Here is a 72,089-nt window from a genome sequence, read left to right as displayed (position 1 = left end):
TCCTTTAAATTTAGCATCTTCCTGCAGGTTTCAAATCTCTCAGAGTGAATCTCTGCCCAATAAATGTCATGAAATTATTCCATTGGTCAACTTCACTCACTCTAAGCTTAAAATTCTGATACATCACGAAAATCACTTTATTTTACACGTTTAATCTAAAATTTCACCAAAAATAAATCCTTTACATTTTTCAAATTTTGTAAGATAAATATAGACAATAAACTTGCGTTTTTCCTTGTTATATGCTTTATGACGTTATACTAGTTACACAGCACAGGAGACATTTTTTGAGTTCTCTCTACTTATAAAGCTGCCGAACTTTGTATTGCAGTAAAAAAGAAAATATCAGAAAAACGAAAAAAAAATTCCATAGTGAGTAGAAATGTGACAGCCGTAAATACCCAGAAGCTGTTTGAGGTTCAGAGGGTTAATTTGCGGTGATGTATTTTGGATTTCAAAATTCTTTCGATTTTTTTGCTCTGTCTTCAACATCTTAATAATGTAACCATAAAACAGCAATTTTCACTTTGACATATACTAGTATTGTTTTAATAAAGGTATCATACCGCATATAATATGTTAGAATTCTTGCCAAATTTAGTAAAATAATCTGAAAAATGAACTATAATGCTTTATTTCTACCTTTGAAATTTCCAGCATTTTTAACCACCAAATTGGTCGATATAACGGCTACAGACCTGTGGATAGGTTTAAATGCTGTCAAACAAGATGGATTTTACTGGACTGATGGAAAATCACGGAAATACACCAACTGGGGTTATTCTGTAAGTATGCACAATATGTATATTACAGTGATATGTGATGTCGAAGGGTTTCGTCACCTCGCAGTTGGGTGTGGTTACAGGTATGAGAGGAGACGAAACCCATCAGTGATGCATGGTTGGTCAGAGCTTGGTATCGAGTTCTGACTATGAGCTTTTTCTGTTGTTGGCATGGAATAAAAACACTGAAGTGTTTTTTTGCTAATATCTTGATTTTAGAAACATCAGCATCGTCCTGGGACCTTTTATCAGAGATGGAATGAGGTAAAATTTACCAAAATGAATGTAGTAGTGCTACTGTCTAATTATTGTGGTATTTCAGGGCAAATAAAAGTAGTTTGTTCATCTTATCTAATTTTTGTGTCATACTGAAATGATCTTCAATCCTAACCACTCACTCTGACCTTTGTTAACCAGGAAGACTGTGTTGTGATGACTACCACGTCTACGCTTGGCATCGGTAAATGGATGGTTAAGTCTTGCAATGACACCAGTGGATTTATCTGTCATAAAAATCTTGGTGAGTTCATCTCTTTTCTGCTTCAGGATTTTTTCTAAAATTCAGTCCTAAAGTGTTGTTTAAGTGCTTTATGTCTTACATTTAAGTCCAAAAGAGCAACTGGTTTGCAGCACCATTGTGCTCAAACAAGTGTGGACCTAGTTACATCCCACGTAGATGAGTGTTTTTGTTCCACAGCAGTAATAGGTACACAGATTCGTAAATAATGGGCTTCAAAATTTATCTCCCTGTGACAATGATATAATAATGAAATGATAATCCATTCATCTTGTTTGATGTTCATCTTGCTCTTGACAGACCCAAATATCCAGTCTCCGCCAGACACAATAGATCCCAACATCTATGTACGCGTGGGAAATGACAGCATTAAGGTTGTGACTCAAAATCTGACCTGGTATGATGCCAAGCGACGTTGTGAAAGCGAGAAAGCCAACTTGGCGAACCTACGAAATGAGTGGACACAGGCCCATCTTGACCTGGTGGCTATGAATCTTAATGCTCCTCTTTGGATTGGACTGAACAAAAACCAGGTACAAGGCTCCAAAATTACTGTGCTGTCACATAACAATGAATAAACTAATAGCCAAATGGTCACCAAAATGCTAAAATGATGACTTAAAGGAATCTGTTTGAAATATGTTAAATAAGATATCCTGTTCCTTTTAAAATATTTTCCAACTACACTTGTAAAACAACATGATCAAGTGTGTACATTGGTATAATATATCTATACTGGTGTATACAGTTTTATAAAAGCATATTAGTATTGATGAATTTTAGTAGCATGCTAAAAAAATGGCTTTTTTTTTTTTATGACAGCAGTTTATCCATCCTTGCTTTCAGACTGGAGGTTATTTTAGGTATGTCGATGGCTGGCACCTGAACTTTGCCACTTGGGCTGAATATGAACCAAGCAGGAACAAACCTTGCGTGTACATAGGTGTGGATGGAAAATGGAGGACTGCTTTCTGTAACCAGACCATGAACAGTGTTTGCATGCTGTCAGCAGGTATGGTTGTCATCAAGGAATACAGTCCATCAGTCATGCTCACTAATATTGCCAAGTATTCAGTGCTTATTAACAATGCTATGTTCCAAAACAAGAAAAGCTCTCAGAGAGAACTCCTCCAAGGTTGTTCATTCCTCAATTTGTGTATTCAGAAATCACGAGCAACATAGATCTACCCACAAAACCAAATAAATAAATAAAAAATGATCTTGCGGCAAGCACAGGTGTGTGTTATGCATACGTATGTTATGCACAGATAACGAACTGTGTGATTGAAATATGTAGTGGGCGGCGTGAATTGATGCAGGCAAATGACAAAACGTTTACTTGTTTCCATAGTTACATTGACACCGTGCCGCAATCCATGGAACAAGACTATAAGTCGCATCACTGCCAACATCTAATATGGTGGTCCCTGTATCATTTCTGATTTCCCTGAAAATTTCATCCAAATCCGTTTGTCCATTTTTGATTAATGTTGCACACAGACAAACAGATTCGCAGTTCACAGACGGACAAACATATGCCAATCGTCACATAACTCCGCCGCGTTCCTTGGCGGAGTAACAATACACGTTTCCAGTAAATTAAAGTTGTTTCAATCAATCCAATATAAATGCTCATATACTGGATTGATTGGCAAGCAGAGAGCATTGTGGGAGTTCAGTAAACAACAAGCACCATGACAGAGAATTTTAGGATACTTAGTGTCATATGGCCAGCATTGTTTTGTTTTAGATATTGTGTCAAAATCCAACTTATACCCTCTCATTCTGGCACATAATTGATGACAGATTTAGAACTAGAAAAGCACTCAGAGAGAGCAAGGTTGTTCATTCCCCCATATGGCGTTGTCAGAAATGCAGGATATGGAGTGTAGGTAAAAATTCAAAAATCAAAATTCAAAATCTATCGTACATCTCTAATCACTATGTGTGGAAGACAGCTTCACCGTCAAACCACACTGGCTGATTTTAGATTTTTGCACATCATAATGTCTTTATGTCAGATGAGGGGTAAGAAGAAGCCACAGCTCAGTCTCAGCTCACAGGTTGTCCACTGTGAGCTGAATAGGTCTTACAACTGTAAACTTTCCTGTTTAGGTTTTGGCCACAGTTTTTTCAAAAACAAATCCAAGGAATCCAAGTCAAGATTGGTTCTTTATTTATCAGTACTGGCTTCAAAAACCGAGTATGGATCTGACTGTATTGAAGATAGATGGTTTTCCCTGGAGTACACCTCTACATTACTTTTTTACTGCACTGCAAACACTCCTTTAGTGCAAGAGATGTTCTTTAACCGTATACCCATGTTGAAGGGAGATTTCAACTTTCTTTCATTACAGAAATTATCCTTATTTTCTCAAAAAGTCTGCTCACTACAACACTATAGATCTCATCCAGGATTCTCAGAATACAACGAATGCAAGTTGACTGCACTGAATGCAGAAAGTGTTGCCATTAGTTGACTATTATAGTATCTGTCCTTCATAGATGTGGCACCAACAGAGTCCACCATGTTCCCAGGACGCTGCCCTGAAGATACAAATGTAGAGTACCAACAGAGTTACACCTGGCTGCCATTTAAGGGTCACTGCTATTTGTTTATCACTGATGAAATTGAATGGGCAGATGCAGCTAGCAGCTGTGTCAGGCATGGTAAGAGACACTCTGGAAAACAACCTCAGTTTTAGATCAAGTGTAAAGTGAATGTATGATGTGTAGTTTAGGTCAGTAATGTGAACAAATAGCACCAATTAGGCCTTATGTATTTATTACTTTTTACAACCAGACTGTTTTTTGTTGTGAAGGTGGAACACTGGTGAGCATTGAAGAGCCCTCTGAGCAACAGTTCATCAGAAGCAATGTGGAAATATTTCAGGATGGCCAAGCCTCTTTCTGGATCGGACTGTTCAAAACCTATACGGGTTTGACTTCAACCTTTGCTCCTTTTTAATAAAACCAGTTTCAACAAATGATTGAAACTCGTCATCTGTGTAATATAATTTCCTGCTAATAAAAGTGAACCAAAACCAAAGACTTCTTTTGGTGCAGAAAAGTGTAACTCCGATTCACAGCTTTAAAATGTTGTTTACAACACGTGTAAATTGCCAGAAGTGACAATCGTGACACTGAGTTTTTGTCTCCAGGGACGTGGATGTGGTTGGATAAAACAGTCTTGGACTACACTAACTGGGCTCCAGAAGAGCCTGAATCTGACTATGGAGCGATCAGAACCTCAGATGGGACTTGGAGCACCGGTCGCAGATGGCACGACAGAGGATACATCTGTAAAACACCCAAAAGTAAGATCATACCCACATAGACTACTGTTCAAAAGTTTGGGGTCACCCATACAATTTCATGTTTTCCATTAAAACTCACACTTTTATTCATGTGCTAACATAATTGCACAAGGATTTTCTAATCAACAATTAGCCTTTCAACACCATTAGCTAACACAATGTAGCATTAGAACACAGGAGTGATGGTTGCTGGAAATGTTCCTCTGTACCCCTATGGAGATATTCCATTAAAATCAACCATTTCCAGCTAGAATAGTCATTTACCACATTAACAATATCTAGACTGTATTTCTGATTCATTTAATATTATCTTCATTGAAAAAAAAACTGCTATAGAGTGGGTCAGTCTTAAAACTCTGTTGTCTGAAAAGCTAATAAAATTCACACCTACAGACAATTTAGAATCACCAATTAACCTCAGCATGTTTTTGGACTGTGGGAGGAAGTCGGAGTTCCCAGAGATAGCCTACATATGCAAAGGAAAAACATGCAAACTCCATGTAGAAAGATGCCAGGTCAAGAGTGGGACGTGAACGGGAGATCTTCTAGCTACAACGTGACTTTGCTAACCACCAATCCACTGTGCAGCCTCAAAATATGAACAAACAAACAAAATACATTTTGAATAATGTGCCTATTTGAAACTCAACATTGGATCATTTGCTGTGTCTCATATTACAGGACAGATAATATTGGATTTCTATAGGTTGCATGTTAGAACAGTACACTGTAGTACGGAGGTGTCAAACTCATTTTAGTTCAGGGGCCACATTCAGCCCAATTTGATCTCAAGTGGGTCGGACCAGTAAAATAATAACATAATAGCCTATAAATAACAACAACTCCAAATATTTCCCTTTTCTTTAGTGCTAAAAAGTACATTCTGAAAATGTTCACATTCAATGAATTGTCTTTTACCTGAATTTTTACTTGAAAAATAATTACAACTTTAACAATATTATGCCTCAGTTTACGATTTTTGCATTGCAACTTACAGATCGCAGTGTATCTACAAAGGCACAAAACATTTAGTTGAAGGTATCTGGAACTGAACAATAAAGTATTTTACTTTTTGATTGAAACAACTTGTCAAGATGTAGAAATTATTTTAAATTTATATTCATTTCCACATCTGTGTAGTAGTCCTGACCTCCTGAACTGATGCACTATTAAGGAAGAAGGTTCAGTTGTCCCCCTTTAAACATAAAAAAAATACATAAGATGTCTCAGTGCATGAACAATAAAGTTCCACCAAACTAAATTCTTTTGTACTAAAGCTGCTGACTGACATTATATTGCACAATGTTCAATGTCTTTAAATATTTTCACAGTAAGGATTCATTTTTACCTCTGTAATTTTTACACTTTGCAAAGTCATCCCATGGCCTGGATTGGACCCTCTGGCGGGCCTGCTTTGGCCTGCAGGCCTTACATTTAACACCCTTGCTGTAGTAGAAGTGGAGCTGATGAAATTACACCCTGACATTCTCTAAAAAAGATCGATTATCTAACCACTTTCCATTCTTTCACCACCAGTACTGAGCACAGATCCAGAATCAAAACCTGGTAAGTCACACATTTCTGTCTTCTTGAATTGTGTCATTCTCGAATGATTTATCGTTGATGTGCTGCTTATAATGTGACATTCACAGTCAAAAACCATTGAGTGCAATAAAATGTAACTTAATCAGTGGTATTTTCAGTGTAATGTTGCTTTGAACTGCTTTAACGGATGACCGTCTTGTTGTGCAGAACCTCATGGAGGTCAGGATCAGCGCAGTCGTGTCCACACAAGCCTGGTAGTTGTGCTGATCATTACTATCACTTCTACGCTGATGGTCGTTGCATTCTTCCTCTACAAGAAGTCTCCTCGTCCCTTGCCCACCTTTGAGAATCCGCTCTACTTCAACAGCGAACCATCTCCGCCTGATGTGGTTGACACCAATAAAATGATAGAGAATGCAGAAAACCCTGAGCCTATTTTAACCCTGTGATTTTTAAAGTAGCAGAACTTAGTGGGACCTAAACTTTACGGCATCCCAGCCTGATGTATTAGACTTTGATGCTTTATTGCTTGTTTTTTTACTACATACAATATATATTCAGGTATTTAACAGTATGTCACCAAGTGTGAGTTTCAGTGGAGTTGGCAATGTCTAACCTCATGGAACAGAACAATTTAGGCTCTAGGATGTCTCAATGGGAATGATTAGTATTTGATTTTCTCTTTTAATTTTCCATTAAATGTTGCTTATTAATTAAGCATTTTTGTTTATTTACCATCATGCTCTCTTTCTAGGTAAAACAAATGACTTGGTAGTGCTACTGTGCAACCTGTAAGTATGTATATAACTCTCATAGTTTGTTTCAAGCACATTCCACTCTGATAGATAAAATGACGCATGATTTCCATAGATAACTATCCATACATCTATGGTGTGCAGGATAAACTGTATAAATGAGAATGTTGTTCCCTGCTTCCTCCCCCCTAAATCATTTAGCAGATTCATTCATTTCAACCTTGTGTGTATTGAATAGCAAGAAATATGGACAGAATTTATTCAGAGGCAAAGATTTCAAGACTAGTTAGCGCTCTCTAGTGTTATGTTTCAACACTGGGCCACACACACTCATAAAAAATAATAAATAGCATTAAAAATGACACTACAGACTCCCTCTTCACATACCATATTAGATCAGGAATAAATGTGTTATGTCCTCACCAAAGATGAGGCATTCAAAAGCTTAAAATTTCCATGATGAGTCTGTTGTGTTACTTTCAGGTAGCGCATTTTTATGGGAACCCGGACATTATTTATTTTTATGTCAAATATGTTTTGAAATTATTAACCCTTAGATGCACAAGTGGGTCAAAAATGACCCGGTGTGTTAATTTTCTTGCAATATATTTGTAATGAAAAGTTTTTATCATTTCATAGACCAACTATTCCTCAAAAACTTTCTTTTAACATCTTTCCTTTAAATTTTTTTAAGTTACCTTTTATACTTTTAATGAAATTGTAGTATTTGTATTACTACCCCAAGCTCTTTATTCAATTCAATTAAATTTTATTTATATAGTGGCGGTTACAGTTCAGATTGTCTGAAGACGCTTTACAGAACCCATTTATCACTGATAAGATCATACAAGAGGTGATATGATGAAGTGCACAAACCTGGAGCCACAGAGAGCAGCAACAATTGCAGGAAATGAATGAAAAATGACAACAAAGTGGATGTTGACATTCTTCTATTGCTGTTCTGTGTGATATTCTTCTTTTTCAATTAGCAGAATGTTCGAAATCCGCTATAAAGCGAAAAATAAACATATTTCAAACATTTAATCATTCTTGTGTGGACAAAAATATAATACAAACAAAAATACAAATGATTATTTTAAACCAAAATGACAAAAATGGCACAAACACACATTGATTCTTATACAGGTCATTTCTGACCCACTGATGGAAGAGTGTAGATCCAATCACTCGTGCATCTAAGGGTTGAAGCCGATTTGGAGAACAGCTGGATGTTGATATATCATGCTATTGTTTTGATAGAGGCACCCATTTCATAAAATTCACAGATTTTGTTCCACTGTGTCCTGGTGAGTGAGCATCTGTCCACGTTTTGTACATCATGACTCCTGGAGCTTTTATCTTCTGTTCTAACTCTGGTTGTTTAAAATGTTTATTTTGAAAAGTAAGCATTATGGGAATTTCTCTCTAGCCTATGAGGAACTTATTACTTTCACACAAACTTATAATGCATACATATATTTGTCTTTATTTGGTTTTGTGATGTATAAAGCGATCAAACGGACTATACTGCTTTTTGAAGTGTTGAAATGTTTCCTGTGTAATAATAGCAAGTAAGTAGCAAAATGTGGGAAAAAGTAGAAGTAAAGTAGTAGAATGTTAATCTTGAAATTCAAATAAGAATTTATATTTGTAGCATAGAAAGAGAGAAACGCTCAGTGTTATGAGGTACAACAGCTGTTGAGCTCATGTCAAAGGTTAGATGGATCAACTAGGCCTGGTCACACAGTTTTATCCCGTTAACTGCTTAAAAACAGGTTTCAATGACCGTGATTTTAATCTAAATTGACTGACTCACCCCTGTCTAATGTTGCACAATTGTTTAAACCAAGGAAGTCATCTGTGCTGCTGCAGCAATGCATTGACCGGAAAGAGAAACCCACCAACAGTTCACTAAGCACAAACTTGACCCAGACGCTTCTTCCTCTTTTCACATGACAGTTATTCACCGGGACAAATCACTCGTTTTACTGTCAACTCTGATGACAAATACAGCATACTGTAAATTGCTTGAAGTCAAACATTATGAAAAAAAAACAAAAATGAACTCAAGTAAAATCACTTCTTCTGTAAAGTCATCAAAAAAAAACACATCTGAATTGCGAGCATCTTTAAAAAAAATACTGACATATTAGTTTTTTTCCCCAATTCCTTTTGATGCAGATGTGACTGAACACACAGGTTCTTCCCAGATAAAGATGTAAACATACAGTAAATCTCAATTTATTTATTTTTTTATAGACCTATAGAATAAGTCTTTACAGCTTATATTCATAAGCACAAAGTAGAACATTACAATAATACTATACTCTTCAAGGATGTCTTACATTCCTTGTTTGTATCCTAAAACATGGATTTAATAATCACTCAGCAAACAAGAAAAGCACTCAGAGCACAGTACTCAGCCAATGCTGCTCAGTTGTATCATTTGTAACAGCTAAAATCTTGAAAAAATTTGTGACAAAAATCGTGGCAACATAGAATGTGGCCATTTGATATAGATGCACCCACAAACAAAATGACCTTGCGCTGAACACAGGTGTGTGTAATGAATGTGTACATTATGTACGGATAACAAATCGTGTGACCTAAACATGTAGCGGGCGGCGGGAAATGATGGGAAACACCCCCACAATTTGTTGCTGTACTTGCACATACAAATGGAGGAAAACAGATGGTTGGCCATGGTAATTTTCTGATAACTTAGGTCTTAAGACCTGATTTAAAGGAAGTGAGAGATTTATTGTTTTCTGGGGTTTCATTATTCTGTTTGATCTGTATAGTAACTGAATTTCTTCTTCCATGTTTCACTCACTCCTTAGACAACCCAAGTGGTCAGAATGATTCATAATGTAACAGCAGATCACAAATGTAACTGGTACCGAACCATTATCAGTACAGTACCAGAAGACCTCTGAGAACTGGAGTGAAGTGATTCACTTTGAATTAGCTCTCGTGGCCTATTCAGAGAGACCCATAAAGAACCTTAGAGTTGTTGAGTCTACTCAAGGTTAACACATGGACAAGTTTTTCAAGATCCTGCAAAATTTGCTACACTCAGTGTACACAGGACCATAAAGCAAAGTTCACAATGCAAGACATATATTCAGCCCGTTGACTATCGACAGAGATAGAGAAACCTTCTCTAACATCAACCACAGATTTCCTGAACTGTGATTTCAAAGCTCAGACTAAGTTCTGAATTGCCTACTTTGAAACTGTCAGGGATGACTAGAGATGTTAATGGTGGTGAAAATTTCTGGGGAGAGAGCATGCATGCCTGCATTATAGGTGCGTAATAATTGCTGTCGTAGACCCCCGCCTCTGTTTAGAGATGCTTGTTTCTCCTCTCTACCATTTATCTTCTCTGTCTAAAATCCTAACTCTGCTGTCCTCAGTGGAGTGTCCCTTCACCTTCAGATGCTGGTGGACTGCTGAGACAAGACGTCCTGATGAGCTTCCCTCTTGTGTTGAATCATGCACATATGGAGCAGTAGTTTTGTCCCCTCTATATGTCATATGTACTGCATTTTGACTGCATATACAACACTGCTCAGTCAAAAATTACTCCCAAGAATTTGGTTAATTTCGATTTAGGATTAACTGAATTTCACAATTTCCCCTAACACCACCAAACACTATAAATTTTGTTTTATTTTCAGTTAATGATAACTTATTGATATCAAACCATTCCTTTAACCCGATCAACTCATTTTCTACTGTTGTCAACAATTCTTTAATGTCTGATTCTGAACAAAATGAATTTGTATCATCCCCAAATGTAATAAATTTCAATGTATTAAATACTGAACCAATATCATTCAAATAAAGTATAAATAACTGAGTTCCCAAAACTGAACCATGCGGAACATCACAAGTTACTTTTCTAAAATGGGACACAGTATTCTAAAATTTCACATACTGAAACAAATTATTTAAGTAACTTCTTATCCAATTTAGTGCAGCACCTCTTATACCATAATGCTCCAATTTCTGCAGAAGTAAGGAATGATTAATTGTGTTAAACGCTTTATGTAAATCAACAAAAACATCTACAGCGTATTGTATCTTATCAATAGCTGTAGATATATTTTCTACAAATTCCATCACTGCTAAACACCACCCAAAATAAATAACAACAGGATAATCAAGACCCTGTGTTGATACTAAGTTGGCGTTTATTGTCAGTGCTTCATGGTCTGTGTAAAAGGGGCATGTGGACCTTGTGTAAAAAATATAAAAAGTGATCTATTTTTACATTTGCAGTGCAGAGCTCCACAGTGCATACACACCACCCATATGCTCTGTTCTCTCATCTGGTGTAGCCAGTTTCCTTTATGTATTATTATTATTATTTAGGCTTTATTTTATAGGGTAAGGACCTACAGCAAAAGGCCATGGGCTAGATTCGAACCCATGACTGCTATGTTGGGTGCTATAGCCCCTGTTTATGGGTCGCCCACTCAACCAGTAGAGCTACTGGGGCACCCCAGTTTTCATTTATTATGGTCCACCTATGTATTCAGGGGAGACACAGCATAAAATTTTATGAATGATTTCTCTCTAAGACTAAGCAAATTTTTGGACATGCTGACGTTGCACTCTTCACCTCCATTGTCAATATTCAAGGAACATTCTGTGAAAGGGCAAAAAATACCAATTCCCTGAACATCATTAAAATTCATTCTTTAGAAGTTTACACTTATGTACGGATACAATGAACAGACACTGTCAGCATTCTGAAGGCTTCCTCATTGTAACTATTGCACAATGCTTTACCCAGTTAACAGTTCAAGCTGATTTGTTCTCTAGAATCTGAATCATGTTTAACTTTATAAACCGCAATTTCAGTAACAGCTGTTTTTGCCTGGTTGCAGTATGAGGGCAAATCATAGTGATGAAGGGAACGATGGCTTTAAAACTACACTTTATAAACATGTAACCCAAAAAGTCTAATAACAGAGACACAGAGGTTTGTTGTTTGGATTTTTTTCAAATGCATTTTCAATATAATATTTCAGTCTCTCTCTCATTTTATTTACTGTTACTATTGTATGAAGGCTATGCATCTGATATTCATCCATCCATCCATCATCTATACACCACTTAATCCTCATTAGGGTCGTGGTTGTTAGGGCACAGGGGGGTGAACCCGAGCAGAGAGCACACAGAGGAGGCTGGGCTGGAACTAACGATGGATTTATTGAACAGCGAGAGAACTCAGGATTGGGTGTGGAGGGAGCTAAGGAGTGGCGAGGATTCAGTGACCAAACTAATGAGGATTGACGGGGACAGGGCTGATGGTACTGGGAACCAGTGGCTTGGTAGGCATCCGGGATGGGGTTGGTCGGCGGAGGAGAGCGGACAGGAGAATCCAGTTCCAGGGGGGCGATAGGCAGAATGTTCCGGGGACTGACAGGCACGGCAGGCAGGCGATTCTAGAGCTGGGGCTCGGTGGTCGGGGACCTCCAGGGATGGATCATGGTTTCCAGGAGCAGACAGAGGGGGAATTCTGGAGGAGGTGGAGGGTGGACCGGGCTGGTGGAATCCGGGCAGCAGGGTCGACGATCTAAACAGGGAAAAACAAGATTACTACTGAATTCACTTCAGAGATTGAGAGCGTGCAAAAAGGGCTAGAGCGAACTGACTGCTATAGCAGAGTTTATGATCTGGCAGGGAGTGGAGAGTGAGACCAGTTTTTATTGCCAAGGTGACTGTCAGGTGTGTCGTACCGCAGCTGCCCGGAGTTCTGCGGATGATAGAAGATTAGTAATGGGCGGCAGCTGTGGAGAACAGCTCTGTCCGGCATCAGAGGGAGAGGGAGAGCGAGAGGAAAGAAAAGAGAGGTCAGGTGGGGGCTGAGGTAGGGATGGAGGAGGGGGTCCTGACAGTGGGAGGGCTGGAGTCTATCCCAGCTCACTTAGGGTGAAGGCCGGGGACACCCTGGACAGGTCACCAGTCTATCACAGGGCTACACATAGAGACAATCACACTCACATTCACACCTACGGATAATTTAGAATCACTAATTAAACGCAGCATGTTTTTGGACTGTGGGAGGAAGCTGCGGCAATGAGTGAGAAAACTCCACACAGAAAGACTCCAGGCCCAGACTGGAACCCAGAACCTTTTAGGTGTGAGGTGACAGTGCTAACTACTGCTCCACTATGCCACCCTACATCTGAAAGTTCCTGAAAATATTTGCTTCAATTATTTTAGTACTTTGCCCCTTTGACCAACTGTAATACTGACCTGATAGGTGTAACTTTTCACTTGAATTGAGGTGCTCCCTTTAACAGCTTTTAATTATAGTGTATTTCAAAGAGTCAAACTAAATGTTTTGATGGTATCCAAATGGAGTCATACCACAGGTGATGGTGAAAGTTTTTGTGTTTTTTTAGTCATTCAGTTGGGCTCGTATATTGTGCTTGACACACTAAGGGGTGACACGGATACTGGGACAAGATGTGACATAGTAAAGAAAAAGTATTTGATACTGTGAAAATTATTATTCTATGATTACAATTTGTCAGATTAAACAAAATACAGGTTAATGACAGCAGCTGCACAGATAAAGCTTGAGACTCTCTAACAGCCACCCCACCCCAAATCCACCACCATAAGTGGCCACATCTGCAGAATGTAGTAAGTATTAAAATGCAGATGATTGCTCAACGCTACAGTAAGTGTTGTACGTGTCGTCTGACGAGAAGGACATGGAACATACAGTGTGTTATGGTATAACAGCTGAGTGTGCAAGTGTTAGCAGTTGGGTTATAACACTCATCTCTTCCTGTTAATCAGAAGTATGATGCTGTAGAATAAAGCTGAACCACGATGATGATGTGTTTAAGAGAATTACAACAAGTTGTGGCAACATGACGTGGGAGGATGTGCCAGTGGTGTTAAATACTCTGCCATCCACAATCATCAACACTCTTCTACATTATCTGCAAACAATGCATGGACTGTGCCTTTGCCTATAAGAAATTTCAGAAGACTCCTAACAATGAGGGTCACGTGTATCGTGTTTGTGCTCCTCTTTCAAACATTACAGTGCTTGGCGTCAGATGGTACAGTATTACAACTTTTCATTTTAAACTTTTTTAAAGCCTTTTTTCAAAAGTTGTTACACAGTAGCTCATGCACATTGCATGGTATACCTATCTGTATGTCAGACTGTCCTAACCTTTACCACATGTCTGTCTTACTCTAGTCATGTAGATTTATAACAGTGTTATTTCGAGGGATTTGTGATTATTTTATAACAACTTTTTTCTAAATTCATTTCTGTTTAGTCTGTGAATCATTCTCAGTCATATTGTCCATATGATATGACATCAAATGAATAGAGCTGAAAAAACAATGATGATGATGAGGCCATGCAAATGGTTGATTGAAAGATTTTCTGATTTCTTTTGCATTATATACATAACAGAACTGTGTTTGGACATGTTTTCTCTGCAGATTCACCATTTCAACTAATTAACGAGGCCACTGGTTTTTGTTTGTACCACTGCTCTGACATACGCTGGACAACTGGTGATCGACTTCTGGTTCCATGGAGGAATAAGTGTCTTGGAGCTCAGGGGAACAGTGTGGGAAGTGATATAACTCTGTACGACTGTGATGAAACCAGTGAACTCCAAAAGTGGGAATGCAAGAATGAAACAGTGCTCGCTCTCAAAGGCCAGAAGCTTTACATTGAGCTCACTGGATATAATTCAGCTGTTCTCTCCAAAACAATTGGACCCAATAACCACCTCACAATTTCAGGGATGTCCAGTGGTGCTTGTTCAAGAACATACAGAGGTATACAGCACTGTTTAGTTTGTCTACAGTAACTCATGGCGATTCTTTTAGAATTTCAAGACTATAACTGGCCGAACAAGATTGACAGTTTTACAGATAATGTTTTAAAGGTGTGGGGTTATATATCAAACATCTATTTCACAGGAGATTTATGCTATATTTAACTTTAGCCAGCAGAAGGGCAAGCTAGTACTAATGCCTTTGAATTTAATGTTTAGTACCAAAATACTCATAATATTTTGATATAGTTTCAGTGAAATTATGAAATTGCATTCTTTTGAATAACCTATTACTGCAAGTAGTTAGGTAATCTGTCGTAATTTCTTATAAAATGCACATTTTTTCCAGGTACATTTACGCTCAGATTAATAAATTTTTTGTTTTGCTCTTTCGTTCTTGTTTTGTCTTTCAGAACGTTTCACCTTAGAGGGAAATGCGTTTGGAAAGCCCTGCATGTTTCCCTTTCTGTACAAAGACCAGTGGTACTCTGACTGTACCACATTTGACTCCTCAGACAAACGTCTTTGGTGTGCAGTTGAAACTAAATATGAGCATGAACTCTGGGGCTACTGTCCGACTAACTGTGAGTACTGACTCTAAGAACCACACTACTATACTGTACTGGGAGAAGGGTGCATGCTCATTTACAGTAACTCAAATGACCATAGCCTGCACAACAATAACACTCCTATGATTACTGCAAAATTGAATTTATGTTGGCCTTTGACATGAAATGTTGAACTGACTTGAGATCAGATAAAAATGCATACTTCACAGCTAAAGAGAACTGGAAAAAAGACATTACCACAGGAGCGAATTACCAACTCAACACGCAGTCAGCTCTGACGTGGTCCCAGGCTGATGCCAGCTGCAAACAGCAGAGTTCTTCTCTGCTGAGCATCACTGATCCTCACGAGAAGGCTTACATCACAGGTAAAGATGGTTGTTATGCTGTACTCCTAAGGCGGGTGATTATGGTTTGAGCCTTACACATTATCACTTTTGCTTTCATGTTCCTTTTTAAAACACACACTCACAGCACTACTCAGCGCGGGAGGTGGGGGAGAGGGGTACAAGCTATGGACTGGACTGACCCTGGATCTAGAACACGGCTGGCAGTGGTCTAACGGGAGGCCTTACCGTTACCTGAATTGGGACTCAGGTAGTTTTTTTTTTTCACCTCAGTACTTTCTGTTGCTATTCTGATGATGCAAAGACAAACTGTAGCTCTGATTTTTCCCATCTGCCTTCTTGTAGGTACAGTCAGTTGTAATTGAGATAATTTTTCTAAATACTTAAAAACCCTACAACTTATTTTCCTGTACGGTCATTCAACCTCAGTTAACCAAATTTTAACAAAAGTTCATGCTTGACAATTTCATATTAGTCCGATTTTTTTTCTGTGCATGCACACGCTATTGATGAAAACATGGATAAAATCTTGGGGTCATAGGTCACGTTAATTTTTTAATAAAAATTCCTTAATGTAAAGCACCCAGATAGCTTAGCTGGCTGAGCAGGCGACTGGGGCTATAAAGGGACTGTAGTCCCTGATGCAGCAGTCATGGTTTGAATCCAGCCCATGACTATTTACTGCACGTCATTCCCCCACTCTTCTACCCATGTTTCCTGTCTCTCCCTCTCCACTGTCCTATATAATAAAAAGGCCAAAAAATGAGTAAAAAAAGTTTTTAAAAAAATCCTTAAACAAGGTGGGGTCATGTCAATTTTTGTTTTGTTTTCTTCACACCAATCTGTGGATCCATGTTTGAAGTGTCATAATTTGAGAAATAATGTGGCTAAAGTCCTGAAATTCTACAGACTCACTGATATGTACATATGATCTTCAAAGCTACAACCCTGCTTTGATAGAATATTACAAATCAGATGATGGTGCAAATTTTGTCAAAAAAAGTCAACATTTCTGTCTACTCCAATATTCCACCAACAATGAATCCTTTATTATTCACCCTAAAAAGCAGTTTTTTTCCCCTGTGATTGGTACCAATAGGAGCTTTACAATGCACAGTATGCTGCCAGTCACACACATATTTTATGAGAAAAAAAAATTTGAATTCCATTATTTTGCAATTATGGCCAACACTAGGACGATCACTGAGCAAGTGTGAAAAATCATGGTTTTTCAACTCATAGTGCTTCAAATAATTTTATGAAAAGTAGTACCATAAGCAATATGTCAAACATATATGTATTTATTTTACTTATTTTTGATTTCTTTATCAAGTCTGTTTTAATTCTTTATAGCCTTGTTAGTATAGAGTTAGTCCCATAGAGACATTGTGTTGGGAAAGTAAGGGAAACAAATCACCTGACTGTATTCATGTTATCTCTATTTCCAATGAAACCTACTGTATTTAAACCTTAGCTTAGCAACTACTCGAAGGCCTGTGTTCCAGAGTAATAACTTGTGTAAGTTGAGAGCGTTAGATGTCTGACATGTATCATGACTCTGTATCATCATCCTTAATTCTGACCATCATCTTGTTTTAGGACATCCACTTTCAGATCCAGGACAAACCTGTGGAATCATTGATGGTGCTGTGCAGTATTCCTGGCAAAGTTCAAAATGCAATAAGAAGCTGGGCTACATTTGTTACAGTAAATCAGTTTCAGCTCCACCAACTGAAGGTAAAAGGAAAAGTCCTCCTCTTCTCTTTCTAACCAGAGTATTGCTATTCTGTTTCTTTGATTCTATTTCTTTGCTGTTCTTGTGATAAGCTGCTGAGACGGGATTTTGTTCAGCACACTGGATTCCCTACAATGGCCACTGTTTCCGCCTTGATCGTACTGAGAAAACGTGGTCTGATGCTCAGAAACAGTGCCGTAAGGAAGGAGGGGACCTTGTGAGCATCCGCAATGTGGAGGACCAAAGCTTTGTCATCTCTCAGCTTGGATATGGTACGGCACCAACAAACTGGTCTTTCCTCTGGTGCCATCATGTGGAAAAACTTTACGTAACCTTCTTCTTAGTGGTTTCCCCAACGTGCTAGTGACTGCTTCCATTTTTCCTCAGCTGTTAAAAATGGAAGTCAGTGGTGAAATGTAACTACATTTGCAAGTACATTTGCTTAAGTACTGTACTTAAGCATCATTATTAGGTCCTTCTCCTATACTTGAGTACTTATATTTTATGTTACTTTGAGTTTGTACTCCAATTTCAAGGGGAAATATTTAAATTTTTGGAATTATTTATGGCAGCATTTAAAATTTCACAATAAAACATGCCTTTACAAGATACAACACTTTGTTAAGCATTAAACTAGTGTTTCCCAACCTTTCTCATTTGACAGAAATACCAGTGTAGGTGTGTCTAGTTGTTATGTTTCACATGTTTGAGTTCTTGTCTGTTCCACCAAAGAGAGATATCTTCTCTCTGTTGGTGTAATCTAAAATGTGGCAGGGCAATATAGCTGACAAATATATTGCGCAGGAATAATGTGAGACTCCTTACCTTACAAGAGGACTTTACTGCAGTTGCAGCTTCAGTGCACAGCTGTCCTAAAACAGACAGGTGTCCTGCCTGTCCACTCATTACTTTTGTGATTTCTGTTTTAGGTCCAAAACTAACTTTTTATGTTACCCTTTTCATGAGCTTTCAGACACTTTCAGACAATCATTTTCTGTCCCCTGCATGTTTGCACATTTTACGTATGAGGGAATCCATCTGTAGGTCCAGTTAATTTTGCAGTGTCCCGATGTTACACCCAGATCTCTGGCTCAGTAAGCCTCCTCCAGAAATAATCACCAGAAATAGCCTTAAGCTGACACATAAAACACAAAACAAGCGTTACAGATTGAGCAGAGTGCCTCAAGAAAGTTACATGACAGATGATAGTTTTATTTTTCTTTTTTTCTCGCAGCATCCACTGATGAGCTTTGGATCGGACTGAATGACAGGAAGACAGAGGGGTTGTTTGACTGGAGTGACCACTCTACTGTTAGCTTTACTAGCTGGGAATATGGGAAACCAGCTGTTGCCACTGACCAACGTGACTGTGTTCTCATCAGGGGAGAGGTAAGGAATAGCATGTGGGCATGGTGATCACGCTAATATCTTGTAAAACTATCATTGTTTGTACAGTAACAAAAATTAACCAGCTGTTATAAGAAGTGGATTGGAAATGTATTTCCATATACTTACAGTATATGGAAATCCCTGTTCACCAGGGTTTTTTTTCTGGGGGTTTTCGTTGTTTGCACAAGGCTCTTGAGTTCTTATCAAGGGAAAAAAATTAGTGTGTTCCCAACTATGTGGCAACAGTCTGGGAGAGGCACTTTTCTGTTTCAACATTCTAACGCCTCTGCTTGCAAAGCAAGGCCAAACAGGAAAAGTTTTGTGTGTCATATTGAAGAACTTAACTGTCCAAAGCCCCGACCTCAGCCCCACTGAACTGGATTGCATAATGTGAGTCGAGCCTGATCATCCAACCTCACAAGTGTTCTTGTGGCTGAATGGAAACAAATTCTGCAATCAGGCTGAAAAATGTTGTAGAAAACCTACAATAGACACAGTTTTATATAGAAGTGATCAGCTATTACAAATAGGTGTCATATTTTGGTCTAAATGGCACAACTACACATGTTTGATGGGCTTTTTGTTTGATGATAAACACTGGAGTTTATCTCTTTTTTTTTTGGTACATTGAGGTTCTACATAAACATGACATTTCTGTCTTGCAGAGTGGGAACTGGGCTGACCGTGCATGTACGGAGAAACATGGCTTCATTTGTATGAAGACGAGTGCTTCTGAACCCTCTGGAGATGAAGTGGACCAGAATATAGGCTGCAAAACTGTGTGTGAACTTCTAATCTAATTTGTGAAAAAGTTAGAAATGTACTGTGCCCTAAGTTAAACCCTAAAGTTCTATCGTAGAGGTTGGATGTTGTACCTCAGTACTTCCATTACCAATGCATGTATACAGAAGAGCTGAGTCCAGATGCTGAATTAAATGTGAAATACACACTGTTGTGTGTTTGCATATAGTCATTGACTCTATCGAAGCTCTGGTGATGTTGTTCTGTTTTACATGTTTAAATTTTCTGATTCATGTACATGTCCTCAGATACACCCTATAACAACAGATTAAAGACATTTTTTGTTTCCTACAATCCAGGGTTGGAAAAGACACGGCTCGTACTGCTACTTTGTAGGAACCCAGACAAAGACGTTCAATGAAGCAAAAGACAACTGCAAGAGCTCAGATTCCTACTTGGCAGATGTTTCAACTGGGTAGGAACATTTATTCGGACTTCTAACATTTTATAAACATTCTAAACATTAGCATGATGCATTTTACTCATTCAGACATAACTCAATCAAAAGAAATTAATTTACATTATACAAAAGTGACCAAGAAATGTATTTCCAGGGTGGATAATGCCTTCCTGGTGAGCTTGGTGGGGCTGAGACCTGAGAAACACTTCTGGCTGGGGCTCTCCAACCAGAAGAACATTGATTTTTTTGAGTGGACCAACGCAAACTCAGTCAAATATACTCACTGGAATGCTGAAATGCCAGGTATGGAAAAATTTCCATTTCCCATTATGAGATGTGTTTGAATATGGCTTCACAAATGACAACTGACAGTTTCTCCTTTGACACTTGAAGGCCACCAACAGGGTTGTGTAGCTATGGCAACTGGGAGTTTTGCAGGCCTCTGGGATGTGTTGCCATGTACTAATAAGGAGAAGTACATCTGCAAACACCTGGCAGAGGGAGCAGTTTTAACCCCTATCCCACCAACTGTTCAATCTCCTAAGTGTGCAGATGGCTGGAATTCTTTGTTATCAAGAAGCTTCTGCTATCAGGTAAAATCCACACACGTGTACAACAAGGACAACACATACACCTGCACTTATCTTATATACACAAGACTGTAGTACTGTGTCTGCCTCTTCAATGCTGTCTGCACACACCATGGTAAAAAGCAGTTGCATTACAATTAGTGTTAACTGAACGCCATGTTTTCAGTCACCACAATGCTGACTAGAAAACAGACTTCCTGCAGTCTGTCAGTCACATGTACCTCAAGGTTCAATGAGCACCAGCTACTTCCATATGTAAATTTAGCCCATATAAATATACATGCAGTCATCCAAACACACAACAGTTATACAAAATACAATGGCGATGTACCACACAGTTGCACTTTTACCTTGAACCTAGAAGATCCCCAGTTCGCATCCCCGCCTTCCCGGGATCTTTCTGCATGGAGGTTGCATGTTCTCCCTGTGCATGCTGCTCCAGCTTCCCCCTACAGTCCAAAAACATGCTAAGGTTATTTGCTAACTCTAATTTGTCTATAGGTGTAAATGTTAGTGTGCTTGTTAGTCTCTATGTGTAGCCCTATGATAGACTGGTGGCCTGACCAGGGTGTCCCCTGCCTTTGCCCTAACTCAGCTGGGATAGACTCCAGCCCCGCTGCAAGCCAAATGAGTATTAAGTGGTGTATAGATAAAGGATGGATGGATGGATGTACCACAAAAGGCTCAACTTATATTAAGAATACTGGAATACTGACAGCAAACTTAGCAAACAAGAACAAAAGATAACATGAGTAGCAAAATCCTGGCAAAGCACCATGAGCCAAAACTCCTCCTAGCTGAAAGTAACAACTGAGTTGTATTAACGCAGTTTCATTTGTAAGGCATGATCCAGATGAACCTGACATCAAGTCCGTCAGCCCTCAGAACAGCCAGGAATACATCTCTGTGGTGGAGGTGGTGGTGGACACAGTGTCATGGATGTTTTTAGACTGTGGAACATGTCGTGCAGGGGCATTTGCTGGAGATGACAATAGGACAACATGAAAACACAGACCCCTGCCCAAGCACAGCATCTAATTTAGTCTTAATTTTCCTTTAGATGATGCTTCAAGCTCAAAGAGACACTACCACACCTTAAATCACAGTTGGTCTTCTTGAATTGTGTTTCAGATGTATTCAGAGATGAAGACCTGGTATGAGGCCAGAGATTACTGCAGAGCCATTGGAGGCGACCTGCTCAGCATCCACAGTGATGCTGAGCTAAAAACGCTACTACATCGGTACAGTATGACCTGCTCTATTATTAGAGTTATGCAAAAAGATTATCTACTGTAAAATACAACTACTTTCGATCCAAATCACACATTAGTGCTATTCACACCATTCTCACCCGTTTCAGTCAGATTAGTCTTGGTTTTTCATGAAAAAATATTAAGTTATAAGCATAATCATTTCCAGTGTATTGGAAATGGTAAATTATTAAATGTATATTCAATGGATTAAAAAGAGTACAAAACTATAGCAGCAAAATATAAATCATTTTATGCAGATTGCATGTTTAAATCATGAACTTAAATCTGCCCATTATAGCCATCTAACAGTCTGGATTGGACTTAGTGCCCCTAACCCAGTCACAGGTTATGTATGGAGCGATGGATCCCCAGTAAGTTCATACTTTTCTTTCTGTACAGTGGTTGTTTTTCATTTTGTATAGTCAATATGTTATTATAAATAGTTTTTGCAATGTAAATGCTAATAAATCAGTTTATGATTGTATGTTTCAGTGTTTGCTTTTGTTTACAGCTAAACTTCCAGCACTGGGAAGATGGAGAACCCAACAATAAAAATGACGTAGAATCTTGTGCTGAGTTTAAAGCATATGACTGGAGGGCAGCTGCTGGGTCATGGAACGATGTGCATTGTGAAAAGTACAACAGCTATGCTTGCCAGATCCAGAGAGGTGAATGGTCATGGTCATGTGGTTATGTTGTCTTTTTCATGTGTGTTTTGGTCATCATTACTCTGAGTTGGAGGTGGTCCCTATCACGTACATACTGTATTCAGAAATAAACACTGTGAATTCTTTCTTTGTCCTAACAGGAGTCACCCCAAAACCTCCTCCAGACCCCATCCCACCTGGTAAGTTACCATTCTGTACAAATATGTGACCACATAGACAGACAGTATTTTTACATGGTTGTTGAGCAATTTAACCACAGTTCTTTTTTTCTGCTACATCCTACAAACGCAATCTGTAAATTCACCAGAAAAGACAGTTTAACAAAAGTAGCATTTGCAAGCAGGCACAATATGAGTGAAATCTGATTTTGACCCCAGATTGATTGCATTGGACTAATTATCTCACTTTCTGTTGATAGTTGAGCTGCACATGCAGTTGGTCTGTATTCTGTACAGATAAAGATGCTGCACAGAGATGCAGATTAAAGAACAAGTAAATACAAGATACAGCATATTCCAGAATAGTGTGTTCATTTGAATGGAGAATCAGGGTTTGATATGTTCCCCTCTTTCACCACATCTTTCTCATCATAAGTAATGCACACAGCCTTGTCAATACTGGCAGGCAGGTCTGAATCCAAAATATTACTAAATGGACACAGATATTGTTCTTTTTCATAAGTGTTTTGTTTTTTTTTTTTAAATTTTTTTTTTTATCTCATCTACTTGCCTGTTACTGTTACTATGCTAAACATGGTGATAACATCAAAGCTAACTTGATAGCTACATGTTGTGGCCAATCAGTTGTATTATTTAAATGTAAAATATATCTTAAAACAGTAATATAAAAATACAATTTAAAAATTTTACTGACACTTAAAGAATTTTAGTTTGTCCAGTTTCATTTTCATTTTGTCTTGTATTGTTCAATTTAGATTTTTTTCTCATCAGTTCACTCAAGTTGTGGATAGTTGTAGAATGCAACTTATTTACCTCTGGCAGTATATAGCCATCAGTTGTCTAAGTTTAAGGATGTGGAGGTTTTTCTGTCACCACCTCACAGCGCGGCATAATTACTAGTAAGGGTTAATCAACATTGAGTCCTTCAGGCTACTGTGGTTAACATTCAGGCTTCACTGTTAACAATTTACATAGAAATTTCTTTCTGCTGAAGAAATAGTTCCTTTAAAAGCTGTTGATTGTAGAGTCTGTCCACCACAATAACAGTCTTTCCCTAACTTTAAACAAGTAGCAGGAATGGAGGAAATATCCATATTCTTTAGTTAAGTAAAAGTATCAACACAGCAATGTAAATATACATCAGAAGTAAAGATCCGATATCTAAAATCATACTGCATATGTGCAGCAAAATGTAGTTAGTATTAAAATAAAAATATTGATGTGGTTTGGTTACTGCTATTGGAGCATCACTGTCTCAGAAGCATACAAGTTGTAGCTACTGCAGGTCTGAGCAACTTTACCAGTTTTATATACGAGGTCAGCAGCTAAACGCAGGTCCATAAATATTTGGACATTGACACAATTTCCAGTATTTAGGCTCTATACACCACAATGGAGTTAAAATGAAACAATCAAGATGTGCTTTAAGTGCCAACTTTCAGCTTTAATTTGAGGGTCTTTACATCCAAATCAGGTGAACCATGTATGAATTACAGCACATTTTCTTTGTGCCCTCCACCTTTTTCAAGGACCATAAGTAATTGGAATTAGCAATAGGCAATTTTTTCTTGTGTTTGGGATTTTTAAAAAAAACTTAATTTTTGCTAAGATATTGGATCATTTGGAAATGTATTGTAATGAAACTATGTATGAAGTTTTGAGGGAAAAATTGAAAATGGTGGAACTGTTCACTCACAGACATCTGAAGCGTAAGTGGAACTTCACACTGCTTTTTGTAAGGCATGAGAAGTCGAAAAAGTTGGAAACTGTACTTTTAAAAAATTGCTATATTATCCACTGTGAAAAAGCTTCACCTGCAAAGTAACTGGAGCTGTTAGATAAATATAGTACAGTGGAAGGATAAAATGGGATAATATAGAATTGCTGAAGTATATGCTACAAAAAATGTGTATTTAAGTGCAGCTGTTTCTTACTTTCCACCACTGCCAAGGTGTGTGCTAAACGTGTTGTTTAAGGGCTTAATTTGAGCCATGTTTGTATTTTTATTTTCTTTTTTGCCCATTTTTTTTGCGTGTCTTTGAATTAACACAGTCATCTGACTTCATGCAGGAAACGTAATACATAGAAATCTTGCATGTATATTAAAGATGTATTCCATATTGCTGACACATTTTCAGAGTATAACACAACCTCTGATGGATGGCTAATATGGAAAGGGAATCAGTATTACTTTAACTCAGAAACAATGGCCATGGAAGGAGCACGTCGCTTCTGCCAGCAGAGACACGGTGACCTGGTAACTATCAACAGCGAAGCAGAAAGACTCTTTCTATGGAAACAGGTAAAGATAAATCTTTATTCTGCACTTAAAACTTAAAACAATTACTAATTAAATTACACTTGCCATGGCATTTAACTTGAGCACAAACTGAAGTGTGTATATTTTTGGTTTTACCCCTCTGTGCAGATATCCAGAAAGCACAGGTCTTCCTGGATTGGCCTGACTGTAGATCTTGACAGATCATTTCAGTGAGTATGAATTAAATGAGAAAAGGAAGACTTAGAAAAAGAAGCAGCAACATGATAACAACTATGACATTTATAGAATACACAGGTCATGTCACCAGTTTTTTAAAAAAAAGTACCATTAATGTTATTTCACTGCTGAATTTTAAAATACGTGATGTGAAAAGGTTGGTTTGATAGACAGATTTAAGTCTTTTTTTTTTGCATCCTGGTTTGTTGCTCCAGTGTCAGGTGTTAAATAATTTAAGTCAATCATTCCTTCATGTCAGATAGGTGTGTCTCATAGTGCAAACTTCAGAAAATACAGCAGTAGATTTCTATTCAGTCTCTGCATCTGAGAGAAGCAAATTCTCATTCTTGTCTATATTTTAGGAATCAATAGGCCAATCTAGAGCTACAATGATACCAATGATAAATTTAAGAAAAATGATTGATATTCTGTTTGTTCATTTCCATCTTCATGGTCACTGAAATGCTGCTATTTTAGGGTAAATACTTTAGGGATTACTCTTTCTGTTTGCATGTCTTTCCTAACAATGTTACTTGGACACTATAGTAAAAACTAAACAGCTATGGTGAAAATTAATATAACATTTGTGTTTCAGCTAAGATCTGATGGAAAGAGTTATATTACTGACAGTATAAACTGTCAGCAGGGTTACTGGTCTGGTTTAGGAGTTGAACTTGAAAAAAGACAAACACAAACATTTTGAGAATTTAGTGTAAAACCAGGGCTGCACAGTGGGGTAGTGGTTAGCACTTTCGCCTTGCAGCTAGAAGATCCCTGGTTCACGTCCCGGCTTTCCCGGGATCTTTCTGCATGGAGTTTGCATGTTCTCCCTGTGCATGCGTGGGTTCTCTCCGGGTACTCCGGCTTCCTCCCACAGTCCAAAAATATGCTGAGGTTAATTGATTATTCTAAATTGCCCGTAGGTGTGAATGTGAGAGTGATTGTTTGTCTTTGTATGTGGCCCTGCGACAGACTGGCGACCTGTCTAGGGTGTCCCCTGCCTTCGCCCTAGTCAGCTGGGATAGGCTCCAGCCCCCCGCGACCCTAGTGAGGATTAAGCGGTGTATAGATAATGGATGGATGGATAGTGTAAAACCACTATGTCATTGTGCTGGTAATATTGTCACAAGGAGCGGTTTGTGACCAAACTAATTTGCTTGTGTTTCATTGAGGTGGATGGATGGTTCTCAAGTGGTTTTTCAAAGGTGGGAAGAAGGTCAGCCTGATTTCAAGAACTATGATGAGAACTGTGCTGTCATGACATTTTATTCTGGTGAGTAAAACAAATTATGATTCACTTTATCAGACATACACTACCGTTCAAAAGTTTGGGGTCACCCAGACAATTTCATGTTTTCCATTAAAATTCACATTTTTTCATGTGCTAACATAACTGCACAAGGGTTTTCTAATCATCAGTTAGTCTTTCAACACCATTAGCTAACACAATGTAGCATTAGACTGGATGTCTGATTAATCTTCATTGAAAAAAATTGCTTTTCTTTCAAAAATAAGAACATTTCTAAACGACCCCCAACTTTTGAAAGGTAGTGTACATTAAACAATCCTGGTTAATTCAGCAAACCCAGTACTTACTGTAGTAAAAACTAGTGGGGTTTAATCTTACAGCAAACAGTCGCTGAGCAACCACTTTGTCAGAAAAACAAACAAAAGAGCAACTGGTATATCTGCTGTCGGTGCAGTAAAACAAACTGGCCCTGTTTTAATATCTGAGACAAGCAAAAAAAATGCAACCTCAAACTAGTTTTAAGGCTTATCATGGCATGAGTTCAAGTGAAGTTATCCTTCTGTGGATGCTTCATATAGATCTATTACAAAAAATGTAAAAACTAAACACTGACAAATCATAATGAAAATGACCATTGTCTTGCAGACATTGCACAGGATGGGCCATAAGTTTCCATACATAGGAAAAATAAACATTTTATGTTGGACAACCGTTTTTATTTATATAATGTGCTCTATATGGTTACATTCTTTCGAAAACACATATTAATACATGCTTTCCACTGTTGATGAACTTACATTAGCACAGTTGAAGTTATGCTTGAAATGGCGTTGATTATACGTTCCTTGAGATAATTTTTGTCTCGTATCTTCACCTGATACACCATGGCCTTCAAGTGCCCCCAAAGATAGCACCAAACGCATCTTCTAGGGTATCTGAAACATAAATCAATATACATTTTACATTTTCCTGTGTATGGAAACTTATGGCCCACCCTGTAGTCTTGTGAGGAACGACTGGCAAATAGCGCTAACCACAGTGATCCTTTAACTTCCCCAAAAATTATGCAACTACATCTAGTTAAAACCTCTGTACTATGCAAAAATAAATAATAAATGCAAAAGCCAAAAAGTCTAAAGTAAGAGGGCTGCATGAAGTTTAAGATAAAACTGCATTTGATTCCCACGCATGCATTGCATCCTGTGGATCACTTGTGCTTAGGACAGCCATCTAATTTCTGTCAATCAAAGTTACTAGGCTAAATACAGTCGAGAAGTAACACCTGAATGTAAGAGAATGGCTCGTGAGAAAAGTTGCCCATGAATAGATTCAGAAGAACTCTAACTTTTATCCATAGTTGATACTGAAGAAAAATGCTGGTTGTTTTGGGTGTTGATTTTAATTTCTTGGTCTCATCTACAGGTTTCTGGCACGATTACAACTGTGGGTATGAACATGGGTCCATTTGTAAGCGCAGTGACTCATTACCGGCTAACACCACTGTGGCACCCACAGTGCCTCCTAAAGGTGGCTGTCCAGTCCCCTGGAAGAAATTTCACTCTAAGGTTAGATGTCAGTTTTAAAAATGAGTGTTGAAGGACGGGAGAAAATGGATTGAAGAACACAACAGACAGTAGCTTTTTATCTAATGCATTCTGTTCTGTTTGCTTTAAGATATTTCACTGTATGAAGCTGAGATGCCAGTAATAAGTATATGTCTATATTTTAGAGAACTGTAAATTAACTTAGCATGTCTCAACTCCAGTGTTACAACATAATCAACAACCAGAATTTAACATGGGGAGGAGCGAGAGAAAAATGCCAACAAATGGGTGGAAATTTGGCCTCTATTTCTTCAAGACACGTGCAAGGTTTGTTTCATCCCCTCGATTCGGGTCTAATGTGTGTGCTTGAATTTATCTGATACTACAGCATACTATTATATATTGTAGAGTAGTTTTACAGTAAGAGAGTGTTGGAGTCATGGCTAAGCTGATGTACTTTAGCTGCAGTTAGTGTGGAGGGGTGGGTAGAGACAAAGGCGGAGACTTTCTCGAGGAATCAATTAATGTAGAGTTGCATTTAAGCCATTTTAAGGCAAGAAGGGATTATTCTCACTAGAGGGAAACTTTAAATCACCAAATGACAAATGTTTTAATATCAAATAAAAAAGCTGCACTTGGCAGAACTTGAGACTGAAACCACAAGTCAAATGCTGCTATCCCTACGAGGGATATGTGCTCCTAGTAATGAAGCTAGCTGTAAATGTTACTCATTTATGTTGTTGTGCGGTTATAGTAGATCTACATCTACTACAGTGTATAACTTCCAATTCTCAGCAAATACCTGAACCATCAATCATTTATGTAAATCATTTCAATTTTCAGTGTTTTTGATGTCCCAAATGGCCAATGCACCTACTACAGACCTTTGGATTGGTTTTCATAATTTACATAACGGTCGGTTTTTATGGACTGATGGCCGACCAAATTCATATGTCAACTTGGGTTTGGAGGTAAGCAGACACAATGTGAATTATGCTTTCGTGTGGTAACATTTAACTTTATAATTGACCTTCACTGCAGATATTGCTGTGTGTAAAAGCATAGCATGCATCCAGTAGATACAGTCGATAATATTTTTACTATTTTTAAGAGTCAAAAGTATTTGCAATATATATTACCATATATTTGGTTATTTACATTTAAAATCTTTGTTTGCACCGCAGATTTTCAGGAGGAGGTATGAGCCGTTTCTCTATCAACGAGACGTAAGTAGCTCTAAAAACTTTATTGAAGGGTACCATGGGACTTTCCTAATACTTTGGTGACAATTAGAGGACACTTTTGGGACACCCACAATTTCAATAGGTTGCAACAACAACTCAAAATATTGAGAAAATGTTTTGCGATTGCGGTTTCTCATTGTCAATATATTGGTCTCGAGATCAACAGAAAGCATTAACATAAATGAGATTCTTTACTCTGCTGAACCATATGGTATTTTCTTAAATAAATGTACTACTGTTCAAAAGTTTGGGGTCACTTAGAAATATTCTTATTTTTCAAGGAAAAACAGTTTTTTTTTTCAATGAAGATAACATTAAATGAATCAGGAATACAGTCTAGACATTGTTAATGTGGTAAATGACTATTCTAGCTGGAAATGGCTGATTTTTAATGGAATATCTACAAAGGGGTACAGAGGAACATTTCCAGCAACCATCACTCCTGTGTTCTAATGCTACATTGTGTTAGCTAACTGTGTTGAAAGACTAACTGATGTTTATTATCATATATTTGGTTATTACATTTAACATCTCTGTTTGCACTGCAGGTTTTCAGGAGGAGGTATGCACGGTTCCGCTATCAACGAGACGTAAGTAACTCCAAAAACGTAATTGAAGGGTACCATGGGATTTTTCCTAATAATTTGTTGACAATTAGAGGACACTTTTGGGACACCCACAATTTTAGTACGGTACAACAACTCAATATACTGAGAAAAATTTTTGCGACCGCAGTTTCACATTGTCAATATATTGGTCTTGACATCAACAGAAAGCATTAACATAAATGAGATTCTTTACTCTGCTGAACCATACGGTATTTTCTTAAATGTTATCATCAGCACAGTTTATTAGTGTGGTTTTCATTCTTTGAAATAATTACTATTATTACATTTTAGCTTCTGTGATCCTATAATTCAGCACATGTATTAAATATATGTAAACACATAGTGAAAATGGCCTGCTTGGCCATACTCTTATTAAATTTTCTGACAGTTTTTAATTGTGAGTCAAAGCCCAGATTTGAATAACCACACAGGAACGTTTAACTCATGAAGATAAGGGGCTTGTTGGGTTTGTAAACTTTGTAAACAGGCTAATGTTCATTAAAAAAATGGATAAGCAACTTATCCTCAATGCCAAAATGGTTCAACTTTAAGTTATTACCTTGTAAATGCTAGGTAATATCCCAATATGTTTGTATGTTATTATAAATTAGCCCATATTAAATATTTGAGGCAACTAATGCATTTTTAAATCTGACCAAATGCAATGAGGTACAACGACACAAGACTTTTAGCTTTGTTGTGTAGCAGACCCTTACTGAACATAAAACTACTGAATTTCTTCAGAGAATACTGGAAGAAATTAATATCTGCAGCCTGTTAATACTAAAATGATCTTGGTCTACATACAGTCATGAACAAAAGTTTATATACACTTTGAAAGACCATGGCTATCATGACAGTCATGAGTTTCCAGGTGCTCCTGGTAGCCATCTACTTCTGGTCGTATCTTTGACCGTTCTTCTTGACAGAACTGCTGCAGTTCATCTAAATTTGTTGACTTTCTGGTACAGGCTTCTTTCTCCATCCCAGTCCACAGGTTCTTGATGAAATTTAAGTCAGGACTTTGGCGAGACCTTATGTCTAGCCTGATCTAACCACTTCTTTACCAGTTTTGATGTGTGTTTGGAGTCATTGTCTTGCTGAAACACCCAACTGCGACGAAGATCCAACCTTGTGGCTGTAGATTTGAGTTGGTAATCCTCCTATGAGATTATTCAATTTACTTTGTGTAAAGCATCACTTCCACTGGCAGCAAAACAGCCCCAGAACTGCCACCACCATGCTGGACTGTAAGTTTGGTAGTTTTGGGCCTCACCTCCTCTCCTCCATATTGCTGGTTATTGTGGCCAAACAATTTTTGTTTCATCTAACCACAGACCTTTCCTCCAGAAGGCCCTGTCTTTGACCATGTAATCAGCAGCAAACTTTAAGCTCCATGTGACTTTCCTAACTTAGCAACTAGGGTTTTTTTGTTGCTGTGTGCATATTTTCACCCAGCAGATTTTGTCATTTTTCTAGAAGATCTCTACTATCTATGACAGAAAATGTATGATTGTTTGGGGGTTTTTTTGTGAGAAAGAGATGCATGTTTCAATGATTCCGTCATAAAAATTAAGACCTGTAGGAGTCACTGGACGCTGAAGACTGTCACAATATACATTGTCTTTACAAGCAGACGTAAACTTACTCCTAATGGCAAAACTTCTATAAAAAGGAGTAGTAAATGTTTTTCTACGTATTTTTTCTATGGTATCATAGGCTTTTAGTGAACAAGAACAGAATTTTTTTGCCATCATAATGATCCTATATACAACTACCAGTACTCCTTTTCTTCATTAATAAGTCTTTGTTTCAACAGAAAAATTGTGCTGTGATCAATACCGATCCTTCACTTGGTATCGGTAAATGGAAACCAAAGTCCTGCAACGACACAAATGGATTTGTCTGTCTTCGAAATGTCGGTGAGCAAATTTTCCACCTCAGACAGATGGGGAAATACCAATGATTTTAAAACTCAATCTGTAATTTCTAATCTGCTAATCTATTAGCCACGCTACTGAGTCTGTCACTAAACCATTTCAATGAACCCAGTAAGACTCTCTCTGGCTTGCCCCCCCACCCCCCCCACCCCCCCCACCCCAGTATATATAAATTATGTGAAGTGAAGCATAAAATTCATATAAAACAGAGCTATGTTTTCATTGTTAGTAATAACTACCTTCAACACTAATCGTATTGAAACTAGGTTGCATGCAATTTCTCAGTTCTGTAAGTAATATGTTCCAGTGATGAAGACTGTGATACAATTTGTATTTCAACAATAAAATTTCCATAATTGCTGTACAGCATTTTAAAACTATAAAATACACTTGTTATCTTTCTCATCCTAAACAGTCCAATCTCTCCCGGACTCCCCTGAACCAACAATCCCTACCAGCTATATCAAAATACTTAATGACTCTGTCAAGGTTGTTCCTCAACAAATGGACTGGGATGCAGCAAAAAAGAACTGTGACGGTGATGGTGCCAACCTTGCTAGCCTGCGAAATGAGTGGATGCAGGTTTATGTCGAATTGTTGGCTTTCAGTCTCAAGGCCCCTCTGTGGATTGGACTCAACAAAATGCAGGTATGGTTCTAAAAACTTCTAAGAAAATGTACATTTGCAAATATAGACTGCTGTAGAAAGTCATACCGAAGTAACTGTTACTCCAGGCTACACTGACTTGTTCCAAAGAATATTTTTACTTAACAAATTGCTATGAGTGTGAACTATTACAGTAGAAAACCCCTCAATGCTCTTAAACGGTGTATATATATATATATATATATATATATATATATATATATATATATATATATATATATATATATATATATATATATATATATATATATATATATATATATATAGTGACACTAATGGCACAACGCAGGAACATGGGAATTAGGTCTTTTTTTTCTGAAAGCATGGTGACATGCTGATGTGTAGCAAGTTTACAATCTTAGTTTACCATGTTAGTATGTTAAAAACAAATAGTTGACAAGGAAACTAAGTCCTGTCTGATTAATCTGTGTTTTCAGACCAATGGTTATTTCAGATTTGTTGATGGCTGGCACATATCACATCCTTACTGGGGTGAAAATGAACCAAGCACAAACAGAGCTTGTGTCTACGTGGATGTGGATGGAAAATGGAAGACTGCTGACTGCAATCAGACCATGAACAGTGTTTGCATGAAGTCTACAGGTACAACCACAAACAGGCTAATGTTCATTAAAAAAAAATAGATAAGCAACTTATCCTCAGTGCCAAAATGGTTCAACTGTAAGTTATTACCTTGTAAATGCTAGGTAATATCCTGATAAGTTTGTTTGGCATTGTTTTAATATAAGATGCGATTCCAAAATGTAAATGATATGAACTGAACACTTTTGTTTCCATATTTATAGATGCTACATAGGGTTTTTTGTCTACAATACTGTACTATTGTACAACACTTGAAATGCATTTAATACACTGTTTTTTAAGTATAAAAATATGAACGAATTGATCCCATTGACATTGCTGTCTTTTACTGACAGATGTGCCACCACCAGAACCAACAGGTTTTCCAGGAGTTTGTCCTCAAGACCCAGATTTAACAAACACACGAGAAAGATATTTTTGGAAACCATATAGGGGATACTGTTACATATTTTTCCTAGAGACAGCGAGGTGGACAAATGCAGCTTCTAGCTGTGTCAGACATGGTAAGTGCTTTCTTTGAAAGATAGTTTTAGTCAGTAAATTTTTTTATAGTTTCTATGTTTTATGGTTAATTTATTTTTTAAAATGGAACAGTTCGCATTAATGAACATTTACATGTAAATACAAGAGATTATAGCCATATGGCTAATTTCCATCTTGAGTCCCATTAGCAGGTTAAAAATAAAAAAATGCAGATAACATCGTACCATAGCTGAACAAAGACATACAAAAAAGAAAAAAACAAGCAACAAACAACAACATAGTGCACACAAACCGACAAAAGCTGGGGGACCAAGGTAAGCCACCAAGCAATAATTAATTCACATGTACATGTGATTGTATTAGAAATATCCCTTTGTTTCTATTGTACATAACCCTCTATCACTATTGCACATCGTTATACTACACTTACCCCTATTACATCTGTCCCTCTGTCAGTGTGACACATGATTCCACTACATATATCCCTCTGACACTATTACACATAATTGTACTGGACATTTCCCATTGTCACTATTGCGCATGATAGCATTGCACATTTCTCTTAATCACGCTTTATTTTTTTAACTTGTTTTACTTACAACTACTTTCTCATCCTGTGAAGGTGGAACGCTTGCCAGCATTGAAGATTCCTCTGAGCAAGAGTTTATACAAAACAATGTGAAGGCATTTGAGGACAGCCACTCATCTTTCTGGATGGGCCTGTTTAAAACTCACAAAGGTACAGTCACATTGTCTGATCTACGAAATATCCAGCTCTACTGCAAGAAAAAGAGAAACATTCAACAACTAATGACAATGATATATTAACGTAAAGTTGTTTTTGTAAGTAATGCTTTGGTTTGAAAATAATTAGTTTTTCAAGTACGCAAGTATGGCTGATTTCTACATTATAGCACAACACGTCAGTTATTTGTCTATTTGTCTCCAGCGGAGTGGCTGTGGTTGGACAGGACCGTCATGGATTACACTAAGTGGGGAGAGGGCCAACCCAGTTATTCCACCTTTGGAGAGATTAGCACATCAGATGGGACATGGAAGGCAGGCAATGACTATTATTACAGACCATACATCTGCAAAACAGCCAAAGGTAAAACAATTCTTCTTTAACTCAATTTGAACTGTAATAATATCTCTTCATAATGCTAAGATCAGACAATACAAAATAATTTTGAGGGATTTGGTAATTGCAGAGTTATTCACTTTGACAGCTGGTGCTAATGGTGCAATTTGGGCAGGGCAAACAAACTGTAAATTGCATGGTCAATAATGTGGGATCATGACGGACAGGTGATGTAACCATGTATCACAAGTAGGGTAGACAGTAAAACCACTGTTTAGCCTCTGCAAAAAAAGGCAATCCAATACAGTCAAGCCCTTTTCACAGATGAGATACTTAACATTGCTCCTTCATTAATCAATGGCAGTCTGTCATGCACACATTGGTCATGTTTCCATTATTATTCCTCATGGCTTCATATAGACATATCCATCACAGTGACAGAGAGAGCTGCAGTATGCACATGAAATTCATCATTTACATAAAAGTAAATAATGCACCAAGTGATGTATAACACATACTAATGCAATGACAAACCCAATACAAAATCTACACCAGCACGGATGCAATACCTAGGCATGCAAAAAAAAGCAAGCAAAGATGTATTTTTATGATCTGGTAGCTGAGCAAGAGAGAGATGAAGTGGTATAAAAGATCATACACCTGCAAAACACCCGTATCTCTCAGCCAACATTGACAGAGGAGGCAGACTGCATGTTGGGAACTGTTGTCTGTCAGCTGTTTGTCATTCTTGACTTCCATGAGGCATATAGCACTGATTGGGAACAAGGGACGGTTATGATTAATTGTCAGTCAGTTAATTGCAAATAAGAATTTAATCAATTAAGAATATATTAACTGATACAGCAGAACATGAGGGACATGCACATCAGAAAATGTATCGTAGATTACTTCTAGTACCTGCTTTCACTGCCAGGTAGAACCCTTTACTGTTTAATGAGATGGAGTTACAGGTGTACTGACCACCTGTGAGGGTCAAATTAAATGAGCACTTCTCTGCTGTCTAACTACTAACTGTGACAGTCATGTTGATGAAGTCTGCAGCTTCAGGTTGTGGCTGTCAGGTAGCTTTCTGGTTTAGCTAGCTGTAGCTCGCTAAAGTAAAAAGGCTTGTACATAAACCATATTTTTGAGAAATTAACTCAGGATGAAAGCTGAGATACTAGTAGTGCTAGCATTAAGAAGCAGCTCGACTGATTACGTGCTTTCAACAACATTAAAAGTAAAGGGGTAAAGTGTATCAGCAATCAATTTTAGAGGTGGCAGCAAATACTGACAGATTTCCTGGATAGATAACATTGCTGCAACAGTATTTGTAGATGTCTGTTCCAGCTGAGCTGCGTTTTTTTTTTTTTTTTTTTTTTATTAATTGTTGAAATGAATTTGTTGAACTGCATTTTGAATTATGTCATGGTTTTTGTAATTCACTTTATAAGTTAATTTGTCATGTAACCTAATGTTCTCAAATTCCTTATGAGCTCATTTTGTACTAAATATTAAGTGTCAGTGGTTAAAAAAAATGCTTTTAGCAAAGAAAAACCATTATTGATTGTTAATGTGGCAGACTGTCAGTAAAGGAAACTGTTACTGTGTGTTATAATTTTGGTATACAGTTGTAAATATAATTAAAGCATGTTATTTAATCATTTTTCCTTTATTTTTCCTCAATAGTATTACCACCAAAGCCATCACCATCACCTAGTAAGTAACGCCTCTATATCTTCTTCATTTCATTCAAAATTGGGGCAAGATTCTTCAGGCTGATCACAATCTGCTTTCAATCTGTGTAGAAGCTGTATCCAAAGATCCTCCTCGTGACCACAAAATTTTGGCAGTTGTGGTGGTCATTGCTGGGCTTGCAGTCGGGGTGGTCATTGCCTTCTTCGTCTTTAAGAAGCGTGGTCATCCATTACCCTTCCCTGACAGTTTAACCACCTTTGACAACCCACTTTTCTTCAACAATAAGCAGCCCCAGCCTGATCTGGTCGACACTAATAAACTGATCGAGAATGCAGAGGAAGAGCACTCTGAACTTGTGGTAACTACGTAATTCATTAAAAAAAAAAAAAAAACAAACTCAGAATCTAATCGTAGATATTCTATAGTAAGGGCCCACAGTTCATGGTCCATTTGTTTGATCGATGGTTTTACAGTATGTTCTGACAGTTTGAAAAGAGCTGGCATTAATTTGTTAAAATAGCCAATTTCCCACTATTGAGAACTCAGCCACATGGTTTTATTACGACTAAGAAGAAACTGATTTTTTCTTCATTGATTGACTGTACTGTGAAGACCTGTTGTTCTCCTTCACTGTAACTTCTTGTACTGTGTATGTTTACAGTTGATACAGAACAGCTACTGTATGAAGCAAGGGTAAAATGGTATAGAAAAGTCATAGTTTGGTATGTAGCTCGGTTTCGTGGTGATGGTTTGCAATATTTTCAGTACAGCTTAAAAAAAGAAATGCATAAAATAACATTTTGTTGTGAAAATATAAGCCTTCGAAACTGGTACTAATTCATACTGTAACTGTGCATGTTCATGCTGTTAATAGGAAAAAATAAATGACACAAACAACAGTTGTTCATTTTTGTTGTGGGCAACATGCTAGTCTTTAGCCTAGTATGTTGCCCACCTCTCTTGCCACATTTTCGCTTTGTCCCTTAGCTGCGCCCCTCACCTGAGGTTGTTGTGTTCACGCAAAGACATCTGCCTCCGTGGGTGCTTTCTTTCAGTCGTCAAAAAGTTCCGAGACCGTCCTTACCAAAAACCATACCAGATTTAAATTTGGCCGCCATCCCTTTCAATTCAATTCAATTCAATTTTATTTATATAGCGCCAGTTACAGTCAAATTGTCTTGAGACGCTTTACAGAACCCATATGCCTGACCCCCAGAGCAAGCCAAAAGGCGACAGTGGCAAGGAGTAGCCTCTTGTGCTTCAGTGTAGCGCTGCCAGGTACTGAAGTCTTCTTCTATGAACATGTCAAGCATCATCTCCGACTAGTGATAAATCTCCTCCAGTGCCTCAAACTGGGAAAGCAAGAGAAAAGCGACAGATTCACAAATCTAGTGGGATGGTTGGGCAGGTGGACTGGAAGATTATATTATTGTAGGGAAAAAAATACACCTGTGTGTATTCACTGGGATATGGCCATGTGCACATTGGAGCACCTACATGCTATTGTATACACACCAGAGACAAACACCCCCCTTTTTTCTCCCTGTCTCCACCATAAAAGACACCTAAAGACTTTATCCTAAGCATACATACTTGTTAAGGCTCATTTCTACTCTGCCAGGAATGCAGCAGAGTTATGTGATGATTGGCATTGGTTTGTCTGTCCATCTGTTTGCCTGTCTCTTAACAACATTACTCAAAAAAAGACTAACAGATTTGGATGTCATCAGTCTGATCACACATGTAAAGTCTGAGGCAGACTGGAGCATGTACAGTCTAGTCACACAGTATTTTCTGTTTCGTAGCGATACGTCGAAATTCCGGAGCCACCATTTACACGCCCTCAGACTTTTGTGGAGCATTTTGATATCTTTTGAGCACCCATGCCTGGTGTACATCCTGGCCAAATTTGAGCTATGTTGGGGTTACCCTGTTTGAGCTCATAGCATTTGAAAATGTGCAAAAATTTAGACAAAATTGGCAATCTTTTTGCCACTTAAGTTCAGGGTTATACTGCTCAGGGCAAGACACACCTTGAACACTCACACAAGGGTGACACATACAACCACTATCGTACACATCCAGTTTCAAGTTGCCAGTTAATCCAACCTGCACTGGCTGTGACTGTGAGAGGAAACCAACGCAAGTATGGGGAGACATTTAATAGTATCAAACAAGGAGACGCAAAGTGTTGATGGGTTTTTTGGACACATCAAAGGCTGAATGTCTCCTAAGAAGTACGCAAGCAAGTGAAAATTTCATTTCCTTGTTGAGAATGTCCATCGTTGGGTCAGAAACATTAAAAAGACAGATCGGCCTTGTGATAGTTTCCTTGCTGTGGAAGTTGCAAAATACTTTCTTCAGTGACGTTGAAACTGACAGGATTTGACAAACCGCAATGTGTGTGAATCATGGTGGGCTGCATCAGCCGTAATTTGTATCACATGTGCTTCTCTGTCTCTACATGCTTCTATGGCAAAACCATGGCAGCAAAGTAAACTGTAAGTACGTGGACAATTAATTTTGAAATCGAAATTTGAAACAAATGCAAAATACAAAGTAATTTAAGGGTATACCGAGTGTGGTTATTAAATGAAAGACTAATGATGTAATGTATGTATTACTTGATTTAAGCAGATTAAAACTTCTAGGGTTTTAGGCTGCCCATTGATTGATGTATACTATGAGTTTTAGGAATGCACACTGCATTTCTACTGACTGAGCCCAGACTCATTAATTAACAGTCATGCCTCATACATTTTGTAATACCTCTCACCCCTGATTTAAAATGTTGTGTGATTGGTTTTATAAATTCATGCCTTCTTCCTTTTGCAACTGGGGTTTGGTAGTCTCCTGTGGCTGCTCTGTCACATTTTCAGTCTACTAACCAGTGAATACTGAACTGGAACTTTACTTCACAAGACGAATCACAACTGTAACAATTGTATCTACTGAAAAAAACTGCAGTAAGATGTTTTTGCAATATCATTCATCATAATCAATTTGTAGAATAACTTCGTGTTGCTGCAATAACCTTAATGAAGAACAGAGAGAAAAAGAAAAACTGTGTCAATCAAAAATTGAAATGACGTGACCTGCTTCATGTGCTTTGTATGTGCATAGTCTGGCTGGAATTAAATGGTCACCTGCTGGAGCACAAAACTCACACTTCCTGTTTCCCACACCAGTCTCTTTATTACACAATAGCACATATCCACATAGTAAGATACATGTTGTTCTGGGAATGCACCACGTATTGCAATAAAACAGCCGAGTGTGCAAGTATCTGTATCTGGGTTCCGTTTTTTTTTTTCTAAAGGAGACGAATAAAAGGTCAAGATACGACGAGACAGGATGTGTGAGCCCTATTGAGACTGATGTGCAGCAGTCATTCACACGACTCCTAAATCCTCTGCAACTCATGCTGTAGGACGTAAGGATACTGACAATGAAGATTACTTGTACAGCTGTTGTGCTCCTCATCCAAACATTCTGTTGTTTGGCTTCAGATGGTATGATATTCCAATTTTTTATTTTAAAATTTTGTGAAAAAAAAACAACAGCAAAAAACAATGTAGCTGTACCCTTTACATTGTGGTGTAATAACTCTGCTTGCTTTATACTTTCTGTTTACTCTGTGAATTAGTGTCGGTCTGCTTGTCCATGCAATATGAAATCAAAAAAGGCACAGAAAAAGCACCTTAATGATGTGAGCATGTGAGTGAGTTTACATTATTTCTTTCTCTGCAGATTCATCATTTGAACTAACTAACAAGGCCACTGGTTTCTGTTTGGTAAAAAGAAACAACTACTGCTATGACATACGCTGGACAACTGGTGATCGACTTCTGGTTCAACAGCTGAAGAAGTGCCTTGGAGCTCAGGGGAAAAATGTTGGAAGTGAAATAAATCTGTACGACTGTGATGAAACCAGTGAATTCCAAAAGTGGGAATGCAAGAATGAAACGGTGCTCGCTCTCAAAGGCCAAGAGCTTTACGTTGAGCTCACTGCAGATAACACAGCTGTTCTCTCCAAAACAGTTGGACCCAATAACCACCTCACAATTTCAGGGATGTCCAGTGGTGCTTGTTCAAGAACATATAGAGGTACAGTACTGCATGAAGATATTTTCCCATCATTTCAAGGACAAAACTAGAATATGAAAAGAAATTAGGATGTCTACAGTTTTAGATGCTTTAAAGTTGGAAGGTTTGTTTCAAATAATATTTTCCTATTGGTTTTATCTGACAGAAAGGAAATACTCATGCACAAGTGCTTACATATGATGTACAGTCATACTTGTTTGGTAAATCTTCAGAGACATTCTGAGCCTGAATTTAGTATCACGGATTTAAAAGAAGTTCGTCCCATGTTCCTATGAAAGTTAGGTTACTGCATTACAGATGGTCTATAACCAATCTTTGTTTTGTTCTTATCCCCTTTTAGAGCTATTTACCATTGGTGGAAATGCGTTTGGAAAGCCCTGCATGTTTCCCTTTCTGTACAAAGACCAGTGGTACTCAAACTGCACGACATTCGACACTTCAGAGAAGCGCCTTTGGTGTGCGGTTGAGACAAAATATGAAAGTGAACGCTGGGGGTACTGCCCAACTACCTGTGAGTAGTACCTGTGAAGTAGTTTGTATGAAAATATTAAGCTTTCAGGAGACATATTTGTTTTCAAAGTACCTACAAGCATCACTTAATACAGCTGATATACAGTTAAGCCAAAACTATGTAGTTTCATTGAGTAAAAATTAAATTTAAGGTTATAGGGCAGAATGCTTTTAATCAGCATTTCACATTTAATGTATTTTGTATTCCCATTGAACAGCCAGAGGAGACTGGAATAAACATCCAAGCACAGGAGCTTATTACCAGCTGAACACACAGTCAGCTCTGACTTGGCCTCAGGCAGAAATCAGCTGCAAACAGCAGGGTTCCTCCCTTCTCAGCATCAGTGATCCACACGAACAGGCTTATATTACAGGTAAAGTGACAGTAACTCTATATTAAATGTACTGAAAAAGGGATCATGCATTTGATGCTATGTAGCTGCATACAGTTACTGTACATTCATTTTTGTTCTATTACTGAAAAGAACTTTGCATTCGATTGATTTTTATTATATATTATTGAAGGCTCTATGTATATGGAGAATCCTGAATACTAACAATTTTTATAATCAGAATTTTAACTAATGACTAAAGGGAAAGACTGTTGAGTTATTTATGTTCCCCATGGCCTTAACAGCACTACTATGGAAAGGGGGCAACACGCTTTGGATTGGACTGGTTCTGGATCCAGAACATGGTTGGAAATGGAGTAATGGGAGGCCTTACCGATATCTGAAATGGGACTCTGGTAGGTTTTTATTCCGCTCAGAGATGGTACTAGAAAAAAAGAAATACATTAAGATTTATTAACAATGCTTAACCAATGCTGACAAGCTCAACCACCAGGAAGGTGGCTAGTATACAGCTGTTCAGCTTAGCAGAGAACTAATGTCAGCATGTTAAACATAAGCATCATCATGTTTTAGGACATCCACTTCCTGATCCGGGACACAACTGTGCAGTTGCTGATCCTGCTGTACAGTACACCTGGCAAAGTTCACCGTGTAGCAAGAAACTGGGCTACATCTGCTACAGTAAAGGAGCTGAGGAAAGGCCTACACAAGGTATAGAAAAAGATCCATTCTGTTCTATACTAGTGATCTCACGATATCAGAGTTATGACTTTGATACAATACCTGTCTAAAAGCACTGACACTGAGATGATACCACATGAAAAATCTAAAACATCAAGAAAAGTAATGTAATAGTATACAGTAGAATACAGAACTGCTTTTTTATTAGTAATTTAAAATACCCTACAGGTCAAAAGTTTGGACACACCTTCTCATTTAATGTTTTTCTTTATTTTCATGATTAGTTACATTGTAGATCCTCACTGAAGGCATCAAAACTATAAATGTTTGAGGTCATTGTCCTGTTGAAAAATAAATGATGGTCCAACTAAAGGTAAACTGGATGGGATGTCATGTCGCTGCAGGTTGCTGTGGTAGCCATGCTGGTTCAGTGTGCCTTCAATTTTGAATGAATCCCCAACAGTGTCTCCAGCAAAGCACCTCCACACCATCACACCTCCTCCTCCATGCTTCATGGTGGGAACCATGCATGTAGAGAACATCCATTCACCTTTTCTGTGTTGCACAAAGACAGGACAGGTGGAACCAAAGATCTCAGATTTGGACTCATCAGACCAAAGCACAGATTTCCACTGGTCTAATTTCCAATCATTGTGTTTCTTGGCCAAAACAAATCTCTTCTGCTTGTTGCTTTTCCTTAGTAGTGGTTTCTTAGCAGCTGTTTGACCATAAAGGCCTGATTGGTTCAGTCTCCTCTGAACAGTTGATGTAGAGATGTGTCTGCTACTAGAACTCTATGTGGCATTTATCTGGGCTCTAATCTGAGGTGCTGTTAACTTGCCATTTCTAAGGCTGGTGACTCGGATTAACTTATTTTCAGCAGCAGAGGTGACTCTTGGTCTTCCTTTCCTGGGGCGGTCCTCATGTGAGCCAGTTTCGTCATAGCACTTGATGTTTTTTTGCACCTGCACTTACAGATACCTTCAAAGTTTATGCAATTTTTCAGACTGACTGACCTTAAATTCTTAAAGTAATGATGGACTGTCATTTCTCTTTACTTAGCTGATTGGTTCTTGCCATAATATGGATTCTAACAGTAATCAAATAGGGCTTTCAGCTGTGTACCAACCTGACTTCTGCACAACACAACTGATGTTTCCAACCCCATTAAGAAGGCAAGAAATTCCACAAATTAACACTGATAAGGAACACCTGTGAAGTGAAAACCTTTTCAGGTGACTACCTCATGAAACTCACTGAGAGAAGGCCAAATGTTTGCAAAGCTGTCATCAAAGCAAAGGGTGGGTACTTTGAGGAATCTAAAATATCAAACATATTTAGAGTTATTTTACAATTGTTTGTTTGCTACATAATTCCATATATCTTGCTTCATAGTTTTGATGTCTTCAGTATTAATCTACAATGTAGAAAGTAGGAAAAACAAAGAAAAAACATTGACTGAGAAGGTGTGTCCAAATTCTTGACTGGTAGTGTATATTTTTCAATGCAAGACAATGGAGGATCTGAAAAGAAGCCATAAAACCACACGAGGAAAAAAACTGACTATAGTGTCTTCATGCATCTTAATAACCTCCAGAGCTGGAGCAGAACCTCTTCACAAAGATCAGCTCTTTAAACATTTATGTCTCTACCTTCACATGTTCCACTGCTGCTTGTGAAAGGATAAACTCTCATGGAGATATGAACTAGCAGTACGTCAGTGCACATTTTGTTAATACACGTTCACTCTTTCTGCAGGAGTTCAGTTGATCATTGTAACTGATGCTGGTGTACTTCACAGTTGTGAACACCTGATTTTCACAGCTTGCAGGAATGTGACTTAACCATTGTGTTGTTTTAAGATCCTGTACACTCCTCTTGTCCTCAGGGTCAAAAATGACCCGTCTCTGCCTTTAAAATAGAACAATTTAATTGAATTTTCAGCCAAAAATCTATTTCACATGAAGAACCAACCTGTCAAGCATCACACACTTTGTGAATGTCTGTGTTTTTTGCTCTTCAGAGGGCAGAAAGACTGTATTTAATCAGTGGACACCACTCTTTTTACATCACGTTATAACTGTTTTCTTTGCTAAAGTAGAGGTTTATTGTTACGATCATTGCTGCTAAAGGTACTGCATAGGTGTAAACATTATTTGTTTAGCAAGAGATGATACTTCTATATCCTAAGAAAGTACCAGAAATGTGCAGAAAGTAGCTTCAAATTCATTTTTGAAGGGAAACAACAGTGTACTGTATACTGTACAATGGATTGCAACTACAAAAACTCAGCTACAAAATAACAGTCTTCTCACATCTTTTGAATCATTGCTCCCACCCACAAGGTGCATAACCTACAACAATAATAAGAATAAAATGCAATAATAGATGCAAAACAAAAATATGAAGAACATATTAACCTCTAACTAGCGTATGTAGGACAGTATGCAAGTGAGTGTAGATGGACTTTAGAAATGTATTTCTCATATGTGCAGCACATAGTATCTGTTTTACAGTCCTTCTTGTTACTTCTGGATGTGTGAAAAAAGTCAGATCTATGACCTGCTGGGTACTGAAAACTAAAAACTGCACTCATGGGAGATACTTTTAAAAAGATAAAGCTGAATTAAACATCTATCTTGAGCCTTTTTTTTTTTATCCATGTTCAGGGATGAAAACAGTTTGTCCCAACATGAAGCACATTCCTTTGACTATCTGAATCTGTTGTTCAAGTCTGCATGTCTGTTGGTGAGATTCTTTGCTAGGCAGAATATGCTAGTTTCCAGATGGGCATTGTGGTGTCTGTGGGCTTGCAGATGTTTAGTTTTGTTCATCTACTTTGTGGACAATTTGTGGATGGTAGGCACTTCTGCTGCCATGTATCTCATTTTGTATATCGTGCAACACTATTCTAGACATCCTCTGGTTATAGTGTTCTGTAGCTATATTACATATCTGTCACTAAGTACATACCTTTCTTTGCTCTTCATGATCAGCTGTTGGAACAGGACTTTGTTCAGCACCCTGGATTCCCTACAATGGCCACTGCTTCCACCTTAATCGTACTCAGAAAACTTGGTCTGATGCTCAGAAACAATGCCGTGATGAAAGAGGGGACCTTGTGAGCATCCGCAATGTGGAGGACCAAAGCTTTGTCATCTCTCAGCTTGGATATGGTACGTGAAGACAACAGAACAAAAGAAAATTGCCTTGCGAACAACATAAAACTCTTTTAAGTCCACAAGACTTCCTTCTATCAATTTGTCCTGAGCATCCCTGTTACTGCATTCTTTGTCTCACACTTCAGTGAACGAAATTGAGACCTGCATAAGAAAGTAGTGTGAATAAAACACATTTGCAAATGTCTGTTACTCATTAGCAATATATTCAGTTATTGTAAAATAGTGTACAGGAGGATTTTTTTTGTCAGCAGCATCCACTGATGAGCTTTGGATAGGACTGAATGACAGGAAGACAGAGGGCCTGTTTGACTGGACTGATCACTCTACTGTGAGCTTCACAAGCTGGGAATATGGGAAACCAGATGTTTCTGCTGTTATAAAAGATTGCGTTCTCATCAGAGGAGAGGTAGGGAGCATGGTGTGGGTACTGTGTACATATTAAATAGTAAGTGCATTTGTCTACATTTGAAATATGACATTAAATTTCTACAGTTCTAAAACTGTGGAATAAGTTGACATGTGACATATTAGTTCATTAACTGTACCACCGTCTACTGTCTGTAATGTCTGATTGCACTGTGTTGCAGAATGGGAACTGGGCTGACCGTGTGTGTGAGGAGAAGCATGGCTTCATTTGTATGAAGACGAGCTCTTCAACAAGCTCTGGAGATAAAGTGGAGAAAGACGAAGGCTGCAAAAGTGTGCGTTGAGTTTACATCTTCTTTTCATATTTTCTTGAGACATTTCTGTTCTTATGATGATGGCTAATATTCCCAGTTTGACCACTCCCACAAGACCTTCTGTTATTTTAGCCTAGCATGTGTAAATAAGTTTTCAGACTAGTGAACACCATGGAGCACGAAGCAGCTTACAAAGACCAAAACACACAGATGAACTAACAGTTTCGAAAGTATGCTAAAGTCACTCCTTAATTTCAGGTCAACATATTAGGGGTTTGTGGTTTTCAGCTTGTTCTACAGTTCCCCCAAGAGGACAAAAACCCAATAACACAGCTGAATATAACATGTTTGACTTTATAATGTGGTGTAGTTTAAAGCTATGTGTATGATACTTCTGTGATTAGAGCCACTTTTCTATTTGTTGTATGTGGAAGAGATTTGAGAAGTTCTTCTAAAATGAGACAACCACGGTGAAAGTTGGTGCAATGCTTTGCTTTCAGTACATTCATTGTCATGCTTTGTAATATTTAGCAATCGTGTCAAATCTCTGCAAGATACTGAATATTTAGGAAAAGCCTTTTGTCATTCTGTCAGAACAGATTAATCACAGTAAGTCATTCTTCACTTTCTTGTTTACAACAATCCAGGGGTGGAGGAGACATGGCTCATACTGCTACTTTATTGGAAGAGAGACCAAATCTTTTCATGAAGCTAAAGATGACTGCAAGAGTTCCGATTCTTACTTGGCTGATATTTCATCTGGGTAATTTTTCAAAATGTTATTGGGACAATAGATTTAACATTTAAAAGAGAATGTGAACAACACAAAATAAAATCTAAAAATCAGGTCTGCTTTGACCCTCCTGTTACGCTGGTTTCTCAGGAACAGCAATGATGTTCCTGGCTGAATTAATTATCCAAAAATGTCAGCAACCAAAAATAGGAAAAACTTAACACAATAACCATTATTTATATCTCATTATTGACTCCATTCCTAACCATTTTTATCAATATTGAGCACAATGCTGTTCTTTATTTCTCACAAATCATGGTTCAATGAGGATAATCCACTTGTTTTTTATTTTTAAAAATGCATGTTAAAATTTTTTTTTTAATGTACATTGGAAACACCTCCATATAAAATACAACAGTTTAACATGACGTTGATTTTTGTTTGGTTTTACATTTTGAATTTTTTTTTTCTTTTTGTGTAGTTGATATAACACCTTCTTTTCAGGGTGGGTTTGCAAATATGCGAAAAGAACCATTCTTGTTTGATATATTGGATACACTTATTTAGCCAAGCAGAAGAAGTTTCATACTGGAAAAATACTTTTAACAATTTTTTCTTATTATTAGTGTTTTTTTTAACTTTAAAATGCGTCAATTGGATCCACAACATAACAGGAGGCTTAAATTATGTACGACACTAAATATTTTATGTTCCTCCTGCAAATATTTCCAGGGTGGATAATGCATTCCTTGTGAGTTTGGTCGGGAATAGACCAGAGAAATACTTTTGGCTGGGGCTCTCAAATCAGAAAAACTTCTCTCAGTTTGTCTGGACCAACACTTACTCTGTGAGATTTACTCACTGGAATGCTGAAATGCCAGGTATGGAGAACCACTAAACTTCACCAGTAAAATGTCACAGAGGGTCGCCTCACAATTAACATGTCACCATTTCTCCTCTGGCAATGCAAGGTCACCGACAGGGCTGTGTTGCCATGAAGACCGGGATTTTTGCTGGCCTCTGGGATGTGCTGCCCTGCACCAATAAGGAGAAATATATTTGCAAGCATCAGGCAGAGGGGACAGTTTTAACTCCTGCCCCACCAACCCTTGTTCCTCCCAAATGTGCATATGGCTGGAATCGACTGGGGGCAGGAAATCGATGCTTTAAGGTACATCCACATCTCAAAAAGATAAAATAGTTTAAAGTACACTTTTAACTTGATCTGGGGCTTGCTATATGAAACAAGTTCAACTTAGAAGTCATGAGCCAAATTCATGGGACTTCTAGGAATAGTGATGCCATAGTCCAAGCTGTACCGTGCTTAACCTAAAATCCTGCTTCATAGGAAAGGCCTCAGATTTTCCACATTCATACATGAACATGGGCCACCAATGAAAGTCTGAAATGTGCTTCTGTTCTACAAACGAAAAAGCAGTAAATTAACCATTTAATGTACCATGTTTAGATGCATGGAAGTATGTACACATTTGTGCTACCGACTAACACTGAAACACTTAAACTACTCCAATAGACATACAAATCTATGTACACATACATGGATGATGCATAGCATTATGACCACTGACAGGCAAAGTGAATAACACTGATCATCTCTTTATCATGGCACCTGTTAGTGAGTTGGATATATTAGGCTGCAAGTGAACATTTTATCCTCAAAGTTGATGTGCCAGAAACAGGAAAAATGGGCAAGCGTAAGGATTTCAGTGACTTTCACTAGGACCAACTTGTGATGGTTAGAAAACTGCGTCATAGCATCTCCAAAACTGCAGCTCTTGAGGGGTGTTTCCAGTCAGCAGTGGTCAGTATCTATCAAAAGGGGTCCAAGGAAGCAACAGTTGTAAACCGGTGACAGGCTCATAGGCAACCAAAGCTCACTGATGCATGTGGGAAGCGAAGGCTGGCCTGTGTGGTCTTATCCAACAGATGAGCTACTGTTGCTCAGATTGCTGATGAAGTTAATGCTGGTTCTGATTGAACGGTGTCAGAATCAGTGCATCACAGTTTGTTGTGTATGGGGTTGCATAGCTGCAGATCAGTCAGGGTGTCCATACTGGCCCCTGTGCACCTCCGAAAGCTCGAACAATGGGCACTTGAGCATCAGAACTGGACCACAGAGCAAAGGAAGATGGTGGCCTGGTCTGATGAATCACATTCTCTTTTACATTACAGGGATGACTGGGTGTGTTGCATCTTTTCACATTATCATTTCTTTTATGGTCGGGTACGTGTGCATCACTTACCTGGGGACACATGGCACCAGGATGCACTATGAGAAGACGGCAAGCCGGTGGGTCACATACCACCTACCTAAGCATTGCTGCAAACCATGTACACCTTTTAACAGAAACGGTATTCCCTGATGGCTGTGGCCTCTTTCAACAGGACAATGCACCGTGCCATAAAGCAACAATGGTTCACGAATTGTTTGAGGAGGTTTGAGGTTTTGACTTGACCTCGAAATTGCTCAGATCTCAATTCAATCGAGCATCTGTGGGTTGTGCTGGACAAACAAGTCCGATCCATGCAGGCCCCACCTTGCAGCTTACATGACTTAAAGGATCTCCTACTAACATCTTGGTGCCAGATACCATACCACACCTTCAGGAGTCTCGTGGAGTCTATCCCACGATGGTCAGGGCTGTTTTGGCAGCAAAAGGAGGACCAACACAATATTAGACAGGCAGTCATAATGTTATGCCTGATCGATGTATAAAGCTGTTTGTTACTGGAAGTGCAGAGACCCAAGTGCAGACAGAAGCACGACGAACACAGAATACAAATTTAACCAAGGACCAGAGGTGAGTTCGGGCTGTCGATGACTTGCAGGGTGAGCGATTTGTGGTGGTTTCCGGTCAGGACTAGAGACACAGGGACTGTTGTGTGACTCACACAGGCGAGGTGGAGACCATCCAGGATTGTGGCTTACAACGGGGGTGAGAGAGGTTTGGTGTTAAGCTGCAACTGTTGCACCAGATTGCTTGCAATGAAAATCTCCTCTGTTCCAGAGTCCACAAGGGCAATTATGTCGAGGGACTTGCTTCTCAAGCAGAGGAAAGTAGGCAGGTGCAGATTTTGCTGGAAATGGATTGAGATTCATCTCACCATAATACTGCCAGTCACTGGTATGCTGACTCTTTTACTGGGTGTGTTGGACAAGAAGCAAAAAAATGTTTGCGTGACCAATGTGGAGAGACTAGTAATGTGACTGGTTAACTGGGATACTGGATTTAGCAAGGAATGATTGTTATCAACTAAGCTGCGAAACAATTGTTCATGCTCTCCCAGCAATGCCCCCTGATGGGCTAAAGCATGGTGAAAAGCTGGTGAGTAAAGATGAGTGGCATCATCAGCGCCAACCTCATTGTCTGCTGGGTTGATGTTGGCCCGGCCGTACGGTTACGGGCAGACAGAGACAGAGAAGCACCATGAACGCAGCGTTCAGTGGCACGGAATGACCGGAAAGATAGACCAGGATTAGTATGGAGCGGATTTGCACAGACAAAACAAAGCCTGGCCTGAATTGACTGAAACAGGGTAGGTGTCAAGAAGTGAACCAAACTCATCTTTTATGGCAGGTGTGGAACAAGGAGCAGATGAGCCTCTCTCTGTCACAAGTGTCCACACTCAGCTGATTATCCAATGGAATTTGTGTAGGAGAGAACACACACCTCACTCAAAAGGAAAAGGAAAGGATGGAGGTCTGACACCTAAGTTGAGGTGGAAGGGGTAACACCTTTGCCTCTAAATGGTGCTCCAGAAATTGTTGGCACTGACTTTACCAAACCATGCTGAACATCTTTTTGTTTGTTTGGTTTACAGTTGTTTTCCCAGTCAAATGAAAGGCAGAGAACCTGGTATGAGGCTAGAGATTACTGCAAGGCTATCGGAGGAGACCTGCTCAGCATCCACAGCCGGGAAGAGCTAAATGATATACCACGCAGGTACAGTATGACCTGGCAAACTGCAAAATATTGATGAGGATAAAGGGGGGCTTGTGTCTGGCAGAATACTGGGACAGAGTTTCCACACATAATTCCAAAAGTGTTACAAACAACTTTTATATTTAAATCACTGATTTAAGTTTGTCCATTGTAGTTATGTTACAGCATGGATTGGACTTAGTGCCCCTGACCCAGACACAGGCTATGTATGGAGCGATGGATCCCCAGTAAGTTCATACTTTTCTGCATTATTTGTAGATTAAAAGACACAGCTATATAAACAGTAATAAATCACTGTTTATTTGTTGTTTCTGTTTACAGGTCAATTTCCAACACTGGGCAGAGGGAGAACCAAACAATAAAATGAATATTGAATCTTGTGTGGTACACAGACTTCATGAAAGATGGATTGGATCTTGGGAAGATGTTCACTGCGAGTTGAGCCGTGATTGGCTGTGCCAGATCCGTGCAGGTAAAATGACTAACAAACTGAATCCATTTCTTTCTAAACAAGAGAATGAAGGATTAGTGAGTAAGCCAAACTTTCTAAAGTATGGAGCTATATTCAGTGTTCGGTGTTTCATTATATTCTCTTCATACAGGAGTGACTCCAAATCCACCTCCAGCTCCTGTCACTCCAGGTAATTCCTCCATTACTCTATGCAACCACACAGAATATGCCAACTTCCCTTATAGCCCAAAATTCTATTGCATGGCTTAAAGTTGCTGCATTTATATTTTCATCATGTGGTTGTATTGATTGTGTCTGCTATCCTGCTATCTCTACCCCCAACCGTTCCTGCTAACCCCCACCCCCTCATCCCCCCTTTCCACTGTCGCTGATTGCTTGCTCACAGAAAATCCAAAGGAAACTTTGGATTGTTGGGTTCTCAGTTATCTGTTTAAAATATGTACGGTCTTCACATTACTATGTTAAGTGTTATGAGATGACATATGTTGTCAGTTGGTGCTATATAAATAAAACTGAATTGAATTGATTTAAATATGGGTTAGTTTAATACCATTTGATAAAATCTGTATCCAGTTCCAAGTCCACCTATCAAATACAACCATCAAGTTAAGCCTTTATAATGCATAGTTAGATCAAGTTATAAATAACTACACTTTAGATTCATTTAGATAACCCTGATCACCTGATATAGTCAGAAATCCAATAGTTTTTGTTGGTTAATACTAAATTAATAATTCATTTTTGAAACTCCAAATGACAATCACCAAAGTCTGTAAGATTTGACTATGAAAAATGGTAAATCCATCCATCATTTACACACTGCTTAATCCTCATTGGGGGCGCTGACTTAGGGTGAAGGCAGGGGACACTCTGGACAGGTTGTCAATCTACAGCAGGGCTACATATACAGACAAACAATCACATTCACATTCAGGGGGCAGGAGGTAAATTAAAATCAAAATCTAGACTAACACTCAGGACAGATTTCCATGTTCTCATGTGTTTCCAGATTACAATCAAACCTCAGATGGGTGGCTTGAATGGAAAGGGAATCAGTATTATTTTAACCATTATTCAAGCGCTATGGAAGACGCCCGTGCCGTCTGTAAACGGAAGCACAGCGACTTGGTGACTATCAACAGTGAAGCTGAAAATGTCTTTCTATGGAAACAGGTAAGCAGCAGCTTGCGGACTAGATAGCTGACATCATTGAATTTAAGCTCAGACATATTGACATTGAAGTACTGCTGATTTCAGCATAATTTTCTCTCTGTGTTGCAGATAGCTAGATTTCATTCAAGTGTATGGATAGGCATGACCGTAGATCTTGATAATACATTTGCGTGAGTATGAATTAAATAATGTATGAAGAGACTGAATACATAATATAAAAGGAGTGAAAGAAAATGATGAAAAATATGTAGTTACTATTAATAGAATAATGGGACTGCACTGTATACACTTCTAGTTACTGTTACAAGATTCACTCATTATGTAAAACTACTCTTTGCTCCGAAAAGGTGGATGGATGATTCTCCAGTCGTGTTTCAGAGGTGGGATGAAAATCAGCCTAATTTCCGGAACAATGATGAGAATTGTGTTGTCATGACTACCTCTCTGGGTGAGTGGCTTAAGATTGATTCATCTTCACCAGCATACCTTCACATGATGACAATTAAAGAAAAAATCATCAGAATTTAAGTTTTAAAGAAGTGAAATATCAATTTTATATTTTGGATTTATTGACAGGGTTCTGGCGTAATAGAAATTGTGGGTTTGACTCCACGTTCATTTGTAAACGCAGCAACTCACCACCTGCCAACGCCTCACAAGCACCACCAACAGTCCCTCCAACAGGCGGCTGTCCACAGAACTGGGAGAAATTCAATTCAAAGGTCAGAGGTCACTCTTAATCATTCTTGTTGTAGTTTGAAAGGATGGGAATATAACTGAACAAGCCGTTGATTTTTCCCCTACAGTGTTACAGAGTCATTAACAACCAGAATGAGACATGGGAAGGAGCGAGGACACAATGCAAAACCATGGGAGGAAATTTGGTCTCAATTGTCTCCAAAGATGTGCAAGGTCTGTTTTATCTATTTTAATTGTGTCAGTGGGGTCCAAAAACAGCACAAGTGAAGATATTTAGACTTTCCATTTGTTTCAATTTTAATACAGAATGTTTAGTTATCTTCAGATATTCTGTTGTCCTTGACTTTTAGAAACCACTTCATGTATAAATAAAAGCAAAACTGTTGACTTAAATGACATGAAAAAAGCTACATTATCAGTATCTGTTGCATTTTTAGGATTTCTGTCAAGTAAATTGTTTGAAGCACCTACTACAAACCTGTGGATTGGATTACATGCTCAAAATGATGCAGGCAGGTTTTACTGGACTGATGGGCGACCAAACCGATACAGTAACTGGGGTTTTGAGGTAAGTGGGCTTTAATATTTCTTCATTACAACCTGAAATAAATGGTAGGTTGTTTGTACTTATTTAAATTTGTAAAGCTAACAGTTCATATTTACTATATTAGAAATTCAATCCTCACAGCATGAGCTCAGTACAACAAAACCAGTCATTCCTGAGATTTAAGTCTTTGATTTTATCAATACTCCATACAGTATGTCCAGCTTTATTTTTGAAGGAAGACTCAATCCTCCTTGGCATGGAGAAGACAGGATTGCACAGATTTATGGAGGAATGTTCTGCCAGTCCTCAAATGTTTTCAGTTGCTAATCTTGTGCACTCTTGTCTCCCACCCCTGTTGGAACTATAGATTCTTGGTGGTAGACCCGGTCAGGTTCATACCAAACATGTGAGATTCCATTTGAGCCACACAAATTAAGATAAGATAAGATAAGATAAGATAAAGTTCTTTATTTCTCCCCACTCCAGGGGAAATTTACATTGTTACAGCAGCTTTATTTACAATATATAATACAATACATAATCTTGAACATCATCCGGATAAAGAAGACACTTACAATATTCATGAAACTTCTTTTCACATTCATTAAATTTCATCTTGCAGTTTTAAGAGGTTGATATTACATCGTGTCCTTGACACTGTCACAGAAACTCTGGTTTCCACTGATGACCCTTGGACCAAGTCTGAAACGCTTGCCCATGTGTTTCTTAATCGGTTGATTGTGTAGGAGGGCTGCCAAACTGAGAAAGCAAAATCTTTTTTGATATACATTGTGTAATTCATTGAGAAGAAAATGATCTCAGAATGGTAAGTGGAAACCAGAATGATAAACTCACCGAGGGATGTATTCAAAACCACACCAAAAGTCCAAGTGAAAAATTGAAATCAGAGGCCATTCCAACTTTCGTGAATTTCATCACAACAACTCATAATGTGGCTCAGTAGTGTCTATGGCCTCCTTGTGTCTGTATGCACTCCTGACAACTACTGGGCATATACCTGATGAGACAGTGGACAGGATCCTGGAGGATCTCTTCCTAGACCTGGATCAAGGCATCAGGGAGCTCTTGGACAGTCTGTGGTGCTACTTGGCAGCGTTGGATGCATCGATACATCATGTCCCAGAGATTCTCAGATGGATTCAGGTACGGAGATTGTGAGGGCTAGTCAATAGCGTCAATGCCCTCCTCATCCAGGAACTGCCTATACACTGCGGCCACATGAGGCTGGGAATTGTCCTGTACCATGAGGAACCAGGGTCCTCTGCACCAGCATATGGTCTGACAGTGCATCTGAGGATTTCATCATGATACCTAACAGCAGTCAGGGTACTATAGTGAGCACATGGAGGTCTGTACAGCTCTCCAAATATAAGCCTCACTGGACACTCACTGACTCACCACCAAATCAGTCATGCTGGCTGATGTTGCAGAGGCAACAAAACGTTCAGCAGGGCGTCTTCAGACTCTTTCACATCTGGTACATGTGCTCAGTGTGAACCTGCTCTCATCTGCGAAGAGAACAGGACCTACAAATTCTGATGTTCTCTGGAAAATACCAATTGAGCTGCATGGTGCTGGGTCCCACTAGAGGATGCCCTCATGCCACCCTCATAGAGTGTGTTTCTGACAGTTTGGTCAAAAACATACACATGAGTAGCCATCTGGAGGTCATTTTGTAGGGCTCTGGCAGTACTCCTCCTGTTTCTCCTCACACAAAGAAACAGATATCTGTCCTGCTCCTGGGTTGTTGCCCTTCTATGGCCCTGTCCCGCTCTGCTTGTGTAAAGCCCAATCTCCTGGTATCTCCTCCACGCCCTTAAGACCTTTGCTACGAGACACAGCAAACGTCAGCAACTTCATGCAACAGCACGTATAGATTTGCCATGCTAGAGGAGATGGACTACCTGTGCAACCTGAAATGTGTTCTCGTACTGTGTCATGCTACCAGCAGTCATAAAGGCATGAGGAAAATGCGAAACATGACAAAAATCAGTCAGAAAAGATAAGGAGACAAAAATGGCCCATGGCCCAAAACCATTGCCTTTTTGGGGGGTGTCTTGCTGTTACCTCTCTTGCCCACCTGTTGTCACTTTCATTTTCACCAAAGCAGGTGAATCTGATTCCCAATCAATTATGTTTCTTAACTGGACAGATCAATAACTCAGAAGTTCAGATGCATTGGTGTAGTACTGTGATGATAAAGTGGTCCCTTGATTTTTTTGAGCAGTGTACTTTGTGGCCTGTGTTTTTAATGAAGTCTTTCTAAAGCATTTGTTCTTGATTGTTCAAAAGAAGAAATATTTGTCAACTTAGAAATGATGCAACAGGCGATTTAATTTTGAATCACTTGGTATTTAAAAAAATATTGCACAGGTGTGTCGTTGCTTCTGTTTGATACTATATATTAATCTGTATTGTTTGTACATTGGTGGATTAGATTGTCTGATGTTCTGATTTCCATTTCAGAGCAATCTACCTCACAGATTACATCATCTACCTCACAGATTCAATCCCTATGAGGTAAAATTATTCATCATTGATCATTTGATTTTATTGTAAAGTTTTGCCTTGTTAAATGAATCTGTATTGTTTTTAATCTGTTTTGTGCTTGTGTATTCAAACATTTTTAACAACAGGATTATCCATGGCAGAGACGTATCAAGGTAATACTTTCATTACACACTGTAACGTAACATGGAATCTTTGTTAATATTTTAATTTATTTCTTCCTTATTTGACTTTATTATTGGATGGTGGTTTATATGTTTTTGTATTACAAGCAGGACAGGAGTTTAAAGATAGTTGGTGGTTTTCTTATTTGTTTTTTAATTGGAAAGACACTGTGAATCCCTCCTGTCAAAGGTTTACACCACTGGCCAAAAGCAACACATTTCAAGAAATCCTGCATAACTGTATCTACTATATCAGCAGAGTCAGATGGCTCATAGCCCCTGTAGAATAGACCTGGATTTATCCCACTTTGATCTTTAGCTCACTTTTATGTCTCTTTTTTCTGTCTCTACAGAAAGAATGTGTTATAATAACTACTAATACAGACGTTGGCATTGGGAAATGGCTAAAAAGGTCCTGCAATGACACCAATGGATACATCTGTCTGCGAAAGCTTGGTAAATCAACAGTCTTATGTATAAATGTCCTAGTTAACATAAGTACATGTTAACTAGGACTGCAACTTATGATTAATTAATAAAAAATAGCAGCAAGACAATAGTTATAGTTAGACAAAACTTCAAATGTTTTGTTTGGTTTAAAGCACTCGTCCAAAATATGGACTGGCCCATTATCTTCTCCGGCGATTATGATATCTGATGATTCTTAGTGTTTCCATTCATCTACATCTGTACTTCCTCGAAATTTACAGGTGGTTAAAATACAATTGTGCTTATTTGACTCTTTCTAAACAGTTACTGCTTTGGGTCTGTCTCAGTGTCCTGTTGACAGCATTATCAAACTGGTTATATGTTACAGTTACATAGCAAATCAACACTGTCTTCCATATTTGTGGTTGAGATGAGGGAAAGAGGAACACAGGTCATTGTTGTAGCGAGATGATGCTAAACTGTTGTTGCTAAAGGTACAATGAAGTTAAAATAATCATAATGCATTTCAATGATTGCTCAAAATGATTTATTAGAATTATTTAAGAGTAGCCACCGTGACAAAAGATCCAAACTGGTTGACATACTGATGACAAAACGTTTACTGATTCCAATTTGACATAGATGGCTTCCTTTACTCCTCTCTCAAACTGTCTGTCCTCTCTGTCCAAAATGTGGACATTGCTGTTCTCAAAGGAATGTCCTTCATCCTTCAGATGCAGGTGAACTGCTGAGTCTTGTCCTGAGGAGCTGCTCTCCTGTGTTGAGCCATGTACTTGTGATGCTGCTGTTTTGTCTCCCCTGTATACAAGTGTGTGCACTATTTGCTGCGTTGGACTGCATATACAACATTGCTATGTTTGTGCGTTGGTGTTTTATCCTTGGGGTGAACCAATTTTGTCTCATAGTGCTGCTGGGTCTGAAGTGCACCGAGATGTTACGTTTGAAGAAAATCCTCCCGAGTTTTTCGGATACTCCAGCTGCATATGTGTAACAATATTATTTGTCCTATGTTCTTCGCTGTTTGTTGTGATGTTGTGTTTCCTAGACCGTTTTGTAGATTTGACGGCCATCCAGTCAGGGTAGCCACGGTTCCTCAGTGCTTTCCTGATGTGGGAATGCTCCTTCTCCTTTGCCTCTGCATTGGTAGGGTCATTCTCAGCCCGGTGCTTTAAGGTTCTGATGACCCCCAGCTTATGTTCCGGTGGATGGTGGTAATCAAACAGCAGATATTGGTCTGTGTGTGTAGGTTTCCTGTAGACTTCAATGATGAGGCTTCCATTCTCTTCAACATGCACCACACAGTCCAAAAAATGCAGCAAGCCATCCTTCATCTTCCCTAGTGAACTTGCTGTCCACCAAATTGATGTGTGTTACATACACTAAATTTTTGCCCTTCATTATGGCTCTCAAGCGTAAGTCAGACACCTCTGATGGCAGTGCTTCAAAGATAAGGAAAGCCATGTCCATGGAAGTGAAATTAGATGTAATAAAACGCTCAAGTTGTAAAAAGCACTGCAACATATTCTGTTATCTTCTTGTGAAATGACTCATACAACCGATCAATATCATGATGCACGTAACGGCTTTGTTTACATTTTCGCGGGAGTTCTGACTTACGACGAAAATCGTCTTACATTGATCTGTAGGAACGGAACTCCGACGCAAGTAAAGGACCCCTGTATCTGAAATAGGTGGTGGTTAGGCAGAGATCTAACAAGGTGCGTATCTGGTTGGGGGTGAGGTTGGTTCTGTTCCCCAGGGATCTCTCTTGCAGGAGGCATTTTCTGACAGTCTCCACTGCCTCCAGTGTGAGAATGCAAATGAAGAGTGATGTGACATCAAATGAAACCATGGTTTCATCCTGGGCCAGTTTCACTCTTGAACTTTGCCTGCAAAATCAGTGGAGTTCTGTATGTGGTACGTGGTTGTACCTACCAGCAGTGCTAAAATTGATGCTTGGCGTTTTGCAAGATTGTAGGTGACTGAGTTGATGCTGCTAATGATGGGTCTGAGTGGTGCTCAATTTGATAGTTGATGCTTTAGAGATGAATCCCACCTAAACTTCAGAGAAGCTCACAGGATTCAGTTTGCTGGTTCTATGTGGTCTTGGCAACATTTTTATTTTTATTTTTTTACAGATTTTCAGCAGATATTCTGCATTTCCCAAATCAACAAAAGAATTGCACAATGGATGCTAACACTAAAGCAGTCGGCCCATGACGCCTGGGGTGCTGGGTGCAGATCGCTTTCAGTTATCAAGAGGATAACAGCTATTTAAACATTTTAAGCATGGATTAGTCACATATAAAAATGATTCTGAAAAGAAAATTGACTCATAATATACAGCTGCCAGACATGTCAGCCATTGTTAAAGACAGTTTTCAAATAATGTTTCATTAATCTAGGTGTGATACATTCCATACACTTCTTGTGGGAGCCGTGTACATCCAATGGCTCTCAATTTTTGTCAAGCAGGTGACCTAAGACTGCTCTCTGATTGCATTCTGGACATTCCATCTTTCATCTAGCTCACCAGTCATGTTTTTATTTTTCTGGCCTTATGAGTAGACAGTTTTGATGCTCATTGCTCACAACACTCCTTTTGCTGAGAATTTGCTAACTGGCAAAACAAGGGCCAGTTTTAACTGAGTTTTACGCTGGCACAATGAAAGGAAATTTGGATTTATCTTGACAAGACTGTAATTGTTGGTTTAAGCCCACAGCAATCTCACATTCACTATCTAGTGGTGCTTGATGGTTTTAACACTATTTAATTGAGCTAAGCAGCGATGTTTCAGCACACCCTGCTGGTAAAACCTGTGAGATGACTTCCGAGAGTTACATTCAGTATATGTTCCTGTGTTGCTGATGGCCTAAAAACTACAAATTGTACTAAAGCAAGCCACGATTTGTCGCAACTCTTCTGTATTGGAATCAATAATTAGCAATGACTGAAACTGCAATTTCAACATTAAAAATGCAGTTTATGGGGCACTGTGTTTCAAGCATGGACATTTTTTTCCCCAAACAGTTTCATGACTGAATGAATGCAGAATTTCATTCTTCTCAGGGATATGGGACGTGTGTAAATCTTAGGTTTCTTTACAACAGGGCTCCTGACTTCAATTCAATTTAATTTGTATAACTTCTTACTCTAAACAGACTCATCTCTCCCGGACTCCAATGAAACAAGGATTTCAACCGACTATGTCAAAATATTTAATGACTCGATCAAGATTGTTACTCAACCAATGAACTGGGATGAAGCCAAGAAGTACTGCGAAAATGATGGCGCCAACCTGGCCAGTCTGCGAAACAAGTGGACACAGTTGTATGTCTCACTTATGGCTATGAAGCTAAACTCTCCTCTGTGGATTGGACTCAATAGTAAGCAGGTACAGGGCACAAGTGTTTCATAACGCACCAACAAAATAGAAGAGTGAACTTGCTTGTAAGTTAAACTTCAAGCAAGATAGATGGATTGACAGATATTTTATTGTCCCCATAAGGAAATTTAACTTGACTCTACAAAGTTCATTCACACATATGGGCACACAAAACCAACAGACTGGAGACTTTACTGAGTAGACATCATAGTAACATGTACACAAGTAATTAAGTTATTGATGTAGATCCACACAAGGTTCATTTTGGAAAACATTAAACAGACTGTTCAGCAGTGTTGATGGCAAGCTATGTAAGAAAATGGGAGCCAGTGAAATGATCAAAAAGATTTAATTATTCACTATACAAATCCCAACATTAAATACTTCCTTGAAAAAAATGTTGCAATCTATATTTTGAATGAATGAAGCAGAATACAGTTTTAACAATCTTTGCTTTCAGACTGATGGATATTTCAGATATATTGATGGCTGGCATTTGACCTTAACTGACTGGGATCAACGGGAACCGAGGATGACGAAACCTTGTGTGTATGTCAAAGAGGATGGAAAATGGAAGACTGCCTACTGTATGGAGAAAATGAACAGTGTTTGTATGAAGTCCACAGGTAGGGCACATGCAAACTTTCATAAAATAATAAATGTATTATATGGGTCTTAATTTCCAATGTTGGAGACCAGAAATGCCACAGGACATATTTTTCCTTGGTACTGAAAGTACAGAAGGTAGCATAGATGACATAGGCAGATGCAGGACAGTAACAACAGCAAGTAATAGAGCACTGGCAAGGGCAGGTGCAGCAACAGCTCACTGTAAGTTGTGGGGAAAAAACACACCGTCATGTATGGACAAAGATAGTGTATGATTCAAATGATCACTGACCAGGAGGATGTAGTTACAATCTTTATTGAAGTAAAAGTACTAATTGCACACTTTAAAACTATTCAGTTACAAGTGAAAATCCTGCACTGAAAAGGTTACTTGAGCAAAAGCATGCAGGTGTAATCAGCGAAATGTACTGTAGGTATTCAAAGTTAATGTAGTTGGTGCAGAAAAATGGCCCCTTTGGCTATTGTAATTTTGCATATTATCTAATTTATTGAGAATGCTGTGATGCTACTTTATATAGGACTGAAATTATTGATTTTTTCATCATGGATTAACCTGCTGAATCTTTTCTATTGACTGACTGATTTGTTAATAAACAAATCTAAAAATAATGAGAAATTTCCTCAATTTTTACAATAACGTGAAATAAAAGCTTACCTAGCTAAAAAGCAGGTTCTGTCTTAGTTGACCCTGGTGTCACCTCTCATGTTTTCATTCACAGATGTGCCACCAACAGAGTCGAGTGATTTTCCAGGATTTTGCCCTGAAGACCCAGAGACAGCCATATACTCAAGGGAGCGTACTAGTTGGCTATCTTTTAAGGCTTATTGTTACCTGTTTATCACAGACAGATCAAACTGGCCAGATGCATCTGCAAACTGTGTAAGACATGGTGAGGATCTGCAAATGATCTAATGCAAATTCTCAGTCACTCAGTTGTGTTTAGATTTGACTAAGAACCTGCTATTCTCTGTTTGTTTGCTTGTTGTGAAGGTGGAAGTCTTGCCAGCATTGAAAATCCTGCAGAGCAAGCGTTCATCACAAACGTTCTGCAACAATTTAGAGATATACACTCTGTTTTCTGGATCGGCCTTTTTAAAACTCACAGGGGTACAGTAACATTTTCTGTTCTTTCATGAAATAAAGACATTGAGCTACACTGCAGGAACATGAACAAGGAAATTAAGCTTTGTTAAACAGACCCTCTCAAACAGTTAATGTATTTTAATTATTGTTATACTGCTGAACAGAGAACTGAAACAGACTAGACTTGGCCAACAATAAATTTAGGAAAAAATATTGCTACACTAATCAGTATGTTTAACCAGTATCTTTTATATCAAATGTGAATCAAAGTGCTGTGAGATGTGAAAGCCATCACCCATAATGACAACCCCGTGAGGAATTAACACCTAGCTCTACAAGTTTTAGTATACTGTAAGTGATTGTGATTATCTGCAGCTGCCTTTCCAGCAGCAGCACACAGCTGTGTTCAACAGAAAAGCTGTCATAGACATGACTGTGAACATAGCAGAGCATTAAGCAGATGCAGAATGATATATTCCCCTCAGTTTGGATAAGAGTTGCATTCAGCAGAGACACATCTACAAACACTAATGTTGTTCAGTGTGTGATGTTTAGTAAATGTGTGCTAACACATCTTCCAAAAACATCTTGATGAAGAAAGAATATGTCAGTGCTGTGTCTTCAGTTCACACACACACACACACACACACACACACACACACACACACACACACACACACACACACACACACAAACAAACAAACAACAGTGTGGAGAAAGCTGAAAAAAGACTTTTTACTTGTTCCTAGGCCAGTGGAAGTGGTTGGATAAAACACCCACTGACTACACTAACTGGATTGATGATGATGACCCATTTGGACAATATGGACAAATCAGAACTTTGGATGGAACTTGGACAGCCAACAGAATGTCACGCTGTGGATATATCTGTAAAACACTCAAAGGTGAGAAATGTTGTCAGAACAGGAAAGTGTAACACTTACATGGCTGTAACTCACAAATGAATCAAAAATACAATTAGAAATTGATTTGAAGATATTTAGCGCAAAGCAACACTGTGAAGATGCAGAAATAGAAAACCCTTTGAAAGGTTGATTTCATGTTTTCCTTTGTAGTAAAAAAGCGAGCACCACCAACAACTGGTAAGTTACACCGATTCATCATTTTCACATTTGTTTACTAAATATAATTCAGTTCTTCTCCCTCATCATCTGTGTTGCATTTGTACAGAAGGTTCTTTGAAGGCCGATCCTCAAACCCACAGCCACATCGTTTTGGAAGTCTTGCTGAGCATTACTGTGATTGCCATAGGGGCAGTCATCATCTTCCTTCTCCTCAAGAAGTATGGTGTCCGCCTGTCTCTCCCTCAAAAGTTAACCACGTTTGACAACCCTCTGTTCTTCAACAATGAGCGGTCACAGGCTGGTGTGGTGGACACCAACCAACTGGTAGCAAACGTAGAGAATTAGAACTCTGGGCCTGTTTTAAGTGTTTAATGTAAACACCAGCAGAATTTTCTGAGGCTGCTTTGAAGAGAGAGAACTTTCAGTCCAGTTGGTAATAATTGGTGTCCATAAACAAAACATTAAAGCTGTAGGAGGTCTCATTTGACATGCAAATGATCCTTGATGTGTTGATTTATGAACCACTAAGGATTTACAGAATGACTGAGAAGTACAAGGAATCATTTTAATCCATAGCTGATTTTACTCTGAATTACTGTATCGCCTATAGGTCAGTGCTGTGAAATGTATGTATTTGTCACATATTGCTTTATGTGTTAAAATGAAAAGTTGGAAGTATAATTTTAAGCAAGACAAGCAATGTAATATGATGCTGAGATAAGTTAACTATTTAGTAGTCCAGCATAGCATGTACCTGTCTAGAAAGTCTTCTAAAGTATATCAATCAGATGGGAATTTTGTGAAAAAATGTAAATACTAGTGATGTGAAACAATTAAAATTTTTAATCAAATAAATCACATGGTTGCTGTGGATTAATTTAGATTAATCTCGATTCAATATCATTCATTTTTAATCTAAATTAATTGTGTTTCATTTTACATGCACAAACACATTCAAGAAAGAAGGGGATATACTTAACACTAAAGGTGGTTATTAAACACCTTTAAAGGTTCATGTTAGAATCCCAGACTAACATGCTTCACGTTAATGTGGGACTTTAAGCTGGAAGTACTTCAATGAAAAGAAAACTCCTTCCTGTAGAGTGTGTATATTACTGTATGTCGGCCTACTGTTCCGTCTTGGTTTTTTTGTATTCAAATTTCCCACCGAGGGACCAATGTGCTGTTCAGTAGAGACCGACTGATATGGATTTATTGAGGCCGATGCCAATTCCAATATTTGGCAGAAAAAAATTCCAATAACTGATTAATCGGCCAATTAATTTAAAAATATATACATAATGAATAAAATAACTTCTTGTTTGGTCCCTTAACACTTACTACAACAAAGATATGAATTACTGTTTTACAATACTTTGTCCTTCAGTTTTTGTTTAACTTTACAATAAAAAGGAATTTTCAAACACAAAAACATGCAACAGAGCATTAAACCTCTGGGAAATTATATAAACTTAAAAAAGACTGAATCTGACATAGACTGTATAATAATGATGGGTGTAGCTACCGCGATGTCACCCGCTGGTTTCTGCACTGAGAAAATGAGCGTGGGACTTTGCTACTTCCTGGTTCACGTCTTGGATTTTTGGAGCCAGAGACGAAAAAAAGATTCTCAGAGGGCGGAGCCGGAGAGCAATGATTGGTCAGACTGACTGAGAGGACTCTCTGTCCCGCCCACATTTACCGACTTCTGCTGTTTACCAACGCTGCTGCTAACAACGTTAGCCTCCAAAAATGGAGCTAAACTCTACAGGTAAGTGTTAAAAGTCATCTTTGAAACTAGTTGTACTCTTCTCTACATCCTGACAATATCACATGTAAAGCAGTTACTGTAGCTTAAGCTACTGTAAGTTAACATCAGACTGTAACCTCTAACAAACATGTTCTAACATCGTGTTTTAAAGTTGTTCTATTAATCTAAGTCAACTGCTAGCTGTTGCTAAGTGTCCTGCATGTCAGAGCTGATCATTCATAATCGATCAGTCATAACAGATCGATAACAGCTGACTTAATGATCAGCAGATATAAATAAATCTATGTTGATGTTCCTTCGCAGAACTCTGTTACAGATGAATGTTAATCTCTCAGTTCAATGAATGAAGAACAGTTTAGTTCCAAGTTAATATCTCTGTTCTTTGGTTCAGACTGTTTTTAACAGTTTCTGTTCATTTCAGTGAGAAAACTTCTGTTGAAATGATTCTTGCAGAAAAAGTGAGGGTCTACCCACCATCACACTGGACCACAGAGTGGTGCTTTCTGCTGCTATTTAATATAAAACATAACTTTTTTTTTCTTCTCTACAACAGTGTATGGTCAGATAACTGTGTGGAGCTCATGTTAATGCTAATGATACATTACAATAAAAAAATAAACTTTATTGTCTATCTAAGGCAGTAAAATGTTCTTTGGCCTCAACCAGTAAAACAAATATTCCCATAAGATTAAAAAATAGGACAAAAAACACAACACTCTGTTATGTTCCATTCATATTCTGATGTGTTCACTCTGATATTCAATGTTCCAGCAGTTGGAATTAAAGAAACTTGTAGATCTTTTCCTCTCTGTTAGTGTCTTTTCCTTCCAGCCTTGGTCTGGATCATTGGGAACATCTAGTCTGATGGACTGAGAGCTCCAGAGAACATGAACATCCAGCTGTGGTTGTCTGCAGAGTCTTTTCTCCTTCATCACTGTGAGGAAGAGCAGCACTGATGTCCTCTTCATCCTTCCAGTAATAATAACCCTGCAGATTCAGCTCCTCTTTTCATAATACAACTTTTCTTGTGACTGTTCAGTTTTTACACTTCACTGTAAGCAACATATTATTTATTTCAACCATTTATTGCATGTGTTTACACATCTTTACAGTTCACAATTGTTTAATAATACAGTTTTTAAATGTACAGTAAAGGAAATAATGAACCTCTTGTCGCATATCTGCTATAAATAATGGCAACATGTACTCTGTATTACCACTATGCTACAACAGCAGAGAACAAGTTAAAAGTGATAAATAGAACTCCTGAATACTAAGAACAGAGAATAATAAACTGCTGAAAGAGTTGGTCTGTCCTTCTGTAAGTTAAAGCTAAGCAGGAAGTGGTTCACTGAGGATGTCGTCCATTCAGTCTCCTTCTTCACAACCAGATGAGGTTTTCCTTCTGTTGGCTTCACTCAGAAGATCCTCACAGTGAACATGAGACACCTGAGATGAAGACAGACGTCACAGTATCAGCATCAACAGCAGAGGTTCATTTTAAAGTGACCATGAAAAGATTTCCTATTTCATATAGTTTTCCAAGCACTGAACAACAGAAAGGCCTGTAGTCACTTTAGCTTTAGGAGAGAGGATTTTATTCTTCAGCTTATCTGTGCTGTGATTTAAATGTAATAACTGTAGTGTTCATCATTACTTTGCTCATATTCATTTTTCCAATCTACACTGCAGGAATATGTACTACATGTGACTCAATCATTAAACGTTTTCTCCAGTTTAACTTCAGAGACTCAGCACATATTCAGGACTAATGACAACACAGAACCTTAACCTTACTGTTTTAATCATATTTAGGTTTTCTAAATGTTACATTAATGTGAACCAGCGTCTCCACTGACAGTTTTATTAACTAAATGTACCACATTACACATATAAAGTGCATTAAAACTGGCACCGATAAGAAAATAAACATTAACTTACCAAATTATCAGTCCTTTCAGTGTCTGCTGGTAGAATCAGTCGAAGGGAGAAAGCTGGTAAAAACAAGCCAACGGGCAAAAAAACTATCTGTGGAAAATGTTCTGCTGCTTCACCGATAAATAAACTAACAGTTAATATATCAGAATTAATCCAAATGAGGAGAGCAGAGTTTACGTTGAATGAGCGTCTAGGCTGCCTCCTCCACAGGACCTGTCAATCATTCCAGACCAGACTGTCAATCAAGTAACCCCGCCCCCTGGATCCTCAACACTTTAACGCTCTGTATAAAATTCGGTATTGATTTATTTTACGATCGGTCACCTGATCTCTCGTTTTGACGATGAAAGCTAACGAAAAAAAAAATCCTGAGCTGTAGAAAAGCAGTCTATCGAATTTTAGTTTTTCCCGTGTAGAATTGGGGTCTATGGAGCCAGAGCATTTTGGAGCCAGCCCTTGTCAGACGGTGTGATATTGCAAGTTTTTGACACTTCCGGGTAGGCTTCATTTTTGGATCCAGGCGCTACGTCCATCTTTATTATGCAGTCTATGATAAATAAGTTATGAAATACATGTTGTCTTATGCTGTATAAAAGCAACACAATGAGTGAAGCTACTGGCAAAATGTTATTTCTGCAGCCCTTTGATGCCCTTTTACGTAGCCCCTCTGGTGACATGGTAAAAAAAATAAATAAATCGTGGCCACAATATAGCTATAACGTGCGCACAAAATACTAATTCGTTCGCACGAAATACTAATTGGTGGCCACGAATTAGGTACAACGTGCGCACGAAATACTAATTTGTGGCCACGAAGTAGGTATAATGTGCGCACGAAATACTACCTAATACTATTAATATCATTCCTGGACAGCTGGGTAAGCAAATCGAGCACACGGTCGCTACAACCTGCAATAATCTGTGTACGGGGCCCCGTACCCTACGTGATGTTCCTAAGGTGAGTATCTTTTCTTAGCTGTTTTAGTCAATAGGTTGTTATCCCGCATTTAGGCAGTTATTTATTTAGGCCTGTGTTTGATACTTTGTTACAACGGGTAGCTATCTGCTGACGTGTCACTCGATTTACAAACTTTTATCCTCATCCTGTTACTACACGTTGTTTTGTTGTGCTAATATGTAGCCGTAAACTCATTTGTGTCTGTAGGAGCTGCAGCCCTGCACACATATCAGGACACTTTTCAAGAACAGCTGAGAGGTGTAGGCTACTACTAAGCGAGGTATGTTGAGCATAAAACCAGAGTTTTCTGTGTTAGGAAGGTGTCTCTGTTTTAACCTGGCTGGATCACCGTGCTAACTTATGCTGCAGACCTAACCTGGTCCGGACCACATTCTGTTCAGAGCTTCAGCTTGAAATCAAATTAAAAAGTGCCTTTTTCACTGATCATTGCCTTTGAAAGTAGCATCACGTGTGTCTGACTCTCAGCTGAGGGAATACATAGGCTATATGAACCGCAGCGTTTAATGATTCTACCGGACGAAACCGTGCAGTTACGGTAGCGCTCCTGTATACGTTCCCAAGGGAACCTGTAGCCTCAGTGATAACAATCTAATTTGTATTACTTTGCAGGTTGTTGTTGCTCTGATTGAACTACTGAATGTGTCTGTAGTGTCCTCTGGACATTTGTCCTTCAATAAAATCACAGAAACCAATTAAACCATTATGTTAACATTTTCCCTAACATATTCCACTTCGATTTGACAAAGGCTAAAGTGATTTCACAGGACAGTTTCAGAGCTTGAGTATAATGTTTAAATCAGCTCTACAATGTGCAGCTGTCACCAGAAATAAACAGGAGGCATTGAGAGTGCACCGAGTGGTAAAATAAATACATTAATTTACACTGTATTTGCAGAAACAGTGTTGCTTTTTGCAGCATAATAGCAGGGACCTGGGGCAATATGTGATTTGGAATATATAGATCCAGAATCTGGAAAATCTATTGCTTGGTAAGGCTACTTGTTAATTAATTTTGTTTTCCTGTGGTTTAGAGGTCAACTATGGATACTCGGCTCCGAGAATTTTTGATGGAGCACAAACTTGAAGAAGATGTCATCCAGAAACTTGAAGATGAGAATGTAAGCCACTGCACCTGCCGTCTTTGCTTGCCTTGTGTGTGTGTGTGTGTGTGTGTGTGTGTCTGTGTGTGTGTGTGTGTGTGTATGTGTGCGTGTGTGTGTGCGTGTGTGTGTGTCTGTGTGTGTGTGTGTGTGTGTGTGTGTGCGTGTGTGTGTGTCTGTGTATGTGTGTGTGTGCGTGTGTGTGTGCGTGTGTGTGTGTCTGTGTGTGTGTGTGTGTGTGTGTGTGCGTGTGTGTGTGCGTGTGTGTGTTGTGTATTTTTTTCAAACACAAGATTCATATTTACTGAAAGTTTGCATAGAACATGGTCACACCAGAACAGATAGGCTCAATGCACAAATCCAGATGCACAATCTTAAAATGTTATATGTTTTAATTTTTAATGTAATCAAATACATCAACTGTGTTTACAGAATAATTTTAAATAATTCTTGGTCATCTTAAGTTGGAAAAATATTTGCATCATATTTGCACCAAAAGTAAATGTTATCAAAAGTAGGCTGCATAAAATGAAAAACTAATGATGTGAATAACTACACCCTTATACCATCAATGTAGCTATATTGACAAAGACGAAACAGTGGCAAATATCAAACTTAAGGCTGAAAATCTTTTTTTCCCCAAAGGCCTTTCAAAAAAAAAGCAGAAGTCTTTCACACTATTCAACTCATATTGAGAGCTCACAGATACATGTTGATATGTCCAATACAGTAGATGAGTTGTATAATCAAAGCAAGGTCAAAATTCTGCGACTTAATCTGTGCACCAAAAAGAAAACAGGACAGCAGCCCTCAGGAGTTGAGGTGATCACGCATCAAGCCAGCCCTCAGTGGTAGATCTCACTAACAATGAACAGAATCAGGCTGGTGAGGACCTGTTGGTAGAAAACAGAAATTCAGAATCACCAAACTATGGAATTAATGATGGAGCTTCCAGAAGTGAAGATTTGGAACTGAACGACACATTACCATGGGATGGTCTGCCAACTGTGGGCGAAAGTGAAGATTCTGAAGTTTTTATTATAAGTGGGGATGACAGGCTGGATGTAAGTGTGGATGAACCAAACCTTGAAACACTCTTTCCAGAAAAAGAGGATGATGCACCTCATCAAACTGTGGATCTGTCACTGGTGCATGCAGGGGAGGCCAATGTTCCAGCCCAAGCACTTCCTGAACCACAATCTTGTCCTGTAACGCTGATTGTAAGAAGAGGACACTGTCTCACTGACTTGATCAGTGCCTTCAAGGACCCAAACATTATTGTGGTGTTAGTGGTGTTTTGCGAGACTGCCTGACAGAATTTTGGATGGATTTCTATGACAGCTGCACACTGGGAGTTGAGGTGAAAGTCCCCTTCATCAGGCATGACTTTCAGTGTGAAGAATGGCAGGCTGTAGCTAGAGTGTTTGTAGTAGGGTGGAAACAAGCTGGTTGCTTCCCAGTGAAGCTTGCAATGCCATTTCTGGAAGAGGTGCTGTATGGCTCGACAACCAGTAGTTTCAAGGATTCCTTTTTGCTGTACGTATCACAAGAAGAAAGATCTGTCCTTCAGAAAGCTTTGGAGGACTTTAATTCAGTGGACACAGATGAATTGCTGGATGTACTCGATGCACATGAATGCAAGCAAGTCCCTACCAAGGACACACTGCTCCCTGTTTTGTCACAGATTGGACACAAAGTAATCGTTCAGGCCCCAATGTTTGTAATTAAGTGCTGGCGTCCTGTTGTGGGTTCTATGACTTGTTTACTACCGCCAGAAGGACTGCATCATTTCATTACACAAAAAAAAACAACTGCAAAAATGAAGGAGCTTCTAAACTTTCCAGAGGAGATGACAGCAGCCCAGTCAACAGTTTCTCGTTACCTGAAAAGGTACATTGGGGAAATTGATAGCAACAAGCTTCAGCTTTTCCTGCGGTTTTGTACAGGATCTGATCTGTTGGATAAGGCCATACTAATTGAGTTAATAGAAACCACAGATTTTCTCCGCAGACCACAATCCCACACATGTGGATGTGTACTAACCCTGACTCTGTTTGTTCCACCTGTTTGGGAAAATGTCAGTCACAGCAATCCCTGAGGGTCTGAAGGCCTGATGCTTCAGAGCACATGTCAGAAACCTCTCAACACCTTCAGCAAAATGTCTACATTTATATGTGTGTGTCTGTGTGTGTGTGAGCGAGTGTGTAGTAACCAATGTTGCAAGTCTTCATTTGTGTGTGCGTCCGGATGTCCTTAACACAACACACCCAAAATGCATGCAGAAAACCTCGATAAAGGAATAAATTTATTGGTTACTACAGCTATCCAGATTTTCGCAGCGAATTTAACAGCATTCTCACAAGCTCAGTGTGGGTAATGGATGTGGTGTAGGTAATAATACAAACAATAACATGAAGGATGTGACAGCTCCTTGCTAGACTGGATGTTTTTGTTGTGTAGCCCGTTGTTCCTTTTGTATGTGCAGCATTTTATTTCATCTGCTTTTAAAGTGGTCGATTTGTTCTTTCCCAATCAAATGGTAAGCTTAAAGGGATAGTTCAGTGGGGTTGTATGAGATACGTTTGCTTAGTCAGTGTATTACATGTAGTAGACAGCACTCAGCACTCTCCAGGTTTGTAGAAGCAGAGGGGAGTGCTGGGACAGAAGCAGAGCAATGCATTGCTGGGCATGGGGACAGCAACACAGCAACAAACATATTTTAGTCACTTAAAACAAGTCCCACCTCAAAAGAATACATCAGGTTACCTGTACACTATATTAGGAATATTTTCAGTGCTTCACCTGGTGGGAAAACTATTGTTTCCTTTGACACTAACCATAAAGCTCCATATGCCTACGCCTAAAGTGCATCTGTACCTGATGCACACTGTATTTCTCCGGTTAGTGCCAAAAGAAACGACTGCTTTATGAGCAGTCGTACAGCTCCACTTCAAATACCAAAAGCCAATTGATTAAGCATATTTTATATTATTTTTACAGTTGTTTGTAGCAACCCCAGTAGAAACAAGAATGTGAGCCTTGGCTGATGTTTCAAAGGTGTTGAAAAATAATTCAGTTGTTTACAGAAGTTGTTTACACTTTAAAGAAGTTTAAATAACATTATTTTGTAACTATCAGTATGATACTGGCTAACAGGGGGTTTGAAATCTGTTCTTATCCTGTTATGTGCAAAATACAACCTGTTATGTTTTTGACTAGGGTGTATTTACAAAAAAAAAGACCAGTAAACCATTCAAGTTTGTACAAAATGTTGATGTCCTGTCTCTCTTATATTCTATACATCTTTAGTTATTTTACACCTCACTCTCTAGTGTTATAAATGTGCTGTGATTTGTTATGAAAGACACAGTTCTTTATCAAACATTGGATTCTTTTAATCTCTTCCACAAAAACAAAAACAGGCTCAGGAAACATACGGAGCATTGATGATACACTATACAGTAGCCTACTTGGTCTTCTTGTCTAATTGATCATAACGTTAGGTTTATGATATCATTGCCAGTCTGTGTTGTTGCTGCTCAGTGTGCTACTGTCCTTGTTAGAGATGGATACATTTTTTGTGTT

General features: G+C 38.6%; 3 protein-coding genes across 4 annotated transcripts; all 3 read left to right on the top strand.

Annotated features, from left to right (window-relative positions):
* The first annotated feature begins 661 nt into the window (after nucleotides 1–661).
* LOC129349745 (macrophage mannose receptor 1-like) lies at nucleotides 662–8,439 on the top strand. Its single transcript, XM_055014042.1, has 10 exons — nucleotides 662–785; nucleotides 1,002–1,046; nucleotides 1,200–1,302; nucleotides 1,600–1,832; nucleotides 2,146–2,311; nucleotides 3,805–3,969; nucleotides 4,122–4,238; nucleotides 4,461–4,616; nucleotides 6,153–6,182; nucleotides 6,369–8,439. The coding sequence occupies exons 3-10, from the start codon at nucleotides 1,215–1,217 to the stop codon at nucleotides 6,608–6,610; spliced, it is 1,197 nt and encodes a 398-aa protein (XP_054870017.1). The 5' UTR covers nucleotides 662–785; nucleotides 1,002–1,046; nucleotides 1,200–1,214; the 3' UTR covers nucleotides 6,611–8,439.
* A 5,504-nt stretch (nucleotides 8,440–13,943) lies between these two features.
* Nucleotides 13,944–37,162, top strand: LOC111586473 (macrophage mannose receptor 1-like). The gene is made up of 32 exons (XM_055014306.1): nucleotides 13,944–14,007; nucleotides 14,402–14,746; nucleotides 15,159–15,329; nucleotides 15,524–15,679; nucleotides 15,786–15,908; nucleotides 17,258–17,395; nucleotides 17,486–17,665; nucleotides 18,628–18,782; nucleotides 19,448–19,561; nucleotides 19,883–19,998; nucleotides 20,138–20,286; nucleotides 20,377–20,576; nucleotides 21,705–21,799; nucleotides 22,092–22,197; nucleotides 22,338–22,494; nucleotides 22,635–22,673; nucleotides 24,812–24,975; nucleotides 25,102–25,163; nucleotides 26,343–26,443; nucleotides 27,842–27,984; nucleotides 28,185–28,290; nucleotides 28,807–28,934; nucleotides 29,148–29,189; nucleotides 29,756–29,797; nucleotides 31,635–31,737; nucleotides 32,171–32,403; nucleotides 32,859–33,024; nucleotides 33,360–33,527; nucleotides 34,130–34,246; nucleotides 34,457–34,615; nucleotides 36,278–36,307; nucleotides 36,397–37,162. Exons 1-32 carry the CDS (start codon nucleotides 13,944–13,946, stop codon nucleotides 36,654–36,656), a joined length of 4,332 nt encoding a protein of 1,443 aa, XP_054870281.1. The 3' UTR covers nucleotides 36,657–37,162.
* A 2,476-nt stretch (nucleotides 37,163–39,638) lies between these two features.
* On the top strand, nucleotides 39,639–63,571 carry LOC111586474 (macrophage mannose receptor 1-like). Of its 2 annotated transcripts, none has more exons than XM_055014878.1 (32): nucleotides 39,639–39,798; nucleotides 40,037–40,393; nucleotides 40,734–40,904; nucleotides 41,122–41,277; nucleotides 41,541–41,651; nucleotides 41,830–41,967; nucleotides 44,934–45,113; nucleotides 45,371–45,525; nucleotides 45,707–45,820; nucleotides 46,447–46,562; nucleotides 47,265–47,413; nucleotides 47,504–47,703; nucleotides 50,376–50,497; nucleotides 50,652–50,724; nucleotides 50,819–50,969; nucleotides 51,100–51,138; nucleotides 51,979–52,142; nucleotides 52,251–52,312; nucleotides 52,490–52,590; nucleotides 52,719–52,864; nucleotides 52,949–53,054; nucleotides 53,279–53,409; nucleotides 55,876–55,929; nucleotides 56,046–56,072; nucleotides 56,435–56,537; nucleotides 59,694–59,926; nucleotides 60,378–60,543; nucleotides 61,267–61,437; nucleotides 61,539–61,655; nucleotides 62,381–62,536; nucleotides 62,708–62,734; nucleotides 62,823–63,571. In XM_055014878.1, the coding sequence occupies exons 1-32, from the start codon at nucleotides 39,735–39,737 to the stop codon at nucleotides 63,059–63,061; spliced, it is 4,299 nt and encodes a 1,432-aa protein (XP_054870853.1). In that variant the 5' UTR covers nucleotides 39,639–39,734; the 3' UTR covers nucleotides 63,062–63,571. The 2 variants fall into 2 exon arrangements, with proteins under 2 accessions (XP_054870853.1, XP_035797855.2); XM_035941962.2 differs by having other exon boundaries at nucleotides 45,368–45,525.
* Nucleotides 63,572–72,089: the final 8,518 nt, after the last annotated feature.

Source organism: Amphiprion ocellaris, chromosome 10 (assembly GCF_022539595.1).
Source record: "Amphiprion ocellaris isolate individual 3 ecotype Okinawa chromosome 10, ASM2253959v1, whole genome shotgun sequence".
Lineage (NCBI taxonomy): Eukaryota > Metazoa > Chordata > Actinopteri > Pomacentridae > Amphiprion > Amphiprion ocellaris.
This window is presented reverse-complemented; position numbering and strand designations above follow the sequence as displayed.

What these genes read in the sequence shown, in the direction of transcription:
- LOC111586473 (XM_055014306.1), top strand. Translation starts at nt 13,944, where the DNA reads ATGAGGGTCACGTGTATCGTGTTTGTGCTCCTCTTTCAAACATTACAG. An exon ending in ACAGTGCTTGGCGTCAGATG is followed by an intron (nt 14,008 to 14,401) that starts GTACAGTATTAC and finishes TTTTCTCTGCAG; the next exon opens with ATTCACCATTTCAACTAATT. An exon ending in TGTTTGCATGAAGTCTACAG is followed by an intron (nt 33,025 to 33,359) that starts GTACAACCACAA and finishes TTTTACTGACAG; the next exon opens with ATGTGCCACCACCAGAACCA.
- LOC129349745 (XM_055014042.1), top strand. Translation starts at nt 1,215, where the DNA reads ATGACTACCACGTCTACGCTTGGCATCGGTAAATGGATGGTTAAGTCT. An exon ending in TGTTTGCATGCTGTCAGCAG is followed by an intron (nt 2,312 to 3,804) that starts GTATGGTTGTCA and finishes TGTCCTTCATAG; the next exon opens with ATGTGGCACCAACAGAGTCC. An exon ending in CATCTGTAAAACACCCAAAA is followed by an intron (nt 4,617 to 6,152) that starts GTAAGATCATAC and finishes TTTCACCACCAG; the next exon opens with TACTGAGCACAGATCCAGAA.
- LOC111586474 (XM_035941962.2), top strand. Translation starts at nt 39,735, where the DNA reads ATGAAGATTACTTGTACAGCTGTTGTGCTCCTCATCCAAACATTCTGT. An exon ending in CTGTTGTTTGGCTTCAGATG is followed by an intron (nt 39,799 to 40,036) that starts GTATGATATTCC and finishes CTTTCTCTGCAG; the next exon opens with ATTCATCATTTGAACTAACT. An exon ending in CATGGCAGAGACGTATCAAG is followed by an intron (nt 56,073 to 56,434) that starts GTAATACTTTCA and finishes CTGTCTCTACAG; the next exon opens with AAAGAATGTGTTATAATAAC.